Source organism: Lepisma saccharinum, chromosome 13, assembly GCF_977018435.1.
Source record: "Lepisma saccharinum chromosome 13, izLepSacc3.1, whole genome shotgun sequence".
Taxonomy (NCBI): Eukaryota; Metazoa; Arthropoda; class Insecta; order Zygentoma; family Lepismatidae; genus Lepisma; species Lepisma saccharinum.
Window position 1 is genome coordinate 73,364,203 of NC_139241.1, and position 72,089 is coordinate 73,436,291.

A 72,089-nucleotide genomic window follows, 5' to 3' on the forward strand; every position below is an offset into this window, starting at 1 on the left:
CAGACATGTCATGTCGCAGGTTTTTTCTTCAACTTTTTCCCCAGTCACTCGAGACAATGTAAATGTTAATCAAGTCAGCTTTTTGCATTCGATGATTACCTGGTATAAAATCGGGAAAGAGAATTTCTACCGCCAAAGTATTGATTGAGTAGAAAGGGACATAAGACCAATTGTAGTAGTAGTTACTCTCAGAAATAACTTAAAAAAACAATGCTATAACAGCACGAACTATGATTTCTAATTAAAGAGATGATCAAGAAAAAATAAAACTGCGACGTATAACTGTGGTATAAGTCTGCAACAGCAGTTTACTAAGCCGACCTCCGTGGCTGAGTGGTTAGCACAGCGCTATGCGATCAGGGATCCCGTCTCGGGATCAAATCTCGGCCTAGGCATGGTTGTCCCTTCATCAATTTCATCATATCATCACTCATCCTAGTCTTCGCGATAAGCGAAAAGTGGCAGAAATGCGAAGTAAAATAAACCAAAACAATCAATCGACAGTTTACTAAGAGCTTTTGTAACCATAACCTTTGGCTGCATTCGTAATGTGGACTCCCTTTCTTTTTATCAGAGCTAAAAACCTGAACCTGTATCTAGCATTTGCAATAAACATTACCATAAAACTGAATACTTGTTCGTATGTGTGGGTGGTGGCAACATTGGTATTTAGTTGTAACCAGTTTCCAGTTGCCTCCCCTTTGACAAAACCTCACCAGATGGGGAAAGTTAGGACACCCGCCTTGGAGTTCCCAATCACAGATCATATTTTCCAATGCACAAAGGGCTCAAGAAGCCGCTCGTCTTTCCCAGTGTCATCAAACCTGGTTTGACACTCCTCCCCCACCTTTCTCTCTCTGTCTGCGGAATATTCATGGGTCTTTGCATTCCATCAGCTGAATATGTAAATTGTAAATCAACTTTTGATTTTTTTAAAATAATTGTTCATTGTAAATATTTAAGGAAGAAAAAAATCAGGAGATTTCCACATTTTCCTGAAACTTGTCAGGAGATCAGTAGATCGTGCTGAAAATCAGGAAATTTCCTGTGAAATCAGTAGACTAAAAATTTTCACTTATCTGCCTGTGGGAATTTTCACTAATATGTCCTACATACAAATGACTTTTATGTTGATAAGCATAGATTCACGAGTATGAGGCCAACTATTTTTCCAATTTTAATATATTGCAACAGATGTTCTATACGGAACAACTTTTACAATCTACACAAAAATTACTACAGAATTAAGTCTCACTGGGACTGCCATCTATCAGCAACATGTGCAACTACAACATGCGTTACGCTGCTGACAGAGCGACTAACACATTTAAGAAGATTGCTATTTTATTTATTTTTCCTAATTAGAACGCAACGAATAAATCGTGGACAACATGGTAAATGATATTAATGAACTATTATTCACGTTCTCTATGCCGTATCTTTTTTATCTTCTTTCTGTGCACAGCTTTTATATCAGTTCAAATTGATGGGGAAGATCAGGATGAACAATAAACTTGACAATGGAACAACGATGAATGCAGTGTATGAAAAGGTTATAAATATACTCTCCATATTTACAGTACTTGACATTTTTAGAAAAAGACAAACTTTGGAGACACGTATAGAATTCCAGACTGTACTCATTGCCTACTCCCATGTAGTTGCCGTCCTCCCATCAGAAGGGCGTTCGTCTCCCACGCAGGAGACCCGGCTTCGATCCCCGTGGTATATATTCTTAAGTGGGAATTTTCCATATCTAGTATCTATGTAAGGAGCCTCTGGAGATACAAAGCCTATAATAAAATGGGTATCTGGGAAGGAGCTAAAGTGTCAGGAGTATGATACTGGTCACTTCACTTCCACAATGACCGACAAAGTGAATGTGTGGAACTTCAACCCAGCTCTGTAGTTCCAAAATTTCACAGGGAATATTCTTTGTTTCGTAAAACGTTCAATGGACACAGGCACGTATCCAAGGGGGGTTAGGGGGCTTGAGCACCTCCCGAAATTTACACTACATAACATGAGTATTTTTGTTTCTTTTGGCGTGAAGTAAAATAATGTGACGATAATTTAAGGTGTTAAATAATTATCGAGACAAGACGGAGAATGTTCTATAACACTGTTATTGTTAATATCACGTATCCAAGGTGATGATCAGGGGGCTCGAGCCCCATCTTCAGGAAATTTTTCTGTTTATACTAGATAAAATTAAATTTTTGTCTTCTCGAATAATGAAGCAATGATTTAAGGAGATTAACAATTATCGAGACAAGACGGAGAATGTTCTATAACATTGTTATTGTTAATAGCACGTATCCAAGGTGAGGATCAGGGGGCTCGAGCCCCATCTTCAGGAAATTTTTCTGTTTATACTAGATAAAATTAGATTTTTGGCTTCTCGAATAATGAAGCAATGATTTAAGGAGATAAACAATTATCGAGACAAGACGGAGAATGTTCTATAACACTGTTATTGTTAATAGCACGTATCCAAGGTGAGGATCAGGGGGCTCGAGCCCCATCTTCAGGAAATTTTTCTGTTTATACTAGATAAAATTAGATTTTTGTCTTCTCCAATAATGAAGCAATGATTTAAGGAGATAAACAATTATCGAGACAAGACGGAGAATGTTCTATAACCCTATTTTTGTTAATAACACGTATCCAAGTTGGGGATCAGGGGGCTCGAGCCTCTCCTTCAGGAAATGTTTCTGTTTATACTAGATAAAATTAGATTTTTGTCTTCTCGAATAATGAAGCAATGATTTAAGGAGATTAACAATTATCGAGACAAAACGGAGAATGTTCTATAACACTGTTATTGTTAATAGCACGTATCCAAGTTGGGGATCAGGGGGCTCGAGCCTCTCCTTCAGGAAATGTTTCTGTTTATACTAGATAAAATTAGATTTTTGTCTTCTCGAATAATGAAGCAATGATTTAAGGAGATTAACAATTATCGAGACAAAACGGAGAATGTTCTAGAACACTGTTATTGTTAATAGCACGTATCCAAGCTGGGGATCAGGGGGCTCGAACCCCATCTTCAGGAAATGTTTCTGTTTACACTTGATTAAATTAGGTTTTCTTTGTTCTTGAATAATGTGACAATAATTTTAGGAGATAAATAAGAATCGAGGCAAGACGGAGAATTTTCTATAATCCTGTTATTGTTAATAGCACATATCCAAGGTGGGGATCAGGCGACGGGAGCCCTCTCAGGAAATTTTTCAGTTTACACTACATAAAATTAGGGTTTTGTCTTCTTGTATAATGTGACAATAATGTAAGGAGAAAACTACTTATCAAGGCAAGACGGAGAATGTTCTACTATAACCCTTCTATTGATAATATTGCACGGAAACCTTTCTTGCGCTTTCGGTGTTGTCTCAGCAAACTTAAGTACTTGTCAGCATTTGGAAACTGCACAACAAAAGTAGCACAATCTGTCTTTGTTCATATAGTCTCAGCCACTGAGCTGTACAGCAAGAGTTGAAACCATGCCGTATCGAAGAACCAAGCAATTTCCACAACAATTTCATCACGGAAGCCGCCAGGAATTAAGTAAAACATCACTCACCCGACTAACTTCTTCCAAAAATAAATGAGTTTTTCATGGTAATAATAATATATTTTTTTCTTTTCCTTGTTTTCTATTTAGAAGAGTACACCTTCTCTTTGGTAGGTGAATTGCTTTCATAATATTTTTCTTCTGCAAGGTGATGGTCTAAGTGTCTTTCGGTATTAGGAGTGATACATATGTACTTATTCTGAGGGTATTTCATTCAGATCTTATTTATTCAGTGACGGTAGTGGGAAATTTACTTCAGTGAGGAAACTAATCATTTGCTACGAATTATTTAGACGGCATGTGTTGGATATATCACAGACCGTAGTTCCGAGAGAAGGAGGATATTATACAGCTGATAGTCAGGATGCTGTGGATCAATCAGGAAGGAATACATGGTTAAGAGATCCTGGAACGCTATGCAGTGATATGCGAGAAATGCGGTGTCGTCGGCAAATTTGTATATAGAAACTTGTAGAGGTTTTGGCATATCGGCAACGAATAATATGTAGAGTAATGGTGATAAAGCAGCCCCTGTGGAACGCCACAGGAACATGACATCGCTCCATTTACAGCGACATAAGCGATCCTATTTGTTAGGAAGCTGTGGACTAGTCTGATATAGCAAAGCGGTAGATGGAATTTATGGAGCTTGTAAATGAGTCCAGTAAGCCATACTTTGTCAAATGCTTTCTCCAAATCGAATAGCACTAGACAGGATGGGTTGTAAGTGTTAAAATGATTTGTGATGCGAGTTGTGAGTTTTAACAAATTATCTAGGACTCTGAGTTGAGGTCTAGAGCCTGCTTGGTGCAGCAGAAGTAAATTATGAGCTTGTAAGTGCATGTGTATGCGTCGAACAATGATGCGTTCGAATATTTAGTTAATGGTTGATGTGAGCTGAATAAGTCGATAGTTTGTGGGGTTGGTACTATCTTTGCTTCGGTTTGGAAACAAGAGAACCTTCGAAATCTTCCAGTCTGTCTGTTAGTGTCCTGTGCGGAGGATAAAATTGTAGATAATAGCCTGAAAGGTCAGCAATACAAGTGAGGCCTGTTTAATCAGTACGTACATAATATTGCAGAGATGAATGAGTAGCAATGAATGAAAGCTGGATTTACAGAAGTTGAATTAAAATAAAAGCGAAGTAATTCGTGCATATATTCCGACGTTTTGTCTTAAAGGTGGAAACTCTTCAGGTACGCGAAAGTAACAGAATGGTGCAATTGGAAATCGTGACCCTGCCAGTGACTTTTTTAAATTATTTTTTTTAAAGTTTTTGAAGTGCTTGGATATTCGTTAGAAAATATTAAATGATGCGTTGAGTGAAGACTGTGCTTAGGTAACGTCATTTGATGGAGTGTTGCTGTCTGTGCATGAAGAAATGGCCGCAGGAAATGGATATATTAACATAAACAAACATCCTCGTGCGTTGAATGGAAATTAGAGGTAAAGCATGTGCTTGTCGACCCACCCCAAATTTGGACAAGGGTGTCGGGTTTAAAATCAAAGTTTTTAAGTATGATTTCTCTTGCACACATATCATGCGTAAGACCACATCTCATGAGTCGATTTTGCAACCTTCGACAGGAAATTGCGATAAATCTTTTGATTAGCATAATTTCATGAATTCAATATTTGAGCTTTGAAAATATGCATGAACTCTGTCAAACCCACCTCAATGTATTTAAAAACGTATTTGTTACGGTTTAACTAAAAATTCTGCTAAGATTACGTCATTTCCAGGATTTTATGGACATTTTCCCGCATAATGTTGATACTAAATAACTACACAACAAACATTACTTGAAATTAATGACATACGACTTATTTTAAATTAATTGAGTTATTTTATAACTTGATTATTGAAAGTATACGAAATATGTACGAACGTCTTTTATATCATTTTATGGCCTAATAGAATGACAAATGCTGTCCAACAATTAGAAATGATGTTCAGTACCGATTGAAAGACTAGTATTCAGAACATCGCTATCCAAGACAGCTATCTTTTTCGAGAACATGATGCCTGCTGTGCTTATTCCGCTACATGCACCTTGAAGAGGTACTCAATGACAAATTGGGTTCACCGAAGGCCTATGCTTGATTATTATTTCCATTTCAACACGAGCCTGTTCTAAGATTCGATCAAAATCGCGGGTAACCACATCGTAGCGTCGTTTAAACCCCCTATAATCCATGTAAATGAGATTTGAAACATATCTCTTTGTTCGTGCAGCAAACAACCTGGGGCGCCGTGGTTAGCTCACAGGGGCGCCGCGAAATGTCCCACTGAAATGATATGATTGTTCCAAATATGCTATTATTTAGTACTTTTTACACATGAAATGTTTCTGAATTTGAAATATCTGTTTATTTTTTAACTTAAGGCAAGCAACCTAACCACACTAACTGAGTATTACAAGTGTTAGATAGGCCTACATTCTGTCTTGGGCGCCGGAGGAAAATCGTGAAACACTAAGGGCGATGTGAAACGAAAAAGAACTCCTGATATAAACACCAGAAAACAAGTCTTATCCAAAAAGTGTTTAAGGCTCGTCACAAGAATGACAGGAAAACAAGAGAAGGAAGAGGGAGGGAAGGAAACGAGGATCTGGGGAAGAAGACAGACGGTACAAAGCATTTCCCGAGTAATTCTTCTTTGTACTTATTGGCTGCTTCTATGTAGCCACGGTAGTCGAATCACTGCCCCGCAGGAGACCCAGCTTCGATCCCCGTGGTAGGTGTTCTCAGGAAATGTTGCCAAACGTCAGGGTAAATCTTTCAACGGGGGCGATTCCTACATTGATAATGATGATAACAGTGTTCGTACATGACGTGTGAAGTAGAGATGGCTAAATCCATTTTTTCTACGGAGTATATGATCGTAAAATAAGGAAGACAAAACTTTCTTAATAAATTCTATCCGAAAAAATGGAAAAAATGTTAACCCCCTCTCTCCGAAATTCAGATTGCCTCTGAAATCCGGGTAGTAAAATTTCCGAATCGAGATTTTAAAGTTTCCGGAATCCTGATATTTTTGGTCATCCCTGATGTAAAGGTACGGTATGTTAGGAAAATGGATCTGTCTGACTAAGTAAATCTGTCACCTCAAGAACAAAAAAAATGATCAGTCTTGTCATTTGTAAGCAAAGTAAACACAAAACTACATGAAGTACTTCGTGTTTTGTAAACCAAAATATTTTTTTCCGGAATCGATATTTGAACCGCAGGATCGAAAAAAAATTAAAAGGAGAAGTACTATGAAGGAAATACGATGGTTCAAGAACTGCTCTTTTCTTTCCAGTTCTATCTAGCACCAACCGTGGGGAAATTTATGCTTTTGCTTACTTATGTTTTCTTTCTATGCATCATTACTTTCAAGTACAGTGTAAGTTGCGTTGCGATGGTCTTCAATATGTGTTCTTCTCTTAAAAACAAGATCGTTGCATCGCATGCTTTACAGTGCTGCACAGTGAGAAGTTTCATCTTGATGACATCACAGAAACCCTACCTTGTTTGTAAACAAGGCAGCTGAAAAAAAGGTCTCTTATGACCAGACCTTCAAGAGCGGGGGGAAATCGGTCGAGGGACCTTGGTTTCGCAGACCTGCTGCGATGACCTGGCCCGCCTGATACCATTGCACTCAACAAGAAACGTAGCGAGACGGTTGGGTATGAGGGGTAGAATCGAGCTGTCCTTTCGATGCGATAAATTTATCGAATCTCTTGCTTATTTCTAGCTGTTTCATGATGTCACTCGACTAATTTCGCTCAAATATGCGAATATTCTGACTTATTTCTTACTTCTTCTCTAAAAAAATCAAAAGCACAATATTTGTATTATTTTTCTCTGTCATCGTCGCATCTCCCGATATCCGGCCTGTGTTGAATTTTGGGAATTTTAAGAAGATTTTTGAAAAACTTCAAATCTTGTACGTTAATGCGTTCCACAAACCTTTACGTAACTTGAATTTTACGTAAGTCGAATTTCTAAATTGCTTAAGTGTAACTTCGTAAGATTTGATTGATTGAGTTGGTGTTTTAAGTCCACTCTATGCACAATAAGGCTAATCGGGACTGGACCTACAGTTTCAAGTGGGATCCGAACCACTATGTGCCTCCACCGGGTATCGAACCCGGGACACCTTGATTACAAGGCGACGACGCTACCACTGAGAGTAACTTCGTAAGAAACTGCAATATTTATTATATGTATGTATGTATATGTGTATATATATATATATATATATATATATATATATATATATATTACACAGTATTATTTTATAAATGAAACATCATGCAGCAGTATAGCAGTATTTACTCGGATATAAATATAAAAGTATGAAAAATATATAAAAGATTATGAAAACAAATTGAAATCAAATAAAAAAAAATGTCTTTTGACAGCTACGTACAGTTTTTACGTAACTGCGAATTGACGTAAGTCGCATATTACGTAAGTCGGGGAGGTTACTACTGTATTTCTTTCCTTTTATGTATAACTTCCGTGGAATAGCAAGAGGTAACGGTGCGTTGGAAAATGGATCAAGATAATCATATTTGCTTATTTTCTTCAAGGAAACAAATCCATAAGCGGAAATGGGATGAAACACGCGTGAGAGAATAAGTGGGTCTCGAATGGTCTCTTCGAGCTGCAGTTGCCGAATACACAAACGAATAGAAAACAAGGAGTTATTTGATTCCATTTTCGTTATTCAGTTTAGTAGTTTTCCCTCACTTTTGGCTAATCGCGAAGATGGCGATGGGTGATGGATGATATGAAGAAATTGATGAAGGTACATTCGCAAAGAACATCTATGCCAAGGTCGAGATTCGATATGAATTTGATTTTAAGTCCATTTTATGCGTAAATAGGCTACTTGGGTGGGTATCGAACCCGGCACCACTTGATTACAAGACGAGGATGACGATAGCCAGTGGCGTTCATACAAGGTAAGCTACCGAAGCCATATTTCTTCGCTACAAATAGAACAAATACCAGTCCCTGCAGGGCTGCACTCAGGTTGAGCCCAAGCAATCTTCCTCTCGCATCGGTTAAGCAGTGGCACACAGTTGCGCGCGCACCTCAAGGTCACGGGCCGTGTGCGTGTATTTCTTCTGCAACCGAAGCTAGCATCGGACAGGGAGTTCGAGATTGTATAAGAGTGTTTCAACTCATATTGTTTTCGGTTTTCCTCAGTTTACGGCGGGTATAGTTTGCCGAATGTATATGAAAATATGTGAAGGTACCAGTTAGTATCTAGTAATATAGAACAATGTGTACTATAAAAGAACTTTTGTCCAAGGCGTTTTCTGCCCGTTCTTTCTCAGAAAAAATGAGATAATTAAAAATGGACGGCCAACACCAGAACTACCGAACTTGGTTCAAAAGACCAGTAAATCCACTAGACATTTTCAGTGTAATATGTATACCAAATGTGATTGGTTAGCCGATAGCGCTGAGCTAAATGTGGTGTTTTGCTGGTATTGTCTGTTGTTTGGAAAGGATAGAAATACTTCTTGGACCAAAACTGGGTACATGCATTTGGGAAATTTAGTGAAGTCAATAGCCGAGCACGGACTGTCTGTTAACCATCTACGATCGTCTGTAGCTATAGCTGCTTTTAGGGAAAACAGAATAGAAACTGCGCTTGATGACAGGGACGTCGTTGGGGGGGGGGGGGGCACTGGCCCCCCGAAACGTTCACGTGGCCCCGGCAAACTGTTCTACATTTGCTGAAAATTTTACTTTCATGACAAATATTGCAAAATAGTTTTTCAGTATTTTTTTCTTTCAGTTAGAAGCACTGTTCTTGATTTGAGTGGCACGAACCCAAAACCACATTTCTTTCTCGTTTTCCTGGTTCTAGCTATAGTGGATGTCAGTGTAGGAACCTACAACTTCGTCGTTTCTCGGAATTTTGAGGGAGCGGTCTTTCCACCCCTAACAGTCACAGGTCAACAACAGACAGGGTTGGGCGTTGAGTGTTGCCGTTGCGTCCAAACAATGTTTTGAGCTTGAGTAGATTGAAGGACGACCGCTTGTGCAGCAGTAAACCACATATATGCAAACAGTTACAACTGGTCCCGAATCAGAGCGCAATACACGCTAAATAAGTATAATGGTGGCAGGATGACTCATATCTCCGGGTAAGTAGTATTATTCGCACCAAATATCTATTCTACTATTGAAACAGTCTAAAACACGCAACGTGTTAAAAGTAATTATCTTCACAAACTGTACGATTTCTCGAGTCGCATATTTTTCTCGATATCGTGAAGACCGATTTTGAGATTCCTCCTTAACAAACGATGCCTCCCCGATTGCGCAGTGATAGGGTTGTTGCCTTGTAATCAAGGGGTCCCGGGTTCGATACATGGGTTGAGGTACACAGTGGTCCGGATCTTACTTTAAACTGTAGGTCCAGTCCCGATTAGTCTTACTTTGCATAAAGTGGACTTAAAAACACCAACTCAACTCAACTCCTTAACAAACTTTTCGAAGAATCGAAAATTTAAACAAGAACAAGTAAATACATTTTTGTAATTTTGAAGTAAATTATTATTATTGTTATAAGTTTGGGTATTTTTGGTTCGTATAAATCTGCTTCACACACTAAGCTTATTTTGTTGAGTCAAGTACAACTCATGAAATAAGTCACTGGAAAGACATGTGAGGTTGCACATATATTTAAGCATCTATAAATAAATAATAACCCGTGGTTCGACAGCCCTGGTAGGGCCTTGGTCTATCTCCCGACTGCCAGTCTCCCTCCCACAATCCTATCTAGAGGTGTGGACATCTTTAACCAGTAATGGGGTGACGTGGGGTCAGCACGTCGAACCCCAAACCGTTATAGGGGATATCCGTAAAGAATAATTATATTCTTGTGGTAAGGAGTCGTTGTCATTTAACATACTTTATTGATTTATTCCATCAGCATTATTTAAAATGTAGTGCCATACTGAACTTACCAACTTAACAAAGGCACATTAATTGCTAAATGAGGCATTTTCCTTGTGTTGCAGAGCAGGTTCAGTTTTTGGAGTATTGCAATGTTTTACACAGTCCGTTCGAATAATTTTGAGAATATTGATGTTTTGTTAGAGGGACCACCCCCGAATATCTGTGGATGTTTTACAGGTTTCATCTTATTTAAGAAGGTAATTTTTCCGGTGCAACTTTCCTCCGTACAACATGTCTTTTGCCACTCAAGCTGAAGAGCCGATTCATAGGTGCAACGACCTTGGCAGAAAGAAACTCTGATTGGCACCATGTTGACAAAATACTCAAGAAGTCAGTCTCGCAACCGACAGAACTCGAAGCGCTCGGATCCTACGGTGACATACACTTTGGTTGAACACAAACGGATGCACTGGTAGGAAATGCAGTGATTTTATGGGCCGTCCCTTTCTGGGAAGTCGGGGACCTTTTGAAAACACACTCTCCCTTCATGCACACCAGGGGGGATAAGCCAGGTTACCCCCTCCCACAAAATCTTCTCTTCATCTGGCTCTGGTTATCGGCCGCGCCGAAACGCACTGCAGGTAGCTAGGACTTTCTGGGTTAATTACTTTATGGTTCAGCATGGACCCCCCTGTGGTTGCGGCACTGATCTAGAATTGTTAATCACGGGTTTGCAAGAGACAAAATTCTACTGTTTGTCCCTTTTCTGGCGGGAGATGAATGACAAAGATGTCGCGGTTCCTTTAGGTCCCCATGTGCTCATAACCTGCAATGAAGGGAAATGCCATAATAAGCCTTTGTAATGTACCAACTTTATATCCTATAATCCTTCCTTGGTAACTTTCCACTCATTTTCAAGAAACACCTGCTTCTTTTTGCCCTACTGTGTTCATTGGTCGACAATTGATGACTGTCAGCTAGTTCGAAGAACAGTTTGATCCGAGAAGTGGTTTCATAGTTAGCTTCTGTAAACGTCAGATTCCGGTAGGATCACGGAGTGCTTGAGATCTCATTTTCATGCATTGCGAGTGAAATTTCGATTGATTTGGTTCATTTTACTTTGCTCTTCTGCTACATTTGGCTAATTGCGAAGATGGGGATGAGTGATGATATAATTAAATTGATCAATGGACTCTCACAAACACCCATGCTCAGTCCGGAATTCGAACCCGGCACACCTGGCATCGTAGCACGATGTGCTAACCACTCCGCCACGGGGTAGGCGAAGTGAAATTTCGAGTGTGAAGCTGCCAGCTCGTTTACCTCTCGAAAAAATTGAAGTAGAATCCACTGATCGACCAAATGTCCAACACATTGACTTTCTAAATTGGTGTCCGACTAACACTCAGGAGACCGCGTTTGACTCTCACGGCGGTTGATCTCACATGTGATGAAGAATAAGTCACATTTCAATTAAGGAAGGAAACGAGGTATGTAGTCAACTTTATATAGTAGTGTGTATGCTCTAGAAATAATACGTTTCAAAATTCTGCATATTTTGTGATTTTTCTTCATTTAGCCTCTACCAGGGTTGTCAAAGGTCCATCTACCCATAAGTTCTATGGGTTTTATTGGGTTCCGTTGCAGGACCGGAAACTTTCTTCTCGCACAATTTAAAATCGGTCCTAGTAGTGTATTGTTCCATTAAAAAAAGGATACTGGATCGTATTTAAATTTTACCGAAAAAAGAGTTCCTGCACCGTATTTAAATTCATACGGAAGAAAGGTCCCTGGACCGAATTGAGGCCTAGAACCCATTTACACTTGCTGATTTTCTCTCCCGGATGTGAAGTGAATTTATTTACAATACCTGGACCATTAACAACCCTGGGATTGTTAAAGATCAGGGAACGCATACATTCTTCTTTGTTCTATAGGATTCCGTTATAGGACCGGAACCTTTTCTCTCGCACAATCTAAATTTGTACCAAGTTGCGAATTGTTTCATTTCAATACGGAACTTTGACCCTATTTAAACAGATCAGGAAAAAAATGTTCTTTGACCGTATTTAAATTCTTCAGGAAATAAGGTTCCTGGACAGAAATTAAATTCATCTGGAAAAAATTCATGGACCGAATTGAAAACGTTACAGATGAAGAGGTAGGTTCCTTACGGTCCAGAAACCATTCACGATTGCTGATTTTCTCTCCTGGATGGGAATTGAATTTATTTAAAATTCCTGGACCATTAGAAACTCTGACCTCCACCCGCAAATGCAGACGCTGTGGCTGCTGCTTAGTGCTTAGGCGGGAAAGTTCACTACACATACAAATAAAATTAATCCAAAGTTATATAGCGAATAATAGTTACTTCCATAATAATATCATGAAATATGGAGAACCAAATTACTTATCAAGCATTTTCTGTTATTTGCCTATCCTAGTGGGAGCGAAAATCTTTTGCCCTTGCTGGTGAACTCGGTTCCTGCAAATTCAAGACGGCATTTTCTAATTTTCATTTCTATTTGGGCCGACAACTCCGTAGTGGAGTGGTTAGCAGGTTACGATACGAAGCAGAATGTCCCGTGTTCGAATCCCGGCCTGAGAATGTGTCTTCTTTCTGATGGTCCTTTCATCAAGTTAATCTTAACTCATTCTCATCTTCACGATTAGCCAAAAAGTGTCAGAAAAGTGAAATAAAATGAACCAAGTCAATCAATAATTTCTATTTCGTTATTTTACGCCGCTTTTCTACCTCTTGGATTAAATGCGATATGAGATTTAATGATGATCCGAAGGAATAGCGATGCGAGACATGATGCAACCACACCTGTAGAAGGTCCGAACCTTGGACCTCTGGTTTCGTAGTGCGTCATGCTCATGCTTCGGGAGTGGAATCATTTGAATGAAAAACTGTAAAAGTAGGGTGAAAGAAAACAACATTGTACTGTGCAAAAAAGCCATGTTTAGGTCCTCTAAAGAAAAGTACAGTTATTCAGTAAAATTAATTTTGAAGGACAAAGCCTCCGAAGTGTTTTTCCATTCGGTGACGCGTGGTCATCACATCGAGTCCCATCTAGTTTTGAGAGTGGAATTCGCTTACATATTGATTTCAAGTAGCTTCTCAATTGTCCTCACGATGTTAGGCCATCACAGAAATTTTGGAGTTCCTACCAGGGATCAAACCTTGAAAGATTTGAGCGCGCGAGAATTTTGTTGTTTCTATTGCCATCATATATTCAGTTTTGCACGCGCCAAGATTACTTTTAAGAAACTAGATGTGTGCATAAAATTTCATTCTAATAAACTAAATCAACCAATCAGTCAATATGATAGCAAAAATTCTTGACCACAAGAATAATTTATTGCCTTTTTGACCTACTTGTTAATTTCTTTACTTTTTCTTGACTACCATGACTTTCTTGATTGGCAGACACCTTGAATAATTTTGTTCTCTATACCCCTGCTTTACAATCAAATTATATTAAATATTGAATAAGAATGGGCAACACCTTGTTCCATCAGTATAAACCCTAAGACAAGAAATTCTGCTCAGGCATTGAACAGTGACGTTATCAGAAAATGGTCCCAAAACTTTGTTCATTAAGTGCTTCCGTTTTCTTGTTTGTTTAATAGCAGGACAAACTTTTTTTCTTTTTGGGCAATGACTCAATGACTGAATTAAAATAAATTTCACTATTGAGTTTGGAAGCGTAGTCCATGGACTTGTAACTTGCATGATTTTTTGTGTTACCTATTTTCCTAATTAATATTATGTGACGCTCAAAATGTAGGACATTTATGATATTTTTCAAATTCCTCCTGGACGCCAGACGTAAAGCTAAAATGTAGGACATGTCCGGGAAAAACCGGACGTCTGGTAACCCTAGCCACTAAAAACTCGTGCATGTCTCATATAATAGTGGTTAAGGGTGTCGAATTGCACTAAAGGCCGCCGGATTCGATTCTGGTATAAACAATATACATGGGATGCCTATCATGAACTCATTACACAAACATTTCATTTTCGCACCGTTGTCATATTTGTAGGTACACCTGATACCAGCACCCTTTTATATCTAAACCCACGGAAGAGGGCGTTCTCTACTTCTCAATTTTCTTCGAGCAAATTTACATCTCTAAGGAGTAAGGACTAATGACATTGTTCTTATTGTCTCAAAAATCTGACATAAGAGAAAATACATGGATTTTTAAAGACTGTCTAGATGCCATTAAGTTTATAAGTTCATTCTGCATTTAGATTCCCGAATAATGGCCGTGGATTTCGCGAGTGTATATCCGTATTTTTAATGGTTTAATAGAAAAAAATCTTAAGTTTTGCCCCCCCCCCCCCCCCCCCCGAACTGGTCAACCTAGCTACGTCCCTGCTGCTTAGCCTCATCCCACTCTATGGCATGTCCTGTTTCTCTCGTGTGTTTAAATATCGCATTTCTCTCTCTCTCTTAAGTCGTACATCATCCCTATGTTGTTTCAACCTATCTTTCAGTCTCTTTTTCGTTTCTCCTATGTACACACTATGACATTCTTTACATTTTACTTCGTACATAATCCCTTCCTCTTCCTCTTCTCTGTTTTCCTTTTTCTTGTTTGCATTCTTCGCTATTCCTAAGATGCTTCTCCCTCCCTCCCTGTTTTCCTAAGCACTTTGCATATCTTTTCTGTGGTCTTCCCCATGCTCCTTATTCCAAACCTTCTATCTTTTTCTTTCTCTTCCAATTCTCCCCTTCCTCTTTTCTTCCTTATTCTGTTTATGTCCACTCTATCCTTCTTCTCATAGTCATTCTTTTCCAGCTGTTTCCTAGGCTATTTATTTTGCCTTCTTTTTCACATTCCTTCGTGCATATTTTCTTTATTCTGTCCTCCATATTCTTTATAAAATTTCTTTTTGTCACCTCACCTCACTTCTAATAGTTTGGAGTGAGTAATGTTAGTGTCTCTTGTTACTTTTGTACTTGATACAGAGTCTGAAGAAGACCTTGCTAGAAGGTTGAAACGTTACGTTTAGTTTATGTTTTTAATAAAATAAATTACTGCCTTGGTGTAGATCAGTAGATGACAGGAGAGAATACGACTGTTATTTTGATGCAGAATTACTGTCAGTTTTCGTTCGTTATAACAATTGTCTTAATGGTTAATCACAATTTTATCCATAAAAACAAACAACACGTTAAATGCAAAGCAACTACATAATCTATTCTATCCAGTGGCGTGCCCAAGGGGAGGAAGGTTGGTGGGGGTTATAACCCCCATTTGGCCCAGTATTCCTAAAAAAGGAACATCAAACGCAGGAAAAGATGGCAAAATGAGGGACTACTAAAAAATGTATACCTAACCCCATCCTTTCGAGAATCCTGGACACGCCACTGAAAGTATCAACACTTACCTATTGCTGTGCGATTCTCGGTAGTTCAGCAACAGTACTCGTATGGCCTGACTTGTCACAGAAAATCGGAAATATACATGTCTAGAGAATATGTACCCACGAATCGAATCTTTGCCTACATGAAAGAACACGTTTTAAGAGAAAAAAGATCCACACGTGATAAAACAAACTTCACTTTCACTTGAAAACCACAGACGTTGATATCTTCGTCAGAACATTCCGTATTCCCACAACGAATGAGTCACTACTATGCTGCCCTCTGTTGAACTTTGAACTTTTTACGAATTTTGCCATATAATTACATCCATTTTACTAGAACAAATAAAGTGTAAACCCTTGCCTGGTAGTTAAGCTCACTAACACTTGTATAAAAATTGGCCGAGTCTGCTGCCACGCACGTGTCAGCAGCAAGAATAAGCGTCAAATTTGCTCCTGCCACGTGATTCGTCTGCTAAAAGGATGTTACAAATCTTTAGAACAGATGAAGATGAGAAAAATGCAAGTTTATGATTAGTGGGAATGAATGTAAATTTAGAACCTTTTTCTTTAGAAAGCATTTAGTGATATTATTTTAATGCTAACGGAACCTAACCTAACTACGAGAGTATTTAGTTTATTATTAGAAGAATGCTAAGGGACCTAATCTTAAAACATTTATGTGAAAGTAATCTCTACAACTTCACAGTATGTGTTACAGACGTAATTGCATACATAGCATGATGAAATCACGATGAAACAAGGACCGAGTTTGCTGCTACGTGCATCTCTTTTGAGGTTAGAGCAGAAAAAGAGCCTGGCAGCAGACACTACCAAAAAAATTGCTGTCCTCAGTGGCGGCGATTGGGTTCCAAAACTGGGCGGCAAAGGCAGTTTAGTTTACCGGTTTAGCATAGTGCAGGCGCGAAAGTGGCAAAAAGTGGGCTCCCTAATCGCCACCACTGGCTGCCCTAACAGTGGCGTGCCCAGGATTTTCATACGGGGGTGGGGGTATATAGACTTTTTTTCCTAATGGTCAGTCCTCATTTTGTCTTTCTTTCCTGCCTTTGATGTTTTTTTTAAGGAATACTGGGCCAAAGGCGGGATTATGAATTGGGTACGCCAATGCCTACAAAGAAATTGTCAATATTTTTAAAATGGATTATTTATTGAGTAACAAAAGGTTGTTAGGTCCAGCTGATAAAGAGTAAAATCGTTGATCATTATTTTAATGTGTATGCAAAGGAGTATTCACAATCAAATCCTTACTTCTGTGGAAATAAACTTCAGTAACAAGTATTTTGTTTATTAAATTTCGGGCATGGATAGTCTTTCGGGAGAGGGGGGAGGCGACTGCCTGGACTCTCATCTCTAAATAACATGTGTCGTTTATCAGGAATGGAATTATGTTAATGCAAAGGCAGCAAAACTGATGTTGTCCTTCACTTATCATATTGTGGAGAACAGACTGGAGGAAAATGATGAACAAATCGCTACTGAGTATTACTTTTGACTTTGAGTGTACCAGTTACCAGGGTTGCAACATTTCTGCTGTTGCTAGAGGACACAGCCTGAACGGGAATTTAAAGCCCAGACTTTATACACTAACGCAAAAGTGATATGAACAAGTGTTCTTGGGTAATGGGCCAAGTTAAATCTGCATGTAACATAAGTTTCAAGCACATACATTGCTCTCATCTTCAGGAAATGTTGCCGAGAGACCTAATTTCCTGAACACTTGTCCAAATCTCATTGCTAGAAAAGCTACATTCTCAATCTCTGCCATTTTCGAGGCAATGTGATCAGCACAATGTTCCAGCTGCCTTTACCCCCCCCCCCCCCCCAATTTATCTAGGTGCCCATAGATTTGAAGCTGGGTGAGCCTGGAGCTGCTCATTGCTGAAAAAATTCTGACCTTAGAACATCCATCTCGAGAATTGAGCCATGGTCTCACGTGTGGAAGTAGACGCCCTACCAACTAGATCATCATGACTCTAGTTGGCATTCCTTTCTGATATTTTACACAAAACTAAATGTTCTCGATGCATCTGTACAAGGGAATGATACCCACATTCTGCACCTATCAGACAAGGTGTTAGCCATAAGTCATCATAAGGAAGTTGCTGCTTTGGAAGAGAAAGATTGAAGATGAAAACTTTGGCGACTCTTTTCCTACATTGAGCATATTGCCAGAAAAAATAGACTACAATGAAATGAAGAAATCAAATTTGTGTTTGTGGAACACTTGTCACAACTCCATCCCTAATTCTAAAAGTAATTTCCACAGGACAGGGCACAATTGGAACAGGAATCAATTCTACACAGACTCTCCACCAAGTATCAACACAGCAGAAGAGTAGCAGCTTATTGATATGTATTCACACAATGCAATGAAGAATATATTTAATTCTGTAACACCGCCTGAATTTTAGAGCTTCATGGGAAATAAGTTTCCAGAACTAAGGCGCAGCTGGACTTTTGGCAGTCGCCAGGGCAGCTTTATTTGAAATTTCCCTCCCCTTTCTAAAGACTACTATGATATTGCAAAATCTGAAAAAAACAAAAAAAAAAACATCTGCTTAGAATTCCTACGAGAGAATTCACATGAATATGCATGTGGTTTGCTTTGTGAACTAGATATTCTAGATATTATCAATAGTTTAATAGACTTACATAGCTACGAAACTATTGATAATATCTAGACAACAGTGAAAGAAAACCATATGAAGATTCACGTGAATGATTAATGAAATCTCAAAAGTAAAAATCGTGGGGGTGTTAGATCTGGTGAACAAGGAGGTGAACATGCAATTTTCCCACCTCGACCTGGAAATCTGTTATTGAGGATATCCTGGACTTTGGTGAAGTAGTGAGAAAGTGGATGCAGTCAAAACACACAGTGAGCTCGCTCTTGACCTGTGAAAGCAGCCATTTTTAATTGAACTGTCGCTGGCGCTTACGGTGGTGGAATTCAGCACTACTCCACAATGTTAGTTAAATTTGATGTATTTCCTTACAAAAGATGCCACAACCAGTTCTGTAACATTTCCAAATAAATACACTTACTAAGTTGTAAAGTCCTTTTTGGAACACCCTGTATTTATCTATTCTCATTGAGGAGAGGGGCATGCAGGTTTTGGCAGCAGAGGGGAGCCACCGCAGCAAAACATTTGAAATTCCCTGATCTAATGCAAGGCACGAAACTGTGATTCTATGGGGTTATATCACATGATTGCATCTCTGTTGGCAGGATACTGTTATCATTTTTTTATATTTTACTGATACAAAAATGAACATCACCTCGGGGAATATGAAAGAATGCCATCTATCTTTCCCAGCAGACACTGTATTTCGAAGTATTATTTTTTTATCAATGCTGCCAGGACTCAATGTATTACACTCGCATACCATTCCTATACCAACTGGGTTACAGAGAGAGCCAGTTCTGGTTTCACCCAATACTTCACATCCACCATTTTCCTTGTGTTTTAATTGCATGCTCTTATGTGGAAAATGTACCAAGCAAAAACAAACGCTTAAAATTTTAATATATAAATTTTATTGCTTCAATTTATAAAACTGTTACAATATTTACAAAAAAATGGTTTCTTTGATAATTCTAAAATAAGTACAGGTTGTAATTTCCACATGACAATAGTTATGTACATGTAATTTACACTGCAGTTCCTCTTTCCAAATTTTGCTTGATCTCTGTAGTATACTGGCCGTAGAACCGTTCCAATTTCTTGTTGAACTTCATGTTACGTTCATTAATGTAGTCAATATCTGCATCATCATTGTGCATTCTTCGGCGACTGTATTTCTCTCGTTTTGAAATCCTAGAATGAAGGGAATGCGTCAATATTTGCCACAGTGGAGTCAATATCACTTCAATAAGCAATACTGATAGATACTTTTAATATTTCTTTTACGTTGCTTTTATATCTCTTTAGGTAATTGTTACAATCAGGATAAATGATGAAATATATGATAGGGGTGAACACACAAATTCATGCTATACCAAGAACTCAAACCATGGAATCTGTGCAATGTTCAGACTCGTGTACATAAAACAAAGACCCTGGCTTTTTCAGGTTTTCGTGCAATATCCAGACCACTTTGAGGTGCTTCCACTTGCTAACAACCAAGTTTGGAGTGCATTTGTTATTCTAGAGAATATATTTTATAATTAAAGACTGCTGAAAATAAGTGAACAAAAATATCTCCAGCCAAGAAGAATGTTCAATTTATTTTCTTTCACACAACTTGGCAAGTACAAAAACAATTTTCTCCAATTTTTTTCAGGTTTTCCACGCCAATGGGAAATCTGGAGTAATTTTTTTCAAATTTTGCATTTTTCCGAGGACTAAATAACATGATTTGATTTGCTTTTGTTATTTACTGTTGCTTTTCGGTCAGTTATAGCTAATTGCAAGGATGAGGATGAGTGATGATAGGATGGAATTGATGAAGGGACACTCGCAAAGAATGCCAATGCCTAGGCTGGGATTCGAACCTGGTAGCCCAGTTGTTGTAGCATGCTGTGCTAATCACTCTGCCAAAGAGGTCAGGTAAATAGCAAATTTTGATTTTCAAAGCCTAAATATTTTGTAGGGATGAGCCAATATGAAATGACCGATACAGATATTCTGCCGATCCGATATAAAATTCCAAATGGTTCACTGACTCCTGAATAAATGCACGTTACATCAAGAATCTGTGTATAAGAGATGATGAATTTAAATTGCCTGATGATATTTCGGATTAATAATTTTAAAAATGAGATAAAACAGACCGCTTGTTTCACACTTAAGTCCTATGTTACAACAATGTAACATTGACAAGATCCATTGTATAAGGGAATCTTTTTTGTTAAAAATTTTTAACTATTGTTATAACTGTATCTTTAATCAAACTAAAAATAAATGTCTGATGAAGGGAGCCTGTGCTCTCCTGAAAGTTACAACAAAAAACTGCGTTTTTATGCTTGAAACAACTGTAGACTACAAGAGATATAACAACTGTTCACAGTACCTTTTTACATGATTTAATCTCCATTCAGTAAAATATGCAATTATCTGACATGAGCATTTGGAAGATATGCAGGGTGTACACAAAGGGTTTCATTAAAATGGCACCTGCGAAACACTGCAACACACAGAATATATAATTGATTGATTTGGTGCTCTAAGTCCACTTTATGCACAGTAAGGCTAATTGGGTGATGCCTGTATGCTGGCAACCCTACATTTACATTTGATCATATTTTTGACGTCTCTTCCTGTTGTGAAGGAGCATGTCCCAGTGTTGCAAGAAATACATATTTTCTGTGAAAAATTACATACTACCAACAACAACCAACGACAAAAATGCTAGTGAGAAGAATTGTGTTTTTATGTCCTCTATACATTTCTATGGTCCATGGGTGCCATTGTTGAAATATTCTCTTGTTCTCAATATTACATGCAAAAGTGTAATATATCAGAAAAATTAGTGGCTGAGGAGTCAAAGGAGATTTCATAAGATCTACCTCAAATTACTCGCAGGGAAACAAAGGACTTTTTCAAACTCTGCTTGTTAATAATAGTACCAATGGATTTACTGTTTTGTAATTAGTGTGTCATACCTTCATATGTATACTAATGATAAAAAAAAAGATAGAACGGAGATATGTGTATTTTCAAGAAATAGTATTTTAATTGCTGCCATGTGGTGCTGGGAAAACTTTCTCCAGTCCGTCCTCAACGGGTTTACAGGCAGTCAGAAGACCTTTTTCTGCCAGGCTGCTAAAGGTTAATGACACCCTGTATAGCCAGCCATTCAGACACATATCACATTTTTAACAAACTACAAAATTTGTAAGTGCCAACCTACAGAGTAGGAATAGAAGACAATACTCACTGTTTCTCAAGATCTTCCACCATCTTTTCAATCCCCTCCTTCGTGTCCTGATGCAGACCATGGAGTATGGTGTTGTTGGTAGAGTAAAATGCATCACCCAACTTCTCCTTTTCTCTATCGTACTCCTGCATGTCTGGTTTAATGTTCTTCACGAGTCTATTGTACTGTCTGCAATGAAATCACAAATGAAAGGAAAACATACTTTCCTCACATCAAAGACACATTATACATTAAGGTAAAATCCACATTCAGTTCCAGATTTTCTATGATAAATTTCCAAGGTTAATCTTTGATGAATAAACAATTTATTTTAATATTTTTATGAACATATCTGGAAAAAATACTTTACATCATTGCCCAACACTAATTCTACCTTAACATTTAACTACCAGGCTAAATTTTTCATTTTCTTGTGGGAGACCGGAGCTATTTTGACGTATAATTATTATGCACATGGTCTGTGTAATGCACTTTTTAAAATTTCTTGTTCCCTAGGCTGCGTGCATAACAATTATGCACATCCTGTAGTAACAAAGTAGTTTTATACATACATTTGATATTAAGGGCGTTGTGTATATGAAAAAAAGTACTATACTTGCTGCCTGAAAGTTGTGTATTAATTCCATACACATGGTAGTTACAAGTGTTACGAAGACTTCAGACCAGAGCGACACGTAACACATGTTGCTTGGGAATGATCCAATCAGCAGTATCGTTTCACACTGTAATGGCATAACCAGCCTCACAAGTCTGCTTTCAATTGGTGAAATCCTCAAGCTACATGTGTCACCTGTCGCTTCAGTGTGAATTCTCCCTTAACTCTTTCGCTGCGGTCGTCGCTTCTATGCACAGCATGCCAGGTGCCTTGCTCCACGGAAGTCGCATTATTGCGAGTTCATACTTCCATTCGCTGCGGGTGTCGCATTTCCGAAGTACGTTGCTTTTAGTAGCTTTCTGACATCTGTTGATAGTATTTTGAACTATTTGAACTTGTAGTTTTGTTTTTATCCGTATGATGTCGCTAATTACGCCTCCGTTTAGAATTCTTTGACATACGAGCGTTGAGTGCTATGACATGTCAGTTTCAAATGCATGTTCGAATGTAAACAACACGGCTGCGTCAAGTCGTCAACACTTGTCTGATAATGATGTTACTCAACTGTTGAATCAGAAGGTGAATTAAGTTGTGACGATAATAGCGACAGTTTTTATGAGACTTCAAGTGGTGACAGTGATTGTGTAGTGTCTGATGAAGAATTTGTACCGCCATCCGTAACATCATGGAGCAGAGTGCAAAACAGCATTGATCTATGTGCGGGAATTTCAAAATTTTTCAAAATATCATACCACCAGGGACTACAGAATGGTTTGCCAGTGCAAGGAATGACTTTTGCAAGTTCTCTATAACATATTTTGCAATTTAATTGTGTAAAATTATTGTTTCTAAAAAAATGTTTGTAAAATTATTGTTTCTAAAAAAATGTTGTTTTTTTTCAAAATTTCAAAATTTTTCAAAATATCATGCCACCAGGGACTACAGAATGGTTTTCCAGTGCAAGGAATGACTTTTGCAAGTTCTCTCTCATATATAATTCAATGTAATTGTGAAAACTATTTTTTTATAAAAAAAATATATTTTCAAATTTAATTATGCAGCCAAGGGATATTGTGTGCCAGAGAATTCCGCAGCGAAAGAGTTAATTCTTAATTGAGAAATATCGAAACGTGAGATTAACAGCAGATGATGTCACTTCATGCTATGTCCAGCATTTATAAGCCAAATCTTATGAAATCAACACTTCATTGTGCATTTAACATGAAAAATGTATATACATTGGTTATACGAGGGTTAAGTCATAAGTCGTGGCAACTATTTTTTTTTCTTTCGAACAGGGGACAACATGAAAAATCTAAGATATACAATTGAAAGTGTAAGGAAGATACTTTCGAAAGAAGCCACCAGATGGTTTAAGTCAGGCATGTCCAACGTGTCGATCGCGGGGCGCTTGTTGGTCGATCGCAGTTATCAATCGTAATTATACGAATATATGTTATTTGAATTCAACTTTTATGATGTATAATGGCTGAGTACGTACAAATTTTTGCACAGATTAACGATTAATAGTAGCTCACTGCCTGTTGTGACACTAAAAAGTAGATCACTACTTGATTGAAGTTAGACATGTCTGGTGTAAGTGAACAACGGTGGGGTAGTAAGCACGCACCCAAGTTCAGTCGGTGAGTGACAGCGTTCGAAAATGGAGGCCATTCTGGCATACGACTGTCAAGGTGTTCTTGTGTGCCATCCAGTGCATGAGAAGCACACTGTGAATCCAGCGTATTACACTTCATTTTAGGTGTCACACAATTGCGCGGTGCAGTATGGACCGAATGTCCAGAACTTTTTGGACAACGCCATTATCCAACACAATAACACGACAGCTCACACGGTGGACAATCTTAGGTGTCACTCACAGTGCTGGGGATGGGAGGTATTTCCACACCCGCCTTATTCTCCTGATCTAATTCCATGTGACTATGATCTCATCCCCAAAGTGAATAAGCCATTGCGTGGGAAACGGTTTGCCAACAAAGAGATCGTAACAGTATTTCAGCGAGAGGCGCCACACGTTAGCGCTGCACATGCAGCTAAGCCAGGGTGACAAGGGGAGAATGTGGGAAGATAGCCTGACAGGTTGGAATCCGAGAGGTCCCGGGTTCGAGTCGCAGCGGATGGTATTCAATGCCTACACAATTGCTGACAACGAACAGTGGATAACCTGGGTGAATAGTTTGAAGGTTGTTAAACAGTGTAGTCTTTTGTACTTGTTGTTCATGCCACAATAAAACACTGTTGTCCAACGTCCTGTGTTCTGCCTCTTCCCTACGAGTCTCTCCTGCATCCAGATTTCATCTGGTGGCTTCATACGAAGGTACATTCCATACACTTTCAAACGTATATCTTAGATTTTTCGTGTTGTCCCCTGTTCGTAAGAAAAAAAATAATTGCCATGACTTATGACTTAACCCTCGTACTACAGTACATACAAGGCTGTCCCAGAAGTCCTGCACCATCAGCACACTGAGCTCCAAGAGGTGAAGTTTGCGAGGGTAGGTGTCGCCACCGATGAAAAGCTGTTGGCAGGCATAGAGAACAGGTTCGTGTAATCAAGTGAAGGCATGCACTGGATGTGTAGCGAGAGTTCCCGTGAAGTTAAACTGGGCACGATGAGTGAGGACCAAATTGCACTTCGTGCAGTGCTACGTTTTTATGGAAAAAAACGACTAACAGCAAAAGCGGCAGCGGAGGAAATTTGTCGTGTGGAGAACGAAGAAGTGCTAAATCGATCGACAGCTTCCCGTTGGTTTAAAAAATTTGCTTCAGGTGATCTACGCCTCGCGGACAAACCCCGCACGGTGTGACCTCCGATGGACATTAACGAGTCTCTGCAGGATGCTGTGAATGCTACACCACAATCCAGCACACGTGTGTTAGCAAGACTGGTTGGAGCATCCAAATCAACAGTAAACCGTCGCTTGCATGACATGGATTACACCAATAAACAGCCCCGACAAAGTCTGCACAAGCTGACAAAGGTGCAGGCCCAGCGCAGAGATGCAATTTGCCAGACATTGCCACAAAAGCCAAATGATCTTCGTTTTTGGAGGAGACTTGTGACAAGAGACGAGAAGTGGGTGTTTCTGAAAACCCTGATACACGTAAACAGTGGGTGAAAAGAAGACAGGAGGCCATCGCCGATGTGAAACAGGACAGATTTGGGAAAAAGTTCATGCTGAGTGTGTGGTGGAATATTGATGGGATTGTCCATTATGAGTTTGTTCCAGATGGTCGTGCTGTAACAGGTGAACTGTATTCTGAACAATTACGCCGAGTGTATGCATTCTGAATGGGAAATACCTGGCATTAACAAGAAGGAAGAGGTTACCGCTGCAAAATGACAATGCTCCCAGTCACCGGTCTCGAAGAGTGACCAACATACTAGCTGAGCTTGACGGATTTGAGTTGTTACCTCATCCCGCCTATAGTCTGGAAATTGCACCATCGGATTACGGTTTGTTTCACTCTCTCTCATATTTCCTGTGTGGTCGGCAATTAATTCATATGATGAGGTAAATTCTGCCTGTCGTGAGTTTTTCAATTCTAAACCTGCCACCTGGTATCACCATCAGATTGAACTGTTGTCGCAGAGATGGGTGAAGGTAATTGAACATGGAGGCCTGTACTTTGTTGAATAAAGTCTGTCTTTGTTTCTGATATTCTGAGTTTCATTTTTGCCGTTGTATGGTGCAGGACTTCTCGGACAGCCTGGTATTTCAAAATAATGTCCACATGTGGAACACTTAGATATGCATGGGAGAATGCTACTTTGCTGCAACCCTATCCACCATCTAGCACTAAACACCATCTGTGGGAAATATAGTGTCTCAAATTCGAACCCATAGGCAGGCCTGAACTGGAAAATGTTAACTGCGGGTATGGTCCTAGGGTTTAACATGGTGACAATGAGGCAACTGGAGGATGCCATCCCCTCTCACTTCAAGAACTCACAATTTATACTTCATATCAAAAGGAATAAAAAAAAACACAATGACACAACCAACATATCATTACAGAATACTTGCAAAAAAGATCAACTCATTATATCTTTATCAGTCTCACCGATAGTAAATAAATAATGTATGTATGTACCTTATGGTGGCTTGTTCATAATCGGCAAAGCCTGTGTCAGGATTTTTCTTCTTCTTTTTCCTTTCCCATCGTTCTGCGTCGTCAGCTCCTACTTGGAGAAGTTTCACTCGATCATAATCTTCGCCCTGAAACAACGATAGTAAATTATTTATTTAATTGATTTCCATTATTTACTTTGCTTTTCTGTCACTTTTGGCTAATACCAAAGATGAGGATGAATTGAAAGGACAATCACAAACACAAATAAAATGGAGGATTATACTGTTCGTGAGTCTTGATGCCAGTGTCTCATTAGTCTGCAAAAAGCAGTCCAGGGTACTACGTGGAACAGAGTTTGACATTTGGGTGCTTACAGGAAAGTCGCCCCTTATATATTTATGGCTGTACTCTCTTTTACACAATGTAACATTGTAAATTTGATGTATCATCAATAATGTTTTACTAATATTAGCAGGGTAATTTGTTTTTCATGTATGTTCATATAGTAATAAAAAAAACAATGTTACGGTGATCATTGCACCATGTCAGGGGTCCTGAGTTTGAATCCTGACCTGGGCTTGGGTGTTTCATGTGAGTGTCTCTTCATCAATTTTGTCATATCATCACTCATCCTCATCATCAGGCAAAAGTGACAGAAAAGTGACCAAAAATAACTTAATTCAATCAATAAACGGACATAGTGGAGACATATAGGCAGAACCCAACACATTCACGATCTCAGCAATTGTATTTGTAACCCCCCCCCCTCTCCGGGTACCCATTCATTAGACTGAGTGAACACAAGAGCTACTTTATGCAAATACAAGGTCTCAAAATTTTCCAACTTAGATCACCCGCCCACTGGGAATCATGGCCATATGTCCTACCAATCAGACCACAGCAGCTCCATTCACATAGTAATAATGTTTTACTTGTTATTACATTTCAATCACTTGCATGAGTATTAAGTTTAGAAAATTTTCTGTTTTAGGTTCATAGCTCTGGTAACTTAAACTGGGTGTTAGTTCATATAACCGATGTGCCAATTACAATTTCCATCGGTCTTTCTACGCGTTCTCCCCCAAGATCTCGAATTTCTGCTCTCAAGGAACCAGCGTTCTTTCCCATGAAGCCCCGCATATATCACCGCCCCTACTCCAAGGTGAAGGAAACAGTGTGTCTCGCAATAAACTCCCATATGTGTTCCGTCCAAATTCATCGGAATTCAGCGGATGTCAACATAAATTCAAGCCGAGAAGGAGCTAATCACCTGGAACTTCAGGCATTTAAAATTTAAAACCCCCAAGAAGACTTTGCCATTGGTCGGAAACAAAGATCCTCTGTTCTCATGAGATTTTGCAGGTGGCCAGGCTCAGAATCGAGACAATTGCTCTACACATGGTGGTCTCCACGAGATGCATAACTTCCACGACGACCGCCAGCACGTCTAGTTCAGTGACAGAGAATTGACAAGAGTAAATAGCACAGAATCTTGAACTCCAACCCCGCCGGAACATTTCTCTTCGTATCTCTTCGCTTCAGTGGGATTTTGGCAGCCAAGGAAGGCATAACTTTAACGAAGTGTCCGAGTTGGGAGCGATATAAATTTGAGTTGTTAGCGATAAAAATTAATTAGAACAGATACTTTTCTTTCTCGAGATCAGCTCTCAAACAAGGTGCTATTGTATTTTTATGTTACGCGAATATGGCCCCTAGTGTAACGATTTTGGCCCTTACATGCAGAAGTGACCGCGTGTGGGCGGAGTTAAAAGTTCAACGACCAATAGAGAAGAGGAACAATTCTTCCGGGAAGAAGGAACTTGAAAGAAAAGACGAAGTAAGGACTTAACAGACGCAGTTCTGCAGACGGAGTTTTTAGAGACAGTTTTAGAACATTCACAGTTAAAACTTTCAGCACCTTTGTAGGTCAGAGAGAAATTGTTTTCTCTTCTCTGGACCAAGTTTAGATTCTTAGCTTTGGGTGCTCGAATGTAGTGTTTACGTACAACGCTGACCATCAGCGGTCTGCGTTGCTAACTTGTTTTGACCCGGTGCATTGCGGGTCTGCGAGAGTGTCTTGTTCCTAATGGCACTTGTGCTGGCGGGCGGAGTTGTAAGTATTTCTACAGTGATGTATTAAATATTAAGTCGTAACATGTCCTAGTGTTCTGATTTCTGATTCTGGATTTCCGATTTCTGATCCCTGCTTGTAGCGATAATTTTGGCTTGTAAGTGAAGACCGATGTAAAAGGAATTTCATCGTCCTTTTCCATCGGCTGAATTTTGGACCGTCGACACGAGGAATAATTCCATGTCGTATTTAAGTTGGTACGTTTAAATTTCTTGTTTACACGAAAGAACATACATGCCTTAATTAACTAAAGACTCGGTTCGAACCCGTAAAACGCCCCCTCTTTAAAAATTAATCTTTGTTATATTCAGCTGTCAATTAAACTACTGAAGCTTCCCAGACAATGTGGAAGCTGCTTCAATAGCTTCAGCCACATCGGTTAGAGAAGTAATAAGAAAATACTTTTGCAAATAAACGCTACATCAAGAAATGACACTGATGATTCTAGATGAATAAACATTTGAACACCCATGATAGAAAAAAACCTTGGATGAACGAATGAATCAGAATCCTAACATGAAAAATTTAAGGGGGGGCTGTATCAGGTATAGTAATCTGGATGAACAAGGTACTGATCAAAACTGTCCAACACAACAGAATTTTTCTGACCTTGTTCCCACATAAAGCAGCTCCAGGGCTCACTCAGTCTCAAATCAATGGGTACCTGGGGGGAACCTTGAGGGGTAAAGGCTGTCAGAGCATGGTGCTGATCACCTTCAAAATGGCCAAGATCGAACATGTGTGGGGTCCTACCCCAACATTCCCTAAAATGGGGTCCGTCGACCCATTGCACCCCCTCGAGAATTAAGCCGATTTTTTTCTAATCGACAGATTTCAACGTTTTATGTAATATAAAAGTGGTTCCAGCATTAGGAAACCACAAATAACGGAGATATTTGATCGCAAAGTATGACCCGCGTAAGAACAAGAAACTAATATTCCGGACTATAGCTCATTTTAAATTCCCAAATAGCAGGAAAACTAACACTCCTGGCATATCCTGACATTACTATGACCCCAAATTTTAACTATGTTTGCCTAACCTACCTTACCGTGCATGGTTTGTGGGGCTACCCGTTCATGACATCATCAGTGCCAAATTTTAACTGCAGATTCGTGATTACGAGGCCTAAATTATTGACTATGCGAAAAATGAAAGAAATTGGGAACCGTCCGGAATTGTAAAATCATGCCACAACAATTTCCAATACGGACGAGAATATATAATTTTAAAAAGTACTAACCTTAAAACAATGCACTTTCTGCTACGTGGTTGTCCGGCCGAAGAATGCCACGATACTGAAAATGTCGATACACTCCATAATATGCATTTTCAATGAATAGCACTTGCCACACTAAAAATGCACGCCCACCTTGCAAACAAAATCCCAGTACCATGTGACATGAACCGAAACATCGTCTGCAGTAAATCTCGTGCAGCCTGACGTAACACCAGGATTGCCAACCTTCAATCTCAGATATTTCCAACACTGCTCAAGTTACAAAACACAAACAACGTAACAACATGTTCCTTCGTATCACATGCAGATGGCAACAATGAAAATGACGTCATAAATTGTCCCATCAAAAAATTCTCATTACTCCACTATAATACATCTCCTAAAGCTAAAAACAACGCAAATCGTTCATATAGAACATAATCTTCATAAATGACACAAAAATCATCACCTTATCGTGGGGGTACGGAGTGTCGACGGTACCCCTAAAATGTGCCATCATGGCATGGTACTATATGGACAGGGAACTTTACATTTACCAATATCAGCCATGACCAATTAATATGGTCCAATCACAGCAGGCTGTATGATCATTTCTCAGAATGTTACAACACAAGTGACCAGTCAAAAAATAATTGGGGATTAACTTTTAATTAACAACTGTTATAGATAGATGTTAACAGATTCGAATATTGTTACTAGTGATAATTACCTTCTCCTCCGCATCTTTCCGTTTTTCTTCGTCCTGAAGGATCCACTCGGCACGTCTCTTGCGGGCTTCCCAGTTGGATGGCAGCTTGTTACGCTTGTCCTCCTCCACCACCTCTTGGTGGTTCAGTTGCCGAGCTTCATTCTGTCAGCAGAGAAAACAGAACAAGTACTGTACAATAATTGGAATCAAAATTAGTGTTGCTGGTTTCATATTTTTTTTCCGTGGTGGTGCAGAGAAATCTAAATTTTACATTTTCCCAATTTTATAAGTTATGCAGCAACACACCTGTGTGTGCATGTAACATATGTGTGACATACGTATTAGCACATTCTTTTTAAAATATTTACTTGTGTTTGTGTGTACATGTCCAGATATTATGAGAATAATTAAATCAAGAAGACTTAGATGGGCAGGTCATGTGGTACAAATGGGAGAGGAAAGAAGAGTTTACAGCAGTGGTTCCCAAAGTGTGGGGCGCCATGGCTGGCTTACAGGGCAGACGTGAAATGTTCCAATATTTTCACTGAAACGACACTTACTACTTACTTCTTACTGTAAACATGGTTTTAGTACTTTTTACACATAAAATGGTATGACTTAAGATGGCCGGACCCCTCTCAGATTTTCTTCATATTTGACCACAATGACATGCTTACTAATCAAGGCCTGCTAATGACGAATCTGAAGTTAAAATTTGTCGGAAACATCTAGAAATTGCAAAATAATTGTGAACCATTGACGCTAGCCCCACAAACCATTGACATGTGGTTAGGTTAGGCACAGTTAAAATTTGGTATCGTGGTAGTATCAGGATCTAGAAATTGCAAAATAATTGCGAACCATTGATGCTAGATCCATGAACCATTGGCGCTAGCCCCACGAACCAATGATGTGTGGTTAGGTTAGGCAAACATAGTTAAAATTTGGTGTCGTGGTCGTATCAGGAATATATATATATTTCCTTGTGAAACAAAAAATTTCACGAAAATCGACGGTTTTCCTTCCGAAAACTAATGCCTTATTTTCGCTTATTTTGCAATTTCTAGATGTTTCCGACAACTTTTAACTTCAGATTCATGATTAGGAGGCCTCAATTAGGGAGTATGCCAAATATGAAGAAAATCGGAGAGGGGTCCGGTCATCTTAAGTCGTTCCCATAAAATGTTTCTGAATTTGAAATATTTATTTGTTTTTTAAGTTAATGCAAGCAACCTAATCACACTAACTGAGCGTTGCAAGTGTTAGACTGATTTTGCCCAAGATAGGGGCAGATGGAAGGCTTGTGTTGCTGCAGCCATAAATCTTCAGGTTTAAGAATGCTAGAGAGTTAGTTAGTTAGTGTGTGTGTATGTTAACTAAAGGTACAAGAATAAATATCTTCAAAACACTATACTGTGCTGCCTCTATATATATATTATTGTATTCAATTCAAGTGGAGAGTTTAATGACTAAATTCAGGATAGTAAAAAAGGTGTACCTGGAACATGTTTGTGTTTACTCAAAGTAATAAGTCCAGTGGTTAACATTGTTGATGATCCCCAGTTAAGAGTATGGCATGATGACAATGCTGCTGCATGATGTACAACAAAATACAGTTCACTGTGCAGTACACTCAAACAGAAAAGTTAAGGGGAGGTCATCATCATCATTTAATATGAGAGCAAAAATTCTACGACAAATCAATGACACTAATTTTAAAGGGTGTAGGGTGGAAACAAGAAAGAAGCATCTATAGCCTTCTTTAAAAGTACCATTCCAGTGTTGATGTAGATGGTGTTTGAGGACAATTGCAAAAAATGCCCAAACCAGGATGACTGAACTTGGGATTTCATCCCTCAACCTTCCGAGATAGGTTTGGAAGTTAACAAAGAGAAAACTAAATATATGCTTACAGGCCGAAACCAAGTGTTAGGTAATAATCAAAATCTAATTATTGATAACAACTCGTTTGAACCAGTTTCCAAATTCAAATACTTAGGAGTAATATTAACAAATGAAAATTATATTAAAGAGGAAATAAAATATAAATAATTTTGCCTGTAGTGTTATATGGATGTGAAACTTGGTCCCTTACATTAAAAGAGGAACGTAAATGAAGAGTATTGTTTAAAAAAAAATCCCAAGAAAAAAATTTGGACCTAAAAGGGATGAAGAGACAGGTGAGTGGAGAAGGTTTCATAATTTAGAACCAAATCATTTGTATTCATGTCCAGATATTATTAGAATAATTAAATCAAGAAGACTTAGGTGGGCAGGGCATGTGGCACGAATGGTAGAGGAAAGAGTTTACAGGATTCTTGTTGGGAAACCTAATGATAAGAGACCCGTAGGAAGGCCAAGATGAAGATGGAGGGACAATGTTGAGATGGACCTAAAGGAAATCGGTAAGGATGGAAAAGAGTATATAGATCTTGCTCAAGATAGGGACAGATAGAAGGCCTGTGTTGCTGCAGCCATGAACCTTCGGGTTTAAGAAGGCTAGAGAGTTAGTTAGTTTTTAACCTCCCGTATATGAAATATTATTTTCTTGTAGTTTACGGTTATTACAAGCATAAGAAAACAGTTTTTCTTTGTGACGTTTCAGGAGAACACACACTCCCTTCATCAGACATTTATTTTCATTTTGACTAGAGATACAGTATAACAATGGTTAGCAATTTTTAAACAAAAAGAATCCGTTATATAATGGACGTTGTCAATGTTACATTGTTGTAATATAGCAACTTAACTGTGAAAAAAAGCAGTCTGTTGTATTTTTGAGATTTTTTAAATTATGAATCCCAAATATCATCAGGTAATTCAAATTCATCATTGTTTTCACACAGTCTCTTGATGTTTTCTGTTACATTAAATTTCAAAGATGGTGGCTTACTCCATTTGTGAAAAAGAAAACTCCACACTGGATCTGCATTACCATTTTCATTATTTAATTTATTCCAGTGTTCTTCTGCAATGAACGAAGCTTCCCAGACATTCAACTCTGTGTTTCCCGTTAATCTTTTTAAAACCCTTCTCTTTTTAATCAAATGTTTCTCTTCGATGATATGAGTTGACAAACCTGTTCTTGTTCCTGTCTGGGAAGCTTCGTTCATTGCAGAAGAACACTGGAATAAATTAAATAATGAAAATGGTAATGTAGATCCAGTGTGGAGTTTTCTTTTTCACAAATGGAGTAAGCCACCATCTTTGAAATTTAATGTAACAGAAAACATCAAGAGACTGTGTGAAAACAATGATGAATTTGAATTACCTGATGATATTTGGGATTCATAATTTAAAAAATCTCAAAAATACAACAGACTGCTTTTTTTCACAGTTAAGTTGCTATATTACAACAATGTAACATTGACAACGTCCATTATATAGCGGATTCTTTTTGTTTAAAAAAGTACTAACCATTGTTATAACTGTATCTTTAGTCAAAATGAAAATAAATGTCTGATGAAAGGAGCGTGTGTTCTCCTGAAACGTCACAAAGAAAAACTGTTTTCTTATGCTTGTAATAACCGTAAACTACAAGAAAATAATTCTATAATGCAAGCAATGCGTACATACAAGAAAAACTATATGAAATATTGTTCAGAGTACTGATTCCCACTATAGGTCTTTTCTACTCTTACAGCAGACACTCTATATGCTGGCAAGGGAATTGGGAAGCTGGGAGTATGCAGCAGACCAACCAGACAACAGCAGTGGCTCTGAGAGTCATGATGTCGAGGGGAGGAACTACTACGTGCACCTCGTTCTACAGGCTGCTGCATTTCTTATCGTGCTGGATTAGTCGCTTCCCCACTCCCCACTTCCTTTGCCAGCATGTAGGCTGCCCCCCATAATACTGGAAAAGAGCTTTAAGATATAGGCATGTTCATGTTATTCTTTTGATCATCTGAAATAGTCATTTAAATCATAACATATACTACTTCAGTTGAGTTGGTATTTTTCAGTACACTTAATGCACAGTAAGGTTAATTGGATCCCACAGTTTAAAGTGGGATCCAACAATGTGAACACTAACTTCTATGCGTTTAAAACTCTCATGAAAAGTATTCTCAATATATTCCACATCCTTTTGTAAGACATGCAAAAACATTCCAAACTGTTACAGAACTGTCCTTCGCTTTTGCAACACTGAAACACGATTTCCCAATTTATTACAAGTAAAAATTCAGAAGCCACTAACCCTTTTAAGATGAAGATCTCGAAGCCTCTTCATCCTCTCTGCTTGACGATCCTTGAAGCTAAGTTGTGAACCATCTGATGGTGAACTTGATGTGCCTGGGGACTCGGCAACTGATGTAGAGCTCATTGTCTTCTGAAATACATTAAATTTATATTGGTTACTCTGTACTGCATACTTTAAGTTCTAAGCATAATTTGGTAAGTTTCTAGTGGTCAATGCAATGTTACAGACACAGTCTCTTCTTTGTCTGTACACGTTCTTACTACAAAAGACACTTGTCTCACATATTTCCCATATTCACTTTGATTCAGTGATAAACATAATGCATTTCCTACTGGCCATTGCTCGTTATTTTTGGAAAAAATATTTTATTCGTTTTAATGTTTGCATTGTGAGGCACAATTCAACTTTCCCTTCCTAAATTACATATTTAAGTATTTTTCTTGGAGCAAATGCAGAATATAGAGAATGTCTCCAATTTCGTTAACATTTGGTATACTAACTAAACTTGCCCTTCTAATCATGAATCTGTTGTTAAAATTCGGTGGTCACGTCTGGAAATCGTGAAAAAAGCTGATGAAAGTTGAGAATTTTTTTTTAAAGCTGTATCGCATTGTTTTACGCGGTGGCTCGGTCGGTAACGCGTCTGACTACCATGCTCAAGGTCCCGGGTTCGATCCCCGGCCGGTTCAAATCCGGGAACTTTTCTAACGATGGAAGCGGCCCCGGCGCCCACCCAGCGTCGAATAACATGGGTACCTGGGGAAACCTGGGGGGTAAAGGCGGTCAGGGGCGTGGTGCTGATCACATCACCCCCACTCACGACCGGATCAAGAAAGTGTGGGGCGTTACCCCCACACCCCCTATACGCCTTCATGGCGTGGTGCTAAGCACAGGGGAACACTTAACTTTTTACTTTACAAAATTTTAACTAAGTTTACCTAACCTAACTGGAAATGGTTTGTGGGGCTACCTGGGTAAGACTGCAGAATATGGGCTGCTTAGGAGGAACGCGGTTATTATTTTTTTGGTAATGTTTTGTAGTTAGTAATCGGGAAAATTAAGTTTGAAGGTGTGGAAAAATTTTTCTCTGAAAAAAAACGAGAAATACGTATCCAGGCTGGGCACTCTTGGAAGGAAAAAGTGACATGGTGGCACACATTCCTGCACAAATCTAATGAAAGCAAAAAATGCCTATGTTGTTAGGTAGCTAGGTTTAGTTCTCTTAGCCTGAATAATAATTTGTCATTGTATTTATGCTTATGAAACCTAACCTAACAGGCCTAACCTAACCTTGTAGGCATTCCTCGTTGAAATAATGAAAGTAACTCTGTGTATGAGGGTGGAATCCGGAGTGACAAATCAACTCGAATTCAGCGAAACGAAGGGTCTCACTTATCGCACAACACTTGAGCAACCTTGTGTTCTGACGTCATGGGAAAAAAGCATTTTTATTTTAGGCTAGCTTGGTTTAGTTCTTAGCCCAAAGAATCATTTTTCATTGTATTTACGCTAATGGAACCTAACCTAATGTCATAGGCATTCCTCGTCTGATGTCAGAACACAAGGTAGCAAAACTCTTGTGCGGAGAGGAAGACCCCGAAACAAATGACAGCAACTGTGCGTAAACAATATGGACGCGAACCAATGGAGAAATGCATTGCTTTTAGTAGCAGGAAAAACATTTTTTTACACACAATAATATAATAGTAATCGGAAAAGTAACACCGGAAAATGGAAGTAGAAGGTACGTACTTTCAGGGGATATAAATTTTGTTAGTCTATTTAGAGGAAAAAAACAGCCCATGTTCTGCAGCGAGACCAAAATGAGTTAGTATACTAAATATTAACGAAATTGGAGACATTCTCTATATTGTGCAATCATACCTCTTTTTCTGTTCATTCAATTATGATGTTTGTAACATACGTAAATTGTATTGACAAAGTTTAAATGTAATATGACTCAATAAACGCCATTTTACTTTAAGTATGCAAAACATAAATTTAAGATTTTACTATAGCTGCAATAAACAGAACCCTCATTCAACACGAACTGGTTCACTGGGAGCGCACATGACGGGAAAGTTGTTCTGAGCAAAAGACGCTATAAGTAATAAAGAAGTCTATTTAATATGTGCTTGTATAAGTTTACATCAGTTGTATAATGTAGATAATAATCGCGTGTAATGAAAGTATCAGAACCTACAGTCAGAAATTAGACCATTTTCAATAATTTTATATCGCCATAAAGTATTAAAGAAATCACTGAAATTTCAAAAGAAACTAAGCGGAATTTTTGTTTTACGAATTTGCACAAGAAACACGCAAAATATTAAAATCACAGATAGGTACCATCATAGATGTATGCAGTATGATTAATTGAATTAGGTCACTTTATGTCGATTTTCTGTCAATACTGGTAAATCGAGACGATGTATGCAGTATGCATACATAACCTAATCATACTTAATTTTTGATGGTATACAATCCAGTAGAAAATACCACAACGCAAACAGAGAATAAAATAAGTACATAGTAAACAAGTTCTACACAAAAATGCAGTAAAACGTACCTTGTCAATCCACAAGTTGGTCACTGTATATGTGAGCGATAGTGTGCTTACGAGTTACAAAATGGTATTTCTTATTAACTTACTTCCCGCTGCAGCTAAAAACCAAACCCGAATTCAACTACAAATGCTTGAACCAGACCTTATTTTATCGAAATTATCAAAGGCAAATTTATCCAACTCGCAACCTAAGGTGAACACAACGGGATCCGTCTAACCCACTCAACAGCACAGCCTAACAGTTGCGCATACGTTGGAAATACAAACTGCTGAGGGGTTGGGCAACCCTTGCGCTCCAACTCGACTTGCATGAGCTGAGCACTACGCAGTACATACGTCAACGACAGTGGCGTGCCCAGGATTTTCGAAAGGGAGGGGTTATGTATACTTTTTTTTGGTAGTCAATCATCATTTTGCCACCTTTTCCTGCATTTGACGTTCTCTTTTTAAGGAATACTGGGCCAAAGGGGGGGGGGGGGGTTATAACCCCCACCAACCCACCCCCCTTGGACACGCCACTGGTCAACAACGAATGAATGTTGAATTTCATGATTACAAAAACTTATTTCTATATTTTTATTTCTGAACCTTAATACTAGCATAATTTTCTTTCGCCAAAACAGGCCTGTTAAAAATATTTGCCGCTATTCAACCACAATTCAACTGTCTCATCAGTCAGTTGTGCTACTTCCAACTCTCAATGCAAAACCATCTTTTGAACTTGTTAGTTGAAGTTGTTGACTTGAGTTGTTGTTGTGAAGTGAAGTCTTTCTGCTGTTTCTAGTGCGAAAATAAAATAGCAATTCTACCCTGCGAATTATCGATAAAGTTTTCTAGATTTTTTTTCAACTTGCACGAAAAGAAACTGCCATTGTTTTCAGTACTACAATTATATCAGCGAAAGTAAGATTTGTTCATGCCTTATATTAGATCTTAGTAAATTGTAGATGTCAAATTATTTGATTGATTGATTTGGTCTTTTAAGTTCACTTTATGCACAGTGAGGCTAATTGGGATTGGACCTACAGTTTAAAGTGGGATCCGAACCACTATGTGCCTCCACTGGGTATCGAACCCGGGACCCCTTGATTACAAGACAACGACGTTGTCAAATTATTGTCATAACATTCACATTCTCACTAAATTTGCTTGCATTTCGTCGAAAGTCTTGGATTATAAATAAATTTGCGCACGTTGTGAATCATGGGAAGAATTATAATTCTATGTTTCGACAATTGTCCTCTCATTTGGCATTTCAACTTTTGATTGACTGGCCCAATATCAGAATGATGTATGATTTTACCTTGCATATGGACCTGTACTACATTATGTAAATTCGCTACGATTCTATATACAGGATTTCCGGCATTTTGTGAGCTTAGCGGTTTTGGTAACATTATAGTATAGGGTGACGGATTTCTTCAAATTTACAGGAGAAAGTACTTATGGAAATCATTTTCTGTAGCGTTATGGAAGTTCGTGAATGTAGTTTTGATCCATTTTAATGCGAATACATGTTGTTTTCTGCGAAAATCTCTGTCCGACACGCTGTTTCTGCTGCCGCCATTTGCTTTCTGCATGAGAGCACAATGTTCCGTGTGTTAAGATGACGTAACCCCGTAGTCAGTGTTTCAAAATCTGCGTGTTTTCACTAGAACATGACGTTTCGAGTATTTTTAATTTTTTTTTAACTATGCTTGCCTAACCTAACCTAACCTAATGATTTCTGGGCTAACGTGAATGGTTTTTGGGGTTAACGTCAATGGTTTGTGGGGCTGATGTCAATGGTTTGTGAGGCTAACGTCAATGGTTTGCGACGTATTAGCATAATTTCAAATCCGGGCACGAAAGTAGGTATTTTCCTGTGAACGAGGTTGCAACACTGCATAAAGCGACAAAACACTCGCACAACGCGCACTGAACCAGTACGGTATCGCCGCCAAAATGTGTTACAGAATCGAAATAACAAGTAACAGTAAGTAGGCCTACTCGTAAATGTAAGAAACAGACATTATCTTAGTTAATATGCGATAACGCCCGGACACGTTTCACTCATTTATTTCCTTAATTTTACCACTGGTACTTACCTATTTTGCCTTGCGGAACATTCTTTAAGGTGAAGTTATGCCTTTTTCCATAAAATAGTGTCAACTTTTCTAATTACGATCGATTATTTGTCTTACTTGTTCCGCTTCTGTAATAGACAATATGGCATGCACTCGTAATGGATCATTGTGCGTCATGACGCGCCAGCTTGTGTTTTGTCGATTTTCAGTGCGCAAGCAGTGTTTCAAACCTTCATGACGGAAAATTACGTACTATTTCGATTTTTTTTTCCATGTTTACCTCCACAAACCATGCACGTTATCACCAAAAACCATCCACGGGTAGCCCCACAAACCACCCAAAATCCATCCATGGGTAGCCCCACAAACCATTGATGTTAGCCCCAAAAACCATCCACGGCTAGCCCCACAAACCATTCACACAAGGTTAGGTTAGGCCTGTTAGGTTAGGTTCCATTAGCACTCATTTCACCCCTAAATTCATCGAAAAAAGAAAGCACGGCGCCATCTGCACGCACACAATGGAAACAACGGCATAATGTGGCAGGCAATGCCAATTTCTTACGTAAAAAGTGATTAATTGTTGTTCGGCAGCATTAAACTACGAAGTTTTTACTTTCCTTGAAAGAAAATACCTCCAAGAACGTCCAGAATGCTAAAGAAACTCATTTCAGTAAGTACTTTCTCCTGTAAATTTGAAGAAATCCGTCCGGGCGATATCGCATATTTACCAGAAATACATTATTTCACCTTAGGAAATGTTCCGCATTCCAAAATAGTACGTTAGAAATGTAAATAAGTTCCGCATTCCAAAATAGTACGTTAGAAATGTAAAAAAGTTCGAAATATATGATTTATAGGCGTCACCCCCATACTATAATAGTACTGTGGTTTTTGCATACTTTTAATTATTTTTTGTGGACAGTAGCCAATTAGATATGAATGCCTGTATTATAGGTTGTTCTTCACTTGTGCTGTTATTTAATTGTTATGGCAAGTTTGTTCTATTCTTGTAGAGATGTGGGTACCAGTTTCATAGATCAGAGACACATTAAAATCGGATATTTTGTGTTTCACATGGTTCGTACTTACCAATTGTGTATTGCGGAACATAGTTCAAGGTGCCATTATGCTTTTTACACAAAAACAAACTTTTTCTACTAAAATAACACATTTTTCTAAATGCTACCGAACGTAGCGATATCGCTTACTTTGCGAATGATATCGCTTCTTTTGTTTTCGAATATCAGTGTTTCCAACCTTCTTCACCGAAAAATACCTACTATCGTGTTAATTGTACATTATGCATGGGTAGTTGACGGATAGCCCCACGAACCATTCCGATAAGGTTAGGTTTGGTTAGGTTAGGCAAGCATAGTTAAAAAAAAAGGGGGGGTTAGAAACACTGACAGGGGGTTACGTCATCAAACGTATGGAGCATCTGGTTCACATAGTAAAGCAATGGCAATTGTGCGTCGGTGAGATATTTCTATTGAAAAATACATGATTTCCCGGTCAAATAGATTCCACGATGAAAGAAAATACCTCTACTAACGTTTGAAACCTTAGAGAAACTCATTTCCGTAAGTAGTTTCTTCTGTAAAAATGAAGAAATGTGTCTCCGATGTATGAAACTGTTACCGAGATGTGTTGTTGGTGGCACTTGCTCATAACCACATTGACAAAAAACACAATTTTTGTGTCCAACATGATTTCTTATAAAAAAAAAATATCAATTAAGTTTGAAAATGCATATTTTTTTTATTAATTTTACATAATAAAAGGTACTATCAACCTTGAACCTAATTTTTTTGTATTTACTGTATGTGTTGCTTGCATTGTAGAATTATTCCTTTTGTAGTTTATGGTTGTTACAAACATTTAAAAATGTTGTTTGATGTGACATTTCGGGAGAACAAACACTCCCTTCACTGGACATTCATAACAAGCATCATGAGTAAGATTTTGTAGTTCTCTCTTTTCTTCATCATCATCCAATACAGTTGCAACTGGAGTTATTGCAGTTATAATAACTACCATTCTTATAACTGTAACATCGATCAAATAGAAATATATGCCTGATGAATGGAGCATGTGTTCTCCTGAAACATTACATCAGAAATGTTTGTAACAACCGTGTACTACAAGAGGAATGATTCTAATACGTATATATTCCATACATGCCCTTTATTAAGGTTCATGAGAAATGTTTAAATCTATTCCTCGCGTTTTTAAGGGCAGAAGAGACGTGTTTTTATTGTGTTGACCCTGGAAGTTGTTTCTAAAAAACAAGCCAAATATATGGATAAAGTGTGTTAGGTTTAGTAGTCAGGGCATTTATTTTGGTACCCTTCACCCTTTGTACCCCCTCGCGAAAGTGAAAATTTTGCATAGTTTATGAAGATTATGTTGTTTATGAACATTTTCAGTTGTTTTTAGCTTGCGGAAATGCATTATCCTGAAGTAAACTATGTAGCAGAACACCCTGAAGACTTCGCAGAAATGAATATTGCACCCAAGTCAACATTCCACAACAGCAGCAGACGAGATGGTGCTTAACGTTTCATAAATGTATTGTAAAATAAAGTAAACTTAACATGAAGGACTGAACACTTACAAAACCAAATCAGATGTGAAATTATATCATTCAATTTATTGGTGTGTATAATTTTAGGTATGACTTGAGATGTCCGGAGGCCTCTCCGATTTTCTTCATATTTGACATACTCACTAATTGAGGCCTAATCATGAATCTGAAGTTAAAATTTGTCGGAAACGTCTAGAAATTGCAAAATAAGCGAATCAATTTTCGCGACCGGACCGCTCTCCGATTTTTATAGTACTGCTCATACTTATTGAACCATTGGCACGTGGTTAGGTTAGGTTAGGCAAACATAGTTAAAATTTGGTGTCGTGGTAGTATCAGGATCTAGAAATTGCAAATAATTGACGCTAGCCCCACGAACCATTGGCACGCGGTTAGGTTAGGCAAACATAGTTAAAATTTGGTGTCGTGGTAGTATCAGGAATATATATATATTTGGTTGTGAAACAATAAATTTTGCGAAAATCGACAGTTTCCATTCCATTAGCTTATTTTGCAATTTCTAGATGTTTCCGACAACTTTTAACTTCAGATTCGTGATTAGGAGGCCTCAATTAATGAGTATGTCAAATATGAAGAAAATCGGAGAGGGGTCCGGTCATCTCAAGTCGTTCCTAATTTTACATCGTTAGGTTACATTCTGATAGTACTTTTCAGTGTTTTGTGTTAATTTGGGAGTGTTACGTTTGTTGGTGTGATCTTTTGCAGGTGTTCTCTAGCTACTTGAGTGTGCATACAACCAGTTCTTACTAATAAAAAGTGGCAAACGTACTCAGAGATGGCAGATTTTTACTTACACAGGCCATACTTGGGATCAAATCTTCGTTATTTGTGTTTTCCGCACGCTGGAACCAATTTTATATTACGTAGAACATCAAAATCTATTGATTAAAAACAAATTCACATAATTCTCAAGAGGGTACAGTGAGTCAACGGCTCCTTTTTTTTATCTCTGCGGTTATCAGACTCTAACAGATTCACTTTAACATTTTTAAACTAATAATAGGTACATTCCAGTCTAACTTGACTTTCATGATTTTCTGCTTGTAGACATGATTCGACGTAGCCCGACAAGAATTGAGCTGAAGTTGGATGACCTCTCAGAGTATGAACATGAAAGGAGAAACATGGAAGCGAAAAGGCAGGCAGCTCGAGTGCCCCCAGTTGAAGCCTTGCAGGTGCTCAAAACAAAGCAAGAGATCATTCATGAGAGGATAGGCTATGTGCCCCAACCAAGGATAACATAGTATATAGTAAGTTTGTATGAAAAGAGTAATGGAAGTAGTGAATACCTATTTTTTTTTTCAACATTTCATTGCTTAGGCATGTAATCATCACTGTGCTGGGATGCAATATAATGAATTAGAAGTAATAAACAGTGGTGCAACAACAGTAATCTAATGTTTTTTAGTGCATGTAATATTTAGAAAATAACATATTTGCATGTGACATCATTGCTCCTAAGCCATGTAGGGTCTCGCTTCCTAATTGAATCACCTTTATACACCTACCTTGGTATGCATCCTTGATAATTAATTCTAAGATTGTTGCGGTTGATAAATTTGTCAAATTTAAATTCAAACAGAACATATAGTTGCATTTTCCAACTTCCAATTAGTAATTTCATTGAATAATAATTGTTTTTTTCCAGTAAATTTCATACAGCTTAGCTTCATTGTATGTAGAGTGGGATGCATAAGTATTACCAAACAAATCATCCATCACCATGCTTATTACATTTGTTTTATGCAATCAGTTTTTCAAGAATTAAAACAAAAAAGATGCTGACACACACTGCACCAGCTGACTTAAAATTCTAATCCTAAAAAGCAAGAGAACAATTAATGAAAGCAGTCATGGGTAATTTGTCAAGCAATATTTGTACTTCCCACTGTACATCTTAAGCACATCATCTCTTAATTTTTTTTAAGGGAATAAACATTCTTCTAAAACTTAGGCATAATCACAGTCAATTTTTTGCAAGTTAATAAATAATTCACACATGCCATCTGGACAGAGCAGATATCAAATTACATAATTTTAATATTAATTTGTTTCACATACTACAGAGCATTCGCTGACATTCGCTACAAGACTCGGCAGCAAGCGGCCCGATGTCAGCGCTTGTCTTTCCCGGTGAACGGGTCCGCGACAATCACACGCTACAGTCTGTTTTTTTCGCTCTCCCTTTCTGTTGACGTTGCAGACTGACACCAGTATAATCCTCAGTCGGAAGTGTGTTGTGTCATGTCCGTGTGTTGAAGATTCAGGCTTAATATGGCACCACAAAAGTTTACATTACAACAAAGGGTTTATCTTGTCGAGTGTTACTTTGGAAAGAGAAATTGTGGAGAAGTGCGATGACGTTTTGCAATGAAATTTCCTGGTGTTCCCATTCTACATAGGACCACTATATTAAACTTCATAAAAAAAGTTGTAACAGATTGTTTACAGAACGTTCCGGGAAGGAAGAAGCAAAAGGAATCGAAACACACCTTTTTGAAATAATAGACTGAGTCCGGTACACAAAGGGAAGTAAGCGCTAGTGAATTTCAGGCGAAGGTGTGTTGCAACAGTTGGCACGGAGATTTTGACGGGAAGGTGGGCACGCAAGTTAGTGCTCTGTCTGTTGAGCTTTGCATACATCCGGGGACATTTTCTTCTAGCGAAGTGGTAAAGTAGAGTCTTCAATCGGAAGACCACGCTAGTCCGCCGTTGTTTGCAGAGGCACAAAAAATGTTAAATCGACATTAAGGCTCTCCGGAAAAGAGATCGTGCTGAAGTGAACTCTGTCTGCAGCAGTTTAGCAGATTGTCATTTAGTGAAGCCGAGATGCAGAGAAGGATTTTCTCCAGCGACAAGACACCAAGGATCGTTGGAAAAAGAAGACGGAACAACGAGGATTTTAGTGAAGTGATCCCCAGTGTCGAGAGCTCTCATGTTTTAACCCCCACAAGCTTGATCTTCTGATGAAAAAATCCCACTAAAGTTTGAAAAGCGCTAATTCTTTCTAAAGGCTGGCCATGTAATCGTGAGTAAAAAGGTTAAATTTGTTCTTTTTTATAAATATATGCGAGACTGATTTTTTCTTATATTTCTTTTACCAAGATAGTCTAAAGTACTGGTGTCAACTTTTGTATTGGGTTTACTCATGTAAACCAAGAACCACCAGCGAATCAGTGTGAACCTTTAACTTTTTTTTGTGAAGTTATTCCTTAGTTTTCTTCTGTAATAAAAGAAAGTAAAGGTAATTGGTTATTCTTTCCTTCGAACATTAAAATCTATAATAATAGTTGAAATCAGTTTATCTCAACCGAACACTGTAGTTAAAAAGCAAAGCTAAGTCTAATACCAATAATAATAACGATAAAATCACGTTTTATCGTTATAAAGTTTAGAGTAACAGGGTCAGTTCTGAATAAAAGTGGAAAGAAAAATGGGGAAATAAAGTATACAAAGACAATCCGCACACCATCCGTGAGTTAAAAGAGAGTATTGTACGAGAAATCGGGAGAATTACAGTAGACAAACTTGCACGTGTAAATGCCAATTTCCTTCGGAGATGCCAGGAATGTGTTGCAGCAGAGGGACATCATTTTCAACACCTTCTGTAGTCAAGGTTAGTAAACAACATGAAAACTCTAATTTTAATAACCGACTGTCGCGGACCCTGTTCACCGGGAAATACAAGCGCTGATGCCAGGCTGCTTGCCGCCGAGTCTTGTAGCGAATGTCAGGGAAGGCTCTGTAGGTTTGACTGGAAAGAAGTCCTAGAATAATTGGGGGGAAAAATGGGCAAAAAAAAATAAGTGTGAACTGTTGGAAATTTGCTAATAGAAATAGTACATGTTTTATCACATTAAATGTGACCTTCTTTCTTTCCAGGTTGCAGTGTATGAATGTGTGGTTTTGCATGAACATCTTTGGGACTGAAATTCTGTAAGATATTTAATAATATGTGACTGAATGGTGTCACTCTTTTTGCTCTTTCCATTGTTAGTTCATTGATTTTTGAGATGCAGTAAAATGTTATGCTTAAATCAATTTTATATTTAATTCATAACAATTATGATTGGTTAGTTTAGCAATGCACTGTTTCAAAAATATATCTCATCTATGGGTTGGTAAAATAATAATTTATAGAGATATTTCATTTCTAATCAAGTTGTAATTTATATAAAGCCTTGCACCTGCTGATGTATGTATATATTTGTAGCTTGAATAGGAAGAAATAATTCCTGCCTTGTATTTTTCATCTTTGAGGCAATAAAGCTATGTATTTTCTATGGAGAAACTAATTTTATTTATGCATTTTTAACATGTCGCTAGGGATTGTTGACAACAGTTTGTAGTTACTGCAATTTCTTGTCATGGATACTTTGACAAATCATGAATTATATCAAATTGTAAGGGGCCTCCCAGATGGCTCAGTGGTAGCGTCGTCGCCTTGTAATCAAGGGGTCCTGGGTTCGATACCCAGTAGAGGCACATATTGGTTCGGATTCCACTTTAAACTGTAGGTCCAGTCCCGATTAGCCTTATTGTGCATAAAGTGGACTTAAAACACCAAATCAATCAATATCCAATTGTAAGTTTATGTATATTGTAATAAATTGTTTTGAATTGTAAACTCAATTGTAGGGATGTGACGAAGCTGAAAATTTACCGATGCCGATGTACTCACCGATAATTTTTGGAACCGATACCGATGCCGATATTTAACCGATTCCGATACATAAGATTATTAAACAGAAATGGGATGTTATTTTCAGCATGACAAAAATAAATTTGCTATGTACATTTCTATTGCATATCATATGTATATACATATATCTTCTCAAGAGATGCGAATGTACATTTGCATCTACAAAATGTTATGTGAACCTTTAAGAAGAACATGGATTCTCAAGAGATTAAATATTAGTACACAAGCAGTTCTTTGAAATGCAAAATGAATTCCTGTTTTGCCAGATTCAACTTCAGAAACACGAGATTTGGAAGCACTTCAGGAAGTAACCTACTTCTTCTCTTATCTCAAATCTGTTCAGCAACACTGAACACTCAATCACTGAATACTGATGCAGCAGGTATGCCCAAGTATTTTCTCAGCACTTGCTTCAGGTGTGAATATTCATTTTTGAATTTGCAATACAACAGCAGATCCTGGTTCAGCAATGTACTGTTTTATTTCCGATTTATAGTTAGGTTGATCCTCTGAATGTGTTTGCAATAATTTTATTACAAAAACTCTACAATAATGACGAATCATAACCAAATTTTGAATAGATCTTACAAAACTAGAATATAAAACTTATTAGAAGGTAAAAACTCTAGTATAATCTGTACCGGTTTAAATATCGGATTTTTGCCGATTCCGATACCGATGCCGATGTGTCAATTTCGGCCGATTTTCATACATCTGTAATCGGCTTCGGCACATCCCTACTCAATTGGAAATTTTATTACAACTGTGTGTACTTTCCCTTCTGGAAATCTCAACTGTTTACAGTGTACAAAGTCTACTGCTAACTGAAATGTATTGAAATCTAATTGTAGATGTACTGTATGGATACTGTACTGGAAAAACAGTGCGACTAGTAATGCATAACAATTGCTACAATAAATACCAAAAAATGTAAATATTAATCTGTATATGGGGCATTCCATTGTCACGGATGGGACACGCAGACTACATTTTTATATTCAAGTAACTATTCTACTGATAGTTAAGCAACATTTTTCTTACAGTTTCTGTGCAATGAAATATGAAACTAAACACTGTTGAGTAAACATTACTACCCTTAGAATACTTTCCCAGATTCATAGTTGTAGGTGAGCAGTTTTTTGTCATGGGTGGGACAGATGAAACGCTGCCCCTTTACTAAAAAAGAAATTTATTTTCATTTCTGTGAAATGTCAAATGATGAAAAATAAATTATTTAAAACACGGAGAGAAGGTAATTGACCTTTGAATATTCTAGAGGAAATTTAACAGTTATAGGAGAAATTAGTTGTTTTCTGGTGTCATGGGTGGGACAATAGAAAATACATATAAATCCAAAAGTTAAAATAAACTAATAATATGTAAAATACCTTGTACCTGACTTATGTATAATACTTGAATTTTTATCCAAAAGACAACTTTTCACTCGCAAGATAAGTTTCAGTATTACGTTTAATTTTAAAAATGAGGTTCAGGGACAGTTTCACATTGAATTCCTCATATGCAATTTTTGGTGAAATGAATAAAAGACAATATGCAGAGGTAGATCCATAAGACCTGAAGATAGTAAATTGGAAAAGAATTCAAACCTTTGACCAACACTACATTTACCAGGTTCCTTGATCTTGATTTGTCAACTGAAAAGAAATTGCTTACGATTTGTTCTAAGTTTACAACTACTTCTTGCATCTAAGCATAATTCAATGGTAATTTGAATCCTGATAAGGTAGCATTTTTACAAAATGCTTGTACTTGCGATGAAAAACTCTGGCACGATCCATTTGCACTTGACAGAGAAATATGATACCAGTACTTAGCGGGCAGAAAATGTTCACTGTACACTGTAAATAGGACAACAGGCATAACTTACCAGTTTTGTGCCGCTCCGCGCTTAGTCTCCTGGACACTCGTGTCCAGTGGCGTACGCAAGGGGGGGGGGGGTTACGGAGTTTAAACCCCCCCTTGAGCTTGTAAAATGTTATGAAAAATGCTGTGGGAAAAAAAATAATTAAATGGCCAACTTACCACAGTCAAAGATCTAGGACAATACTATTACTATTACTACTACTACTACTACTAATAATAATTTTAATTATTATTTCCATGGAGCACGGAGAAAAGCACGGCATTCCAAACACACGCGTCTTTCAGAGAGAAAGCCTTGAAAATTAACAAGTATTCTTGAAAACAAAATATGAGGGCAACTATGATTTAAAAGAGAGAATCAGTTGCAACAATGTTCAATACACTGGCGTATGCAGGATTTTTTTTTTCGGGATGGGCTGGAATAGTAAATGTGGATAGCACATGCCTTCGTTTTGGAGGGCAGGATGCATAATAAAATATTTCGTATTTTTCGAGCTTTTCGGTCTATACAAAAATGGTAATCGGGACTCACTTTAAAAGAGGTTTCGCATTTACACATTTTGATTTTTTAAAGTTCTTAACGGATTTTTATTTGAAAATTCTGATTTTCTCAAAATTTCGGTAGGGGCTGTAACCCCATCAGCCACCCCTCTACGTTCAATGAACATGTATTTTTTTGTGTGAACAATGAGAATTAACTAAAGAAAGTTCTTTGCTCGTTGTAAGCTGCTAATGTATAGACAAAGGCTAGGCAAACAAGAACAGTCACCAGTCTGCCTTCCCATTGTTTACCACAGCATGTTTGAATGTCTCTCTTTTAAAATGTCTCACCTTCTTGACTAGACAAATATTCAAACGACAATAAGCTTAACTATTGTAAAATGTTTTGTTGGTAAGAACAGAGAGACAATCCAGATGTGAATTATCGGGGACATTTATGAGTGGACGACGCCGGAAAAATTCCAACCAATTCCAGGAATCGAACCCGGATCTCCCGCGTGGCTGTCAGATGCTCTACCAACCAGACCACCGCAGCTACTTGGATGAGTTCCATACTTTGATTATTTTAATTTATTTTAATACATTTTCTTGTTTTTATGGATTTTCTTCACACTTAAAATGTCTCACCTCGTTGACCAGACAATTATTTCGTAACAAAGAAACAAAAAAATGCTCCCAGAATTTGATAAAAATCGAATGACTAGAAAGTGATATTGTTCTATTGCTTTCGTAAATACTATATTTATGTAGATCTCTAGTACTTAATAGTAGTAGTGGTATTAGTAGTAATTCAGCTAATTAATTAATTATAAGTATTATTAATTAATTGTGATGATTATTATTTAATTAAAGTATAATAAAACAATGGTAATGTGAATTTGGAGAAAGTTTTAGAAATAACCCCCCCCCCCCCCCCTTGATAAAATCCTGCGTATGCTACTGCTCGTGTCAATATACTTGTGTTCTGCTTCACTGCAGAAGTGCTTTCCAAATTGCAAGAATTCTTGGCATGGTTCTTATTCTATTTGCGTTTCAACATTTACTGCCATCTTCCCCAAATCCGCATAAAGTTCTTCCACGGTGAAAAGCTCCTAGAAGCCTACAAACTAGAGTGCTGCACGAAGAGGATTTTACTTGAGCGCCAAATAGATTGCACGGACGACGCTACGTAGCGTATGGAATTGAGAGGTTTTTTGCTCGAGCAAATAATGCTCAAACAGGCAAAACGAGTGGTGTACACTCGATGCCCAGTAATATATGTATAACTGTAATTTGCCTGTGGTAGTGGGCTCTCATATATGGATCGTGAAGTGAAGGATGCAGTGATATTTAAACTTTAGTAAACATGGAGCAAGCAAAAATAGTCTCCATGCAGTACTCTACTACAAACATTAACAGCACAACAAACAAACTTTCAATGTTGCACATGTCTTCTGTTTTGAGTCACGTGGTGCCATTAAGGGGCGAAACCCATAACATGCAGATGTCACTGGCCCTATCAACAAGGGTACAGCGACCTTTGGTAAAAGCAGTGGTTGGTTCGCCAACATAGGACAGTCCCTACTGTTGTCTGCTCTAACAGCACAAAGTCTTTTGCCCTATAATATTGGTTGCATCTGTTGTTTTATGTATGATTTAGAGGTTGGAGTAAATAAATAAATAAATCCTTCATTGATAGCACAATGGTCTTCTCATAAAATAAAGAAAGTCTCTTCTGATTGATAATTTTTGAATCTTTGCATTTCAATAATTGAGATTTAAAAAAAATGAAACTTCATTCTTGAAGAACTAGAGAACAAATTGGAGATTCTGTTTGAACACTGCACAATTTACCATCAGAAAGATTTAAATCTCCTTCAAAGGTCATTTCCACTCATTCACACGAAGCAGGACCACTATGACTTAGACACTCACAATTTTGATTTTCACATTCTCATAATAAACCCAAAAAAGGACATTTTACAGAGGGACCCAGTCATACAATTCATTACCAAATAGTTACAAAAATATTGAGAAAACCACAGTCTTTAAAAGTAAAGTGAAAAAAAATACTGTTGGAATATACACTGTATTCAGTTGAAGAATTTCGGAAATTAAAATAATTTTATAAAATAAATTTAGATTATATACAGGGTGTATCAGAAGTCCCTCACCACCCCTTGTAAAATCCGCTGTGATGTATTTTCATGGAATTTGATATGGGCGATACAAAATAGACCTAGGGGTCTATGGTGTATGTCACAGGGAAGGCAGTCATCTTGGTTCCGCCATCTTGAATTCAACTTTTTTATTTAAAATGATAGGTGGGTCATGGGATACATGACCATAGCTAGAATTTCGTCAGGATGTCAAATCTGAAATCAAATTTCATGTAACTTCATTTGGTGAAAAGTTGTTGGCAACTGAAAGTGATGTTTTCCTGTTACAGAATGTGCTCCACATGTTGTCCGTGTTGGGCAATGCATGTGTGCAGATGCTTCTCGCAATGTCTGTGGACACCATGCAAAATAGCTGGTGAAATTTGCTCAAAGGCAGCTATGATAAGTTGTTCCAGATGACGAAGATCACGACTTTTCACACCATACACCATAGCCTTAACGTGGAGTTAGGTCTGGTTATCAGCCAGGGTATTCATCTGGCCCATGTTGACAAATATACATGCCCCAGGAAATTGCTCATCCAGGTACTGACGCACCTGGATGCCATAATGGGGAGGAAATACCTGGGAAATGTACCATCTTCCGACATCAGAGCTGGCAGTATCTATTCCTGTAGCATCCCCAGGTATCGTTCCAAATTTAAATTTCCTTGAATGAAAAAAGGACCGATTATATGCGTGTTCCCCATATGCCTGTCCACACCATAATTTTGCCTGCACCGGTCATTTTGGAGGAATCTGTCCATGCGGGGTTGTCATTTGTCATGCGACCAATAGCACATGTTTTGCCTAGTCACCTCCCCATTTACGTAGAAGTTCGCTTCATCGGAATGGAGTATCTGCATAACGACGTTTGGATTTAGCCGTAAATGCACGATAGCTCACTCACAAAACTGCACGCGGCGATCTGGATTGTGTTGCTGCATTTGCACCTTATACGTATTCCACAGTTGCAAATAACTTTTCACCAAATGAAGTTACATGAAATCTGATTTCAGATTTGACATCCTGATAAAATTCTAGCCTATGGTCATGTGTCACATGACCCACCTATCATTTTAAATAAAAAAGTTGAATTCAAGATGGTGGAACCAAGCTGGCGGGCATCCCAGTGACATACTCCAAAAGGTGTCCCCCTAGGCCTATTTTGTATCGCCCATATCAAATTCCATGGAAATACATCACTGCAGATTTTACAAGAGGTGGTAAGGGACTTCTGATACACCCTGCACACACAATATTGTATTTTAACGATACTAATGCACTATAACATAACTTAAAGTTAAAATTGACTTTTTGTATGCTTTTATATTATATTATTATACAGTTGTTATACTACTATAAAACATAGTGTCATATTGATGTGTATGTACATACCTATTACAAGGGTTTTTGTTCAAGGTAGAAAAGAGAATAGTGAGGAAACAATGATTTATTGTTTCTAATTATATATACATCTTCACAGTACACAAACGATTTGGGTGTATAATTTATATGCTTATCGTTAATTGTATGCAGATGTTTCGCAACTGCATTGCTTAGATTTTCAAAGCACAACATTGAAGCATGGAACACCTTGTTTAGCATATTCAGTCTCACACCAAGCTGCTGTGGGCTCTAGTATTTCTCCTCGTCATAACTCAATCTCTCAGCTTCACTTTCAGTGCTTTCAACTGCTTGAAGTGCAGAGTTGAGACATGTCAGGATTCATCAACTGTTGGAAGAAGAAGATATAAAAAGTCTGACTATAATAGTACATTGTAGTGCATAGTACAGGGGGATGCACAAGTATTACCTGGCAAATTGTCCATCAGCATGTTTATTCTCTTTGCTTTACACAATGTAAGGTTCAAGAAATGAAGTAAAACACAACGAAGCAGGAGAGAAACCTCTATACCAAATTAATAAAATTTTATTTCTCAAAAACAAGTAGGAAGAGAAAATTTAAGGTAGTGATGGACAATTGTCCCGCACAATGGCCGTGGGGTCCAAGGTTCAAGCTTTTGGCTCCAACTACGGGATACATGCAGGTCCAAGTCTCCTGCAGTAAGTGTAATAACTGTTTCTCATATTTCGCCCTGTGTATGGGACTGGTGGCCACGCACTATCGTGAGGAAATTGGAGAGCTACAAGTGAGTAGCGTAACCCGATCATAGAAAACCTACAATGATGGCTAGGGGTTCATCATGCTGACCACACGTCACCCCGTAACTGGTAGATTGATCTCCCACCTCTATTGGAGCGAGGTTGGCACACAGGTTATTATTGTTATTAATGATGGACAGTGGCGGCGATTGGGGGGGCAGTTGCCCCCCTTTCTTTTTGCCACTTTTGCCCCCGCACTATGCTAAACCTTATATACAAGGGAAAATATACTTTCTTTGTCCTCCCTAGTTTTGGAACCCAATCGCTGCCACTGGTGATGGACAATGTGTGGTAATACTTATGCATCCCACTGTACACGATACTCAACACATGCATTGCTTCAGATATAGTCCGAAAAACAAAAATCAAAGTTGGTTTTACATCAACTTTATACACACATAGGCTAATCTTTATTGGAGAGTTTGAAATGAGATCTGTAGTTGCAACGTTAATCACTGTGTTGATCTTTTTTATTGTGGCAATACTTATATTACATAAGCAGTAGATGTAGTACGAAGTTAGACTGCTGACAAATATCCTCAACACAGAAAGTAAGATGCACAATGAATACCAGTGTTCATATTTATTGGAAAATCTACTTTTATGAGCCATATATTCTGTTTTCTAGATCAAAGTTTTGAAATATGGCATTGCTTAACCCTCGTTAAGCATGACATTTTCTGCAACGTACAATGTGCATGGGGTACACCTGTCCGCCAACCCTTTAAGTACCTTTAGGGTATGAAATACACCATCAATTATACTGCGCATGTGTGCCGAACATTCTTTCTTCTAAGATATGCTGACATTTTCTGCTGCACTTTCTAAATGATGTAATTATAAATTTACGTCAGTCGTATGCTTGAGTGCAGTTGTTCCCCATGCACCTAAGTGCATAACAACTGAAGCAATATCATATCTACTTTTATCACTAACACCTAGCTGTGTCCTCCTTTTCCTCACTAACCTATTTCCGTACAACATTGGACTCTGCTGTGTGCTCTGTATTTTGACACCGATAAATTCTCTTGCTACGTGTTTAGGTGTGTGGGGATAACTGTACCCCAAGCATGCAACTGACATTAACTTTATAATATTATGTGGCTTACAAGCACAACAGAACTGCACAAGAGCTTAGAATAAAGACAAAGAAAGAACGTTCAGCTATGCAAAAGCACTCACGTGCAGTATGATTCACAGGGTTGCAATTAGTGTTGAATATCAATGGGAACACTGGTACCCCATGTGCCTAATGAAGGGTTAAATTGTAAACTCATGCTGATCACCTCCAGTACAGCTAAGTTAGAAAATCCATAGGGCCCTACACATCCTCTTTTGCCATTATGGCAAGGTGTCATGCACACAGGATGAGTTTACCGTTTACAATGAAATATTCAAGGATACTCTAGAAATGTCAATTACTCCAGACCAAGATAACATGCTAAGCATGTGCTTCATGTTTCTTATGTCACATTGATACAAAAATATAAACTGTTCCATCTAAATTATTGTCAATTCCATAATATACACCCGCCGCAAAATGACTTCGGACCTTATAACAAAAGCACAAAAAATACATAAAATGCATGTGAAAAGCTATTATTAAGATATTAGATACAGCAAAAAAATGCATATGGAGTCATGTTGCCTTTACTTTTGAGAACCATTTGAATGCGCTTGGGCATGCAATCACTAAGACTTCGGAAGTACAGGGTGAGCATAAAGTCTTTCCCTGATTATGAATATATATATATATCTTTACTTCCACGGTAGATAGGCAAATAAAACCTATGGCAATAACTAGTGCAATAAATTAAGTTTTTTTTCCATTTCTTTGTTTTGTCTGATTCGTAGAGACGGTCCCATATCATGGCCACCGCGTTCGCCGGACATAACCCCTCTTCACTTCTTTTATGGGGTTACGTTAAGGACACAGTGTTTAATTCACCAGTTCCTGATATGCAAACTCTTCAGACACGAAAATGGGATGCTATAGAGACGGTGACGGAAGAGATGTTGCCAAAGACATGGAGAGAAATTGAGTATCGCCTAGACTTTCTAAGGGCAACAAAGGGAGCACATGTCGAAGTGTACTGATAAAAAACTTTAGGAGTTAAGCTACCATTTCCAACAAACCGCATATCTGTATCTAGCATAGTTCTTGAGCAATAAAAGTTTGTAATCAGGGAAAGACTTTATGCTCACCCTGTAATTTAAGTCCTAAAAATGAGATTCAACTTCCCATTGTTAGAAAGGTTTCCATGGAAACTAAGCCTAACTATTGGACATGGAATGAAATTTTCTACGGAATCCGATAGAAGGCATCGAACTGAATACATTCTGCGTAAAATCATTTCTCTATGTTAATTAGCAATGCAGATATGGGCGTTTGAAATTACGTACGTAATTGTTTATTTCAAATCATCTCCATGGAAACGACAACAATGGCTAAAAATGAGATTCAACTTTCCATTGTAGAAAGGTTTCCATGGAAACGAAGCCTAAATATTGGACATGGAATGACATTTTTTTACGGAATCTGAAATAATAGCTTTTCACATGAATTTTCTGTATTTTTTGTGCTTTTGTCATGAGGTCCAAAGTCATTTTGCAGTGGGTGTATTAATTGCACAATTATATTTAATAATAATAATAATATTTATTTCCACAAACCTGTGATACATAGACATGGAAAAAGTCAGGGGTAACAAGTGGAATATTGAGAGTTTTGTCCACAAATAGTTTACAATATACGATGTTAAGAATATGATATGTCCTAAAAAGATTATATAAAACTTTGTCATAAAAGAGATATTACTATATAGAATTTCAAAACATGAGGGCATATATGTTATAAACAGTACAAAATGATTATCGATTAAAATTAAAGGAAATAACAAAGAATACATATAGCATAATTAAATAACTAGAGGTATTATTAGTTAATGTCTAGTCCTATATTTTCCATAAATTCACATAGACTATATAGTGCTTTCTTTAGCAAATACTCTTTTATAGCTAATGTTCGTTTATATCAGGGGGTGAGTATTTTAATATTGTTTGGGAGGTTATTATAAAACCATATTCCAGCATTCAGTGGTGTATTTTTTGATAGCTGCAGTCTGTTTTGTTTTAGGTGGTAGTCATTTTTGCTTCTAGTGTTATGGTTATGTATTTGGTAATTTTTGGTCACCTGACCAGTATATAAAACAAATAAGATAACTTTATATATGTAGAGAGAAAAAGTAAAATTCATTGCTCTTTAAAAATTCCTTTACAAGGAGTCCTAAAACTTAATTTAAATATAATTCTCAAAGCCTTTTTTTGAAGTCTTAGTACTCTGGAGATTAGTATGAGAAGCTCTACCCCATGCTACAATGCCATATTCAATATGAGGGTAAATAAGTCCATAATAGATAGTTTTATTAATTTCAGTTACGTTGTATTGTGCAAGTTGTTTCAAGAGATAAAGATTTGTGGCTAGTTTACTACTACACTATGTGGAGGAAAGTCATTGGACACCCCGGTTTCAACTCTGAAACAAACTCCTCATGGAAAATAGAGTACAGACGGGTATATATACGGCAGCAGGAGGCTTCTCAGGTCATTCGCTGATAAAATGACGGACAGGAAAGAGCTCAGCATGTTTGAAGGATCATAGTAGGCTGCTCCATAGGAGGCATGAGTATACGTAGCATAGCTGATGCCCGACAGGTCCCTAAATCAACTGTAGCCTTTTTCATCAAGAAGGGGAAGGAAAAGATACACTGCAGCAATGCACCACGAAGTGGAAGACCCACGACATTGGATGACCGAGACAGGAGAGTGCTGAAGAGGGAGATTCGGAAAAACAGAACCCATCCGATGCATTCGATTGCAGAAGAGTTTCAAAGTGCGACCAATTTGACTGTTTCGACCAAGACACTTCGCAAGGAGGCCAATGCGCTCGGTTATCATGGTCGAGCCGCTGCCCACAAATCCCTGATAACAAAAAACAATAAACAGCAGGGACTATGCTGGTGTAAAGATTGGAGAAACTGGACAGTGGAGCAATGGCAGAAGGTTCTATGGAACGATGAATCACTCTTCACACTGTTTCGATCAGATGGGAGAGTGTGGGTATGGCGATTACCCGGAGTACGTCTGTTACCAGAGTGTGTAGTGCCCACAGTGAAATATGGTGGTGGCGGCATCATGTTCTGTGGTTGTTTCAGCTGGCATGGCGTGGGTCCACTGGTACCGGTGTATGGACACATGACGTCTGCGTCCTACCGAGATATTCTTGACAACTCCATGCTCACCATGTTGTAGCGTTTCATGGAAACGAAGAATGTGTGTTCCAGGACAATCATGCGACTTGTTATGTTTCCAGGGCTACCATGGAGTGGTATGCAGAAAATAATGTCACCCGACTGGAGGACAACAAAGAGCCTCATCTCTTAGGACACTGAACCCAGCAATCCCCAGAACACAGAAATTAGACCGACTTGTTATTTCTTCTCCATTTCTCATCTCCTTTCGTTAGCAACCACGAAGTATATAAATATATTAATAAAACAAATAATAGCATTTATATGTGAATATTATACAGGAAACTATTATCATCTTAATGTCTCTTAATTTTTGCCCCTCCTCCCTTACGCAAATCATTGTTCATAGCATCCGTAGTACATTAAAATCTTCAATTTGCAATTACATTTTGAACGAAAGAGTCGATACAATATATTGTATATTTTATAATATAATTTGATTATTTAATAATTGACATATATTTAACGTGCATGTGTGTGTGTTTGTCTGTGTGTCTGTCTTTCTGCTCCCCCCCCCCCCCCAATCTGCAGTGATTTCGCACCCTGCTCTTGGTTATCAGGCATTCTGGTAACATAACATATATTGGGAATCGAATAACAAGAAATTATTGTGGTTGCAAACACTGCTTTTGAAGGGCGGAGAACTAATTGAGGGTTGTCACTGCCTCCGCAGTCAACTTGAATACTTTCTCCCCAGAGCTCAAGTTGTGGCGCGAGACCTATAATATTGGTAGTTTTTGATTATTTTTACATGTCATGACCTTCCCACCATCCCCCCCCCCCCAGGGGTGTCGTAACCCCACAGTATTTCAACTTTCTAATAGTCTGGAGGGAGGTAATGTTTGTATATATATATATCATCCTGTTTTGTACCTTGTTACATTTGTACTTGGTGCAGAGTCTGAAGAAGGCCTTGCTAGAAGGTTGAAACGTTACGTTTAGTTTATGTTTTATAATAAAATAAATTTCTGCCTTGGTCAGCATATTGAGTTTTTTAGTATTTCTTTCCAGTTTGCAAGTTTAGTTGAAATTGCTTCAGGCATTCGCAAGTTATGCCGGAACAAACATATACACACATAAATCCATTTTTATATATATATAAAATAATAATATATAATAATATAAGCTATACATATCCAATATCTAGAACAAAAGTAATACAATACTTGCTAGTAGTGTAATGTTTTAAATTCTTTGTCAGAAATATTACACCTGTGGAATATTAAGGCCAAATTTTTATATATTATATTTTTCAAATACAACAGGTTTATGCGTGCCATGCCTAAGAATTTCGTAAAATAGAATATGGTCATATAGAATAATAATAATAACCCATGGCGCAACAGCCCATTGACGGCCCAGGCCTACCTACTGGCTGCCAGCCTCACTCCCACCTTATCCTATTCACTCACTCACCCAAGGTGGGAAACCATCCAACCGGTTACGGGGTGACGTGTGGTCAGCATGACGAACACCCAGTCGTCGTTGTAGGTTTTCACGAACGGGTTACACTACTCATTCATAGTTCCCAAATTTCCTTACGATGTTGGGTGGCTACCGGTCCCATACACAGGCCGAAATCTCAGAAGAAAAGTTGTTACGCTTTCCCCAGGGTACTCGAACCTGCGCGCATCCCGTAGCCGGAGGCCAAAGCATGACACCTTACACCGCACAACCACGGTGCAGGATGCTCGCATGGAATAGAAACGTTTTTATTCAGCTATCAGTCCTTCATTTATCACATACTATTTTAAAAGGGAGGGGAGTGGTGTCCAACCTCTTCTGGGCACACCACTGGATTTATTAAACGAAACCAAGAATTAGTGTTTTGTTGCAAAAAAAGGCAAGGATAATGCAAAAAAAAAAAAGGCAAGCTATACTACTTCATGCTGAGTAAAAAAAGCAAAAAATATAGGTACCTGAGTAGAATGCTGTGATTCAGCTAGAGCCCCCATATGTCATACAACCCAACCATGAATAACTCCTAGAAAAAATACAAAGCAGTTGTGTTATTTTTATAACCGACTCCAAAAGGAGTAAAATTGTTAGTTTGTGTTTTAATGGCTATGGTAGCATGATTCATAACTTGTTAATAAGAAAGCTAGACACTAGTTGGCTAATAAAAGCATTTTTATACCACCAAGCTATCTTATGCCGAGAGTTAATGCACACTTTTCAAGATATTAGTGCTTGTCTTGCGAAATTCATGAGATTCAGTTCATGTTCTGTAGTATTTTGTACTAATTTTTTGTTTCCATAACTGTGAAAGGGTACATTACAGAGATTTCAGACCGAAGTGACAATTGGCGGCAACACTTGTTATGAAGATTTCATGCCAAAGTGATGAGCGACACATGACAATCTGGATAAAACAAAGACCTGAAATATTAGAGAAGCCCTAACAATGCTTTCAGGTTGACTAGTACTACATGTGGTGACTATTTCAAACACAAGTAGTCACATCCCAAAGGGCCTCCCCAATGGCGCAGTGGTAGCATCGTCGCCTTGTAATCAACCCGGTAGAGGCACATAGTGGTTCGGATCCCACTTTAAGCTGTAGGTCCAGCCCCGATTAGCCTTACTGTGCTTAAAGTGGACTTAAATCACCATCTCAATCAATCACATCCCAAATGGCCAAAACATAACCCCTTTACATGATATCGATGGTAAATTACGGAACAAAGAGAAATAATAAAGCCAAATAGTTTGCATGGATGACGCTACAGTGGAGCCGCCATGCTGTATGAGCTACTGCGCAGACTTCTCGATTGTCACGACACCTTTATGGTGTGTTGCTAAGGAACCTTTTTGACTGCTGAAACTCAAATCTCCATGAAGTTTAGAATAAAATTCCTGTTATATAATGACTTCCCCTCATACATTTTTCAATTTGCTTACCTGATATCAAAAGTGATAAAATTTTAGGTATTTTCATGTTATTTGTACTCCAAAAATTATAAAATAGACTAATATGAAGACTTCAACATCAACCACTCAGCATATAGTTGTGGTTATAACATGGAAGTCAACAAATTTAGCAAATTTTGCACACATTACATTACAAAAAATTAACCCATTGCCGTCTCATTATGAAATTTTGCGCTCAAATAGTCAATTGATGTCTTCAAATCATATTTCTTTTTAAAAAAAATTAAAAATGTTGTTTTTGAGAGAGATTTTCAAAAAAACATTTTTTCAAGTTTCTTAAAAATTAAAAAATCAAATACACAGTCATGTTGTATCTCAAATTAAAGCTCATTAAAAGCAGAAGACAATGACTCCGATTTGAGCTCTCTAGGTCAAATAGTTTTTGATCTAAAGCTGTTTAAAGATTTCAAAATGTCGTCAAATTTTTGGATTTTTGCTTTTTTGAAAGTCAATAACTCAAAAACTAAGAGCCGAAAAAATCTAAAATTTGGCAGTTTTTGTTCTCTTGATAGGTGCAATATATAAACAAAAAATCTGAATCCTTAAGGTTCAAAAATATTTTTTATCGGTTGATTTGACATAGAATGAGCCTGTCATGTTACAATGTTATCTCATTGTAAATGCTTGAGCGTAGCATGCTCGAGTTTGGGAGACTTTGAACTAGTACAAGTAAGTGAAAGTGGTTCTATGCAGTACTCTACAATGTACATATTGTGGTTGTGTACTTATGTTGCAGAATAACAACACATACCAACACTTTATTGGTTTACCACTAATCATCTTTAAAAAAAAAAATGATGAAAAAAGCTACACAGTAGTGATTGATTATAAATCTTTCTCAACATGGCACATCTGCCCCTATGAAGGAAAATACTGACACTCATGACAGGCTGAGGTTGTCACGTTCCGACTGCATGAATCTGTTCTTGATAACACGTTGTTGATCAAAGTTATCTCTATGCATTGTTGTGAGGTGAATTTACCAAAGAGAAACATGACAAAATCTTGTCTTGGAAAGCCACCAAATGCGCTTGAGTTTAGGGAATATTCGTACAATTTGATCTGATTTTGCTGACAAGCGGTATGCCTCCAGACATTACACAGGCCAGGTTCGAACAGCACAATAACCACACAAGGTCACTGTACTGCATGGTAAATCCAAAAGCATAAGTGTCGATGTTTGACTGTATCTAAAATGTTCCCAACTTTCCTTTTTAGGGAGACTTCACACTAAAGCGACAGGTGACACCAAACACATACTTGTGAAGCCTGCCATACTGCTACAGTGTGAAACACTGGTGCTGATTGGTTCGTTCCCAAGCAGCATGTGTCATTTGCCACTTGTCAATTGGGTGTGAAATCTCCGACATAATATGTATAGAGTGTAAAAATATGACTACCCAATATTCATATTAAACAAAGCATGGACATAATAATAAACATTAATATCATCATTAGAATGTAGGAAACAGTACTTTTGGGAGGTCGCAGGCACAAATCCTGTAGCTGAATATTCTAAGGTTTACCGTGTTTTAACTGTCACTCCACGTAAATCATTATTACTGGCATTATACCCTTACTGAAAATCATAGATCCTTCTTTCACTTCACAAATTCTAACCAACCATCCATTTTTTATTTGATTTTTGTCACTTAGATTCGCTTTTCTCCCACCTTTGGGTAATCACAATGATGATGATGAGATATGAAGTGATGAAATTGATGAAGGGGCACTCACAAAGAACACACACACCCTGGCCAGGATTCGAACCTGGGACCCCTGGTCTTGTAGCATGCTGTGCTAACCACATTGCTATTGAGATCAGTCCATCCATTTTTGATACACTTAAAATTATATGTTACTAACTCTGAACATACTATTTTATTTATCTTGTAGTCTATGGTTGTTACAAGCATAAAAACACAGTTTTTGGTCGAGACGTTTAACCCCTTCCCTTACCTGTGTTCGGCGTAATATTACACCCTTGGTCACTATAGCTTATTCTTTGTTGGGCATAATATTACGCCCGCGAACATCTCTGACTGAAGTAACCTGTGTTGAACAGAATAATACGTTTTTTGTTGGTGAAACATATGTTTTGCTATTTAAGAAACGACGACCTTTTATTAAGTCACGATTTTCAGTGCCGACAAAGAAGAAGAAGAATTAATAGTAGTAGTAGTAGTTCAGAGGAAAGTAAACTGTTTTTGTGTTATGCTGACAAAGTGCAAACGTGCGTTTGTGTGCTGCGTTTAGTCAGTTGCTTTATATATATATATATATATATTTTTGGTGTTGCGTTATTTGAACTGTTCGTGATTTATTTTTGGTTTTTGAGTTTGTGGGTTTATAATAGTATCTAATAGGAAGATATTGCAATGAAACTTGGCGGACGCATTACGTATAGATCATAGTATTTTTCAAGGTAGATTATAATCGAGTACCTATATCCAGGGCCAGTCCAGAGGGCCCCAAAGTTACCAAAAGTGATTTTTCGGAGGGAAATTTGTCCGAATTATCCCCGATTAGTATCTAATAGTATTGTCAAACAGGATTGTGAAATATTTTTTCCCTCATCCCTCATACCTATTGAAGATATTGCAATGAAACTTGGCAGACGCATTACGTATAGACCATAGTATTTTCCAAGGTAGATTAATTGAGTACCTATATCCAGGGCCGGTCCAGAGGGCCCCAAAGTTACCAAAAGGGATTTTTCGGAGGGAAATTTCCTGAATTATCCCCGATTTCCCTTTTCTCATACTTGATGTACACATGTGAGTGGTACCATTTGAAAGCCTGTTCTATTCTGAAGAAAAATACACATGAACCATGATACTCGGATGAATTGTGCTAAAGCAGTAGCTACTTAAAAATATTACTACATAAACTCAGAAGAAGAAAAATACACATAACGGGAAACCATTTTGTCAGAAAATTTCACAGGGAAGGGGTTAAGGAGAACGCATGCTTCCTTCATCAGATATTTATTTTTAGTTTTATTATAGACACAGTTATAACAATGCTTAATTTTTTTTCAACAAAAAAGAATCTGTTATACAATGGATCTTGTCAATGTTACATTGTTGTAACATACCAACTTAACTGTGAAACAAGCAGTCTGTTTTTATTATTATTTTAATTAATTTTAGATTATGACATTTTTTAATTGTAGATCCCAAATATCATCAGGCATCACCCCTTGTTCTATCTTCTTAGTCTTTCTTACATACACAAAAAAAAAAAAGAAGAAAAGAAAAGTAGACAAAGATGAGAAATCTGTTGCAAAGAAATTAGTTTGTATAACATTCCACAAGGGATTCTCACATAAAATTGCAAAAATTTTTAGAAGATTTAATTTCAAAATTGTTTTTAGATCACCAAGGAGTTTGGAATGAGCATTTAATGAATACAATATGAGAAAATCTCTACCAGATGTGGAAACCACAGGAATATATAAGTTATTCATGTTCAAAAAATTATGTAGGACAAACATCAAGAAAAATGTCAATAAGATGGCATGAACATGATTTGGACATTATAAATTTAAATCCAAGAGCTGGTTTGTCAGCTTACGTCATCGAGGAGAAGCATATGATTAAAAAGAGAAGGGTTTTAAAAAGAGTGACAGGAAACATAGATTTGAATGTCTGTGAAGCTTCGTTCATTGCAGAAGAACACTGGAAGAAATTAAATAATGAGATAGGCAACATAAACCCACTAGGGACTTTTCTTTTTCACAAGTGGGGTAAGCCACCATCTTTACCTAGGTAAAATTTAATGCAACGGAAGACATCAAGAATCTCTGTAATAGGAATGATGATTTTGAATTGCCTGATGAGATTTGGGATCTATAATTAAAAAATGTTAATCTAAAATTCATCTAAAATAATAATAAAAACAGACTGCTTGTTTCACAGTTAAGTTACTATGTTACAGCAGACATGTTCCATTGAATAAGTTTTTTTTTTTTTTGTTAAAAATTTTTAATCATTGTTACAACCGTATCTTGGATCAAGCTAAAAATAAATGTCTGATGAAGGGAGCATGTGTTCCCCTAAAACGTCACAACAAAAACTGTTTTTTTTATGCTTGTAACAACCGTAGACTACAAGAGAAATAATTCTACAATGAAAGCAATGCGTACATACAAGGAAAATTACACTATTTTAATTTATTTAAATTATTTTTTGTGACAAATACAGTGTGTTTACAGGTTGGTAGACAAGCCCACCTTCTCAACAGAACCACTTTGCAGCCAAATCACTGGTGTGGTATGATCCATGATGCTCCAGTTGCATCACACCTATGCCCAGTGCTTGAAGTGGAAAATGTTATCTGGGGGAATGTTTGGTTGAGTGTTGGGGTTAGCGAGATTTGCTCTTACTGTTTAACATGGTGACAAGACAGCTGAGGGAGGGGGAAAGGGTGCTTTGCAAAAATTTTGCTAACTGGGGGATACCATTCCCTCGCAAAATGTCATACACAAAGGGGATTTTCATGACCTTCAACATATGACAAATGCTGCAAGGCAGGTCAGGAGTGACAACATCTGGGACTCTAACCTAGTTTTGGCAGCAGTTATATCTTGGTTCATATGGTGGTGCACTGTGATCGCTACATGGAAAAAATCTGAGCGAGTGCCATTTTGGGCCACATTACGAAACTGCAAACAGCTATCCATGCATGTGTGTGCCATATCTCAATAAATAAATAAAAAGTGGTTCCAGGATGGTCTGGAAAAGTGCCACACAAGTGGTGCAACTGCACTCAACACCAGGGGGACTATATTGGGAAGATGGGCTTATCTACCAACATGTAAGTTACCTGTATCTGTAGCAAAAGAATTAAATCAATAGTCACTCCTTGCAGATTTTCATACAACAAACAATGTATGTTAAATTTATCAGCACTACCATGACGAGAACAAAATAGATTTTAAACACTTAATATATTAGTACAGTTAAACAAAAATCTTCACACACAGTATAAGGATTAATAACTCAAGGGCACACATTATTTTTTTTAGTAAATACATTCACTACCCATTCAAATGCTCACCCAAAATCTTAAAATTACTATGTATATTTTGAATTTAGCCAATATAATTGTATTTATCTGGAATTCTTCACTATTGTCTTTACTGAAATGATAGTCTCATGTGAAATTTTTGCATGTACTTCTTGTGACTGTCTGCATTCTGAACAAACTATTTACATGTGGCAGTCTCAAGAAACTATACAATGTGGACTAAATGAGGATCTTCTGTTCATTCTATCTGCTTTAAACTATCTCTGCCATAATTGAATTACATCATTTCACCATATCAATTTAAAAAATATGTTTTCTTTAATGTTCTCTGGAGCAACAGTGCAATAAATTTCTTCAAAACCTCCCAAGACACAGGCTCCATCATGAGCAATTATGAATACATTATTTGAAGTAAGAAAATGGACCTTTATGTTGACTGTAATGAAAACCAAAAATTGTCAGTAATGTCCAGAGCTGCAATCTTGTGGTTAATTAACAAGTCACCTATTAACTACCAATTGTATGACAAGCACATTCTGCATCAGCCTGCTGATTAAAGAGTTAAGCAAACTACAAAAAAACACACATAAAAATCCTATTTCATTGCATTTGCCTTACTTCGTGCTGGAAAGTTGTGATGCGTTACATGAATATGGATATCTTGGGTTTCCCCACCAGCTGAAAGTAGAATAAAGAATGTAGTAATAACATAGTTCATTTTTATATGAACTTCTTAGGATAAAATATATTTTTGCACTGAGTTCTTGGCATTTATATGGAAACTATTATATGTACTCCAAGCAATACTCCTTGCAAAATACATTGTGTAGTGTGAAATGCAGGAAGGGTAGATTGATTTTACATTCAAACACAATGAAATGAAAGAAGTCCAATAATTATGTTTTAACCTTCATGTGCATTCATGATGAAGTATGAAAAACATGAAAAGAGGGGGGGGGGTCTTTTTCCATGTTGCATGTTACTTAGGCCCACTTTAGATGGAAGCATTTCCTTTAACATTTCTACTAGCATAAATGCTTACAAAAATATTGTAGCAGATATTACTTTACACGGAAGCATTTCATGTAACATTTCGGTTAGCTCTTGCGGTTACAATGTATATATAATATATACAGCACGAAATGCTCATCAAGTTACACTATCTATAGTGAGTGCATATCCTTCCACACGTGTACTGTATACATTATAAAGTACGTATTTAAGCAGCACGATTGATTTGTACCTAACACCTTTTTATAGGAATTGTTATTATTTTTTTTTATTTAAGCCCCTATCACACGGAACTGGATTTCTAGTAGGAATGCCCTAGTTGGCGCTGAACTAACTTTTTAGGTAGCAATCATGGCCGCCTGGCTGACTGCTTGACTGGTTTGGAGGAATAGGACATGTTCTAATTGCTACTAATTCTTCAACTAGATTCTGTGGAACAGCCAATCAGAGCAAAGTTTCGCCATGTGAAGATAATCTGTGAGTTTGCAAAGTAGCGTTTTTTGTCTGTGGTTTCCGAGTGCATACAGCACGAAAGGCATGTCGAGTACCATCTATGGTGACCGAGTGCACGGTGTTTACAATTGAAAAAGCTAAAATATTCTTCCATACGTGTATAATGAACGTTGTAAAGTATGTATTTTATCAGCGCCATTCTTCTCTACCTAAAACTTTTTAATATGACGCGACATTCCTCTCGGTTGAATAGTTATCATATTTTAAAAGTGTGAGATGATACGTTGTTTACATCTCGCGCTGCCGCCATTATGGGAACGAAAGACTATCGACAAGTACGGTGTAACAAGTACCGTGTGAGGCGAAAACTAGCAAATGGGTAGTCAGTCCAGCGTCAACTAGAGCATTCCTACTAGAAATCTAGTTCCGTGTGATAGGGGCTTTACTTTCATTTGGGATTACTGCTTAGCAGTTTTTCCCATATCTATCTATGCACTGTACATAAACTTACATTTTTTTGTACATTATTATTAAGAAAAACTACCAATAAAAAATGTTTCTACTAAATTGTTGGGTCACATTTTCTAAAAAAGATAATATATATCCAACTGTAAGGTCAGGTTCACAAATCAAAGATTCCAAACACTGAGGAAGAGAAATTGCACAGTTTAATAGAGTTCTGTAGAATGTCTCTCTTTCTTGTGTGGTATTAATCAAGGGGTATGTGGGTTGCGGATTGATTTAAATTTAGTCCACACGGTACCGATAGACTCTTTGTTATTTATGTCTTCACAATACTTTGCCGAAGATTATCTTTTTGCATTGATATAACTTTTCTTGGCCTGCGCTATTGCCTTTTTTATATTTAATCCAAGTTTCCTGATTTGGTATTGCTTTATAAACTTTTGTAGCGTCGATTCTCTGTATTTTAAATTTTTGGCAATCTTTATTCCCCCAGTGTACTATTGGATACTTTTTTACAACTTCCTCTTTTGCCCTTGTACATGATCTGTCCATAACAATACTAACAGAATCTACAAAATAATCATATGTACTCTTGTCAATATTATTTAAATCTGTATTTTTAAATAAGATTGTAAGTAATTTAGAATATTTATTCCAATCAGCTTTGTTAACTTTCAATTTTCTGAGCGGAATATTAGTATCAGTATAAAAGAAACATGGATAATGATCACTGGTTCTTATTCCTCTCGGTTGAATAGTTCTTCTTCCTTTTTTTATTTTTGGCTCTCACCGTGTATTTTTGAGATTTCTAGCCAAAGTTGCCGAGTTCAGGTACTATACTATTATATGTGAATAGTTATCGGCTTTTAAAAATGTGAAGTGATACATTGTTTACATCTCACGCAACCGCCATTACATGTCCTAGAGGTCGCTTCTGATTGGTTATGCTACAAAAAATGCTATGGAAATAGAACAGATTTTATCCTTGAGAAATGCCATATAACTTTTCACTTTACACAGTAGCATTTTGATAATTGCATAAATAATAAGAAAAATGCTAAGGAAAATGCTTTGTCTAAAACAGGCCTTAAACATTAATTTCCGAGGAACACCACCTTCATTGTCGGCAAATTGATGACTTGTGCACCAGTGCAACACAAGCTACATTACATCACATTAAAGCATAGCAACTCACTCACTTTTGTCCACAGCAGTCTTATACAAATACAAACAACTTACAATTGTTATAACATGCAAAATTCTCATTTAAAATTAATTCATACTTCAATACTTAGAAAAATAAAGAAATATCGATTTGACATTTTAAAACTTTTTATTTTGTAACATATTATGCACATTTTCAATGCTGTGGGCTATATATTGGTAAACAATATGATAAAAATATAAGGAATAAATTACACACTCAAACAATGCACAAAATTATTTATATTCATGGTAATCAGTTGTACGAGACCTGAATAAAAAAATCTTGTGTTGCTGCCTTACATTAAAAGAATGTGAATTTATTTATAAATATAATCTATGGTATTTCATACTGTTATTACAGAAAATATGTACATCTTATGGTAACTAACAGTTACTGTATTACAAGAGTTTGACTCTAGTAACAATTCTGTCTTTTACTCAATATTTTGGTGGTTCTCTTACTATATTATTATGCACAAAAAAAAACAATATATCTCTGTCCTAGGGAAATATTTCTACATTTGTCATGGTCCCTTTCAGGGTTTTCTATTTACCAATAACTGATCATTTACTGGAAGTGTGTGTAAGAGATTTAGGGTCCGGTATCCCATTCTACACCCTCGATTTCGGAGTTTTTTTTATTTTATTTTTTTTATTATGTGATGCTAATTGTGAAGAACAAAAATTTGGAGCGCGGAAACAAGTATTTACGAATGTACAGCCGTTTGAAGTTGAGATATTGTCGTTTGAAATTGTTGAGTCCATATTTCCCACAGATTCCGGGCTCCGCCCCCTACCACTACCACGGCCCCACCTCCGCTACGCTCTGGCTACCTGCCTTTATCTATAGAGTCCCTTTTAAAGGCATATTAGAAATTGGCCGGAGTCACCTGCCCCCAACACTATTTCTCACTGTTTTCCGCATTGACACATGATACCAAAAATGAAGCTAACTAACTAACTCTCTAGCCTTCTTAAACCCAAAGGTTCATTGCTGCAGCAACACAGGCCTTCCATCTGTCCCTATCTTGAGCAAGATCTATACGAAGACCAAAAATGAAGGCTAAAATTAAACCAAAGAAGGTAACTTACCTCTTTTTACCAAGGCCAGGCACTGAATTGCAGGTCGAAGTTAAATTTGTAAGTCCAAAAATGAAGTAACTCCTACATTGAAAGTCCTTGTTGTCCTTTTCGCAAATTATTCCATCCCACAAGTCATTTAGAAAATACAACCCTCCCCTTTATGGCCTGCAGTTGCCAAAAAGAAATAATTAATTCCAATTTCTGAAGTTGCATAAATGAAATCCAATGTCTGAAATGTCCAACCTGCCAATAAATCACACAAATAACATATCGCAATCGCAAATGTTCCCATTGCACAAGTCAATCATAAGAAGAAAAAGAAAAAAATCAGACATGTGCCTGTGACATGAATCCATGATCCGCCATCATTGAAACCTTTCTGACGTTACACAAGGAATTTTAATTTTAGAAAAAAACGTAAATTTCGTAGCACGTAGATCTAAAAAATTAACTTCCGCGCTATTTGCAAACACTGTTTGTTATGAGGAACTAAATATTTTCACGAAAATATTTGAAATGTGCCTGAAATCGAGGGTGTAGAAAAAGATACCGGAGCCGAGATTTATTAGTTTCAGAGATAAAGATGGTGTGAGGTCTTATTTGTATTTTCCTTGGTAGAAAACATTGATTACATTAGCTGGAACTAAGTGCTCAATAGATAGCTGAAGATATTTCAATGCAACCTATGCATACGTACAGGTGGGTCAATCACTTGTAGTGAATGATGATTGGTTGAGAGGAATTGCTATCAACTTTAAATAACTTCTGTAGAAGGGCAGTCAGGATCACAATAAGTACTTTATCAATAATGTAAAGCAAAATTCCTTGAAATTATTAACACATATTAAGAGGAAGATATAATATTGTACAATATATTATTTCACCATTTGGAAGACAAGAACAAAATTAGAACATCATTCAAAACTAATCCTAACTGACCAGCTAAATATAATTTAACAATGAGCACAGAATTCGTTGTATTGGAAGTAATTTAAGTCATATTGCTGTAGACGATAATTATATGAATCACTGTATATTACAATCCTGGAGATCTCATAATGTTCTTAGTTTCCCCACCCCAGAGAAAACAACAGCTATCCATTTTGGGATGTAGTTAGTATACACCAACAAAGAAAGGGTAGTTCTGAGTTGCCAAGCTTCTTGTCACTTTTCCCTCATTAAACAGGACAGGTAAAGAGGGTGGTGAAGGTGGGGGACATCTTGCTTTGAGCGTTTCAAATTTTAAAATTAATGTTAATTGGTTTGGTAAGCTGATTAAATCGATATTCACACTTATATGGGTCTGTGAGGTTCAAGCCCACCTAATATTTGGTGTTTTGAGCCCAGTCAATGTTTTTCAAAAGTTGGCACGCATGTTTACTCTGCATAAATAGGACATACGAATTGTATTCTTATAATAATAAAAATAACAAAATGATACAATTATGCACTCTGTGGCATGCAATCTATACAAATATCGGATCAGCAAAATGAACAGCGAGGCTGTTGTAGTCTAGTCAGTGAAGCATCTGACTGCCACACAGGGAGAATCAGGTTTGCTTCCCAGGGTGGGCGAACTAAGGTTGGAATTTTTCCTGCCTTGTCTGTGCACAAAGTGGCTCTGTACTTTACCCAGCCTCATAAATGGGTACCTGGGCTGAAGGGTAATGGTGGTGAGAGCATGGTGTTGATCACATCACCTCCAAATGGTCAAGATGAAGAAAGTGTGGGGGAGCCCCTACCTCCAAACCGCCCTATGTGCTCACGGTATGGTGCAAGGTGCACAGGAGGGGGGCATTAAAATGATCCGTAATTTTATCACTACAGCTGATGATGACAGAGTACCAATTAATTCGTTGCCCTTACTTCCACCCTCTTCCCAACTGATGACAATTGAAGATACACCTCTGCCCTAATATAAGGTACAACTGAATAGTTTATAGTCCTTCACAACAGCATAGTAGTAAAGAAGCACTCAGTTCAATTCCTGTAGGAGGTTGAAGTACAGATACAGTCCTGATAAACTTTGACAACTCAATTTTTAATATTGAAAAAGGCATAAAAATCGCAACACATAGCTTGTTTCATCTTCGGATTTCCTTGAGCAACCTTGGCTATTCTTATTCAGAGGACGAAACAAGTTATGTGCTCTGACTTTATTTTGTTTTTAATATGCTCCCAACACATGACATAAAATACCAACCTTTCTATTCTTAATAGTTTGCAAAAATGCAGCTGCAATTTAAAGGGTAAA

General features: G+C 37.6%; 2 protein-coding genes across 8 annotated transcripts in view; both read right to left on the reverse strand.

Moving 5' to 3' along the window:
- Positions 1 to 19,411: 19,411 nt before the first annotated feature.
- On the reverse strand, positions 19,412 to 37,511 carry LOC145997038 (pre-mRNA-splicing factor syf2). Its single transcript, XM_083133661.1, has 6 exons — positions 37,288 to 37,511; positions 34,716 to 34,847; positions 30,536 to 30,676; positions 26,476 to 26,600; positions 21,765 to 21,932; positions 19,412 to 19,702 (listed from the first exon to the last, which is right to left on the reverse strand). The coding sequence occupies exons 2-6, from the start codon at positions 34,839 to 34,841 to the stop codon at positions 19,537 to 19,539; spliced, it is 726 nt and encodes a 241-aa protein (XP_082989787.1). The 5' UTR covers positions 34,842 to 34,847; positions 37,288 to 37,511; the 3' UTR covers positions 19,412 to 19,536.
- A 15,108-nt stretch (positions 37,512 to 52,619) lies between these two features.
- Positions 52,620 to 72,089, reverse strand: part of LOC145997412 (TGF-beta-activated kinase 1 and MAP3K7-binding protein 3-like) — a 213,881-nt gene continuing 194,411 nt past the window's right edge. For 5 of the 7 annotated variants that reach the window (XM_083134436.1, XM_083134431.1, XM_083134432.1 and 2 more), the window contains one exon: positions 68,868 to 72,089. This exon is cut by the window's right edge and continues 2,347 nt beyond it. Coding sequence is in view for 2 of the 7 variants with exons in the window: in XM_083134434.1 (XP_082990560.1) it covers positions 59,617 to 59,642; positions 66,236 to 66,295 (86 nt within the window). In the remaining 5 variants the exon portion in view is untranslated. Of the gene's footprint in view, positions 52,918 to 59,577; positions 59,643 to 66,235; positions 66,296 to 68,867 lie in introns of those variants that run through there. The other 2 variants (XM_083134434.1, XM_083134435.1) reach the window with 2 other exon arrangements.

What these genes read in the sequence shown, in the direction of transcription:
- LOC145997038 (XM_083133661.1), bottom strand. Translation starts at nt 34,841, where the DNA reads ATGAGCTCTACATCAGTTGCCGAGTCCCCAGGCACATCAAGTTCACCA. An exon ending in GGAAAGATGCGGAGGAGAAG is followed by an intron (nt 26,601 to 30,535) that starts GTAATTATCACT and finishes TCGTTGTTTCAG; the next exon opens with GGCGAAGATTATGATCGAGT. An exon ending in GTGGAAGATCTTGAGAAACA is followed by an intron (nt 19,703 to 21,764) that starts GTGAGTATTGTC and finishes CCTTCATTCTAG; the next exon opens with GATTTCAAAACGAGAGAAAT.